The sequence below is a fragment of the Myxine glutinosa genome, chromosome 4 (assembly GCF_964187855.1).
Source record: "Myxine glutinosa chromosome 4, kmMyxGlut1.1, whole genome shotgun sequence".
Lineage (NCBI taxonomy): Eukaryota > Metazoa > Chordata > Myxini > Myxiniformes > Myxinidae > Myxine > Myxine glutinosa.
Window position 1 is genome coordinate 77,787,097 of NC_136264.1, and position 69,685 is coordinate 77,856,781.

At 49.6% G+C, this 69,685-nt stretch overlaps 10 protein-coding genes and 1 pseudogene across 10 annotated transcripts; 6 read left to right on the top strand and 5 right to left on the bottom strand.

Moving 5' to 3' along the window:
• The first annotated feature begins 12,193 nt into the window (after nt 1-12,193).
• On the top strand, nt 12,194-19,435 carry LOC137424882 (histone H2A type 1-like). The gene is made up of 3 exons (XM_068112765.2): nt 12,194-12,564; nt 17,318-17,325; nt 19,038-19,435. The coding sequence occupies exons 1-3, from the start codon at nt 12,194-12,196 to the stop codon at nt 19,433-19,435; spliced, it is 777 nt and encodes a 258-aa protein (XP_067968866.2).
• LOC137426192 (histone H4) lies at nt 14,249-14,560 on the bottom strand. The gene has a single exon (XM_068114884.2). The coding sequence runs from the start codon at nt 14,558-14,560 to the stop codon at nt 14,249-14,251; it is 312 nt and encodes a 103-aa protein (XP_067970985.2).
• LOC137425754 (histone H1.2-like) lies at nt 16,073-16,716 on the top strand. Its single transcript, XM_068114485.2, has one exon. The coding sequence runs from the start codon at nt 16,073-16,075 to the stop codon at nt 16,703-16,705; it is 633 nt and encodes a 210-aa protein (XP_067970586.2). The 3' UTR covers nt 16,706-16,716.
• Nucleotides 19,436-21,932: 2,497 nt separating the features above from the next.
• On the top strand, nt 21,933-22,244 carry LOC137425896 (histone H4-like). Its single transcript, XM_068114621.2, has one exon. It carries the CDS (start codon nt 21,933-21,935, stop codon nt 22,242-22,244), a length of 312 nt encoding a protein of 103 aa, XP_067970722.1.
• A 302-nt stretch (nt 22,245-22,546) lies between these two features.
• Nucleotides 22,547-23,226, bottom strand: LOC137426191 (histone H3). Its single transcript, XM_068114883.2, has one exon. The coding sequence runs from the start codon at nt 23,218-23,220 to the stop codon at nt 22,810-22,812; it is 411 nt and encodes a 136-aa protein (XP_067970984.1). The 5' UTR covers nt 23,221-23,226; the 3' UTR covers nt 22,547-22,809.
• A 2,146-nt stretch (nt 23,227-25,372) lies between these two features.
• Nucleotides 25,373-25,937, top strand: LOC137425895 (histone H2B 1/2-like). Its single transcript, XM_068114620.2, has one exon. The coding sequence runs from the start codon at nt 25,418-25,420 to the stop codon at nt 25,796-25,798; it is 381 nt and encodes a 126-aa protein (XP_067970721.2). The 5' UTR covers nt 25,373-25,417; the 3' UTR covers nt 25,799-25,937.
• An 807-nt stretch (nt 25,938-26,744) lies between these two features.
• On the bottom strand, nt 26,745-27,147 carry LOC144891751 (histone H4). Its single transcript, XM_078776028.1, has one exon. The coding sequence runs from the start codon at nt 27,145-27,147 to the stop codon at nt 26,836-26,838; it is 312 nt and encodes a 103-aa protein (XP_078632154.1). The 3' UTR covers nt 26,745-26,835.
• A 1,249-nt stretch (nt 27,148-28,396) lies between these two features.
• LOC137414248 (histone H2A type 1-like) lies at nt 28,397-29,556 on the top strand. The gene has a single exon (XM_068099739.2). The coding sequence runs from the start codon at nt 28,397-28,399 to the stop codon at nt 28,769-28,771; it is 375 nt and encodes a 124-aa protein (XP_067955840.2). The 3' UTR covers nt 28,772-29,556.
• Nucleotides 29,557-30,479: 923 nt separating this feature from the next.
• On the top strand, nt 30,480-31,416 carry LOC144891754 (histone H4). The gene has a single exon (XM_078776030.1). The coding sequence runs from the start codon at nt 30,885-30,887 to the stop codon at nt 31,194-31,196; it is 312 nt and encodes a 103-aa protein (XP_078632156.1). The 5' UTR covers nt 30,480-30,884; the 3' UTR covers nt 31,197-31,416.
• Nucleotides 31,417-31,576: 160 nt separating this feature from the next.
• LOC137424889 (histone H3) lies at nt 31,577-32,157 on the bottom strand. The gene is given in 2 exon segments (XM_068112771.2): nt 31,577-31,961; nt 31,963-32,157. Coding segments are annotated over 2 exon segments (411 nt in total). The 3' UTR covers nt 31,577-31,745.
• Nucleotides 32,158-32,880: 723 nt separating this feature from the next.
• Nucleotides 32,881-33,275, bottom strand: LOC144891753 (histone H2A type 2-B-like; annotated as a pseudogene).
• Nucleotides 33,276-69,685: the final 36,410 nt, after the last annotated feature.

Here is a 69,685-nt window from a genome sequence, read left to right on the forward strand (position 1 = left end):
CCCGAGCAATCAACAACAAACAACCATCAACAATTCCCAATCCACAATCAATTCCCTATATGATTAAGATGGCCATCTTATATATGTGTGTCCACTTCTGTACTCACGACCCCCTTTTGGTCTCTGCCCCTCACAATGTCTCTGGGCCCCTCCCGACTGAGATGCTGGTCGGCGTCGCCGCACTCGGGCGGTTGAACGAACCCCGGGTGGACGTGTTTCCACCGGGCAGGTATCGTACCAGGCACCGCGGCTGCAGCCCCTCGTGGCCACACGAAGCGGGCACGGCAAAGCAAGCCAAAAGCCCCACGCCGCTTGCAAGGCGTGTTAGGCCCCAACGTGCGACCCGTACGCGTCTGTTTAGACGGTGCCGCGAACAGTGCCAGACACGGGGTCGATGCACGGCCCCACGTCAACTTGACGTCTCCACCGGGTAGGTACCCGTCCCGGTAACTCCTCTCGCCAGACGGGCTTCGGAACGCCGCTTTTCCACGCAGCGCAAGGTCGATCCCACCTTTCGTCGGAGCGGGGCGAGGAAGAAGAAATCTCGTCGCTTTTCTTCCTCGTGTCTTTTCTTCTTCCGTTTCCGGTCACTTCCGTTTCCGGACACTTTTTCAGAAGGGCTCCTGACCCTCCAACCACAACAACCCTTAATCTACTTCACATGGATAAGCAAAGACCTGAATGGTAATTCACATACATTCACATAAATATGTAACACTCCCCCCCTTCAAGAAAGAAAGTTTGAACCCAGCGAAAACTTTCTTTGCCGGCCAATTTGGATAAACAAACCAGATAACTCAACCCCCCCCACATTATCAGTTCCCCCCGGGCACAGTTATCACTTAAAAATAAAGCAACCAAAATTTCACCACAACCCCCCCAGCTTACTCACTCTGGACTAAGCACCAGCAACGACATTGTCCCTGCCCTTTACATGTTCAATTTCCCGTTGGACTCCTGCCAAGCCAAACTCCATCTCATGACCCTCTGACTTTGACCGTCAGTTTCTTGTGAATGAAGGTTAAGGGGTTGATCAAAGATCCAAAGTTAAGCAACTCGATAGCACTTTTTCCGGGAGGCCAAGCCGAGTATTCACTACATGGATGCCTTTAGGAACGTGGAGTTCACGGTTAGTCCGTGCAGGAAAGTTCTCTACATGGGCACCTTGAGGAACGTGGAGTTCACGGTTAGTCCGTGCATGAAAGTTCCCTACATGGACGCCTTTAGGAACGGCGTTCATGGTTAATCCGTGTAGGAATCTTGGCTCGGCGGCTCCGCCGCATTCAGTGCTTCAACTTCTCAGAACTTCCCTAATAATTATGGTGGGACCACTTGTCCCTGTAGTCCCATGAATAGCGGTCTCCTTCTCGGCCACTACTTTGACAATCCTTCCTTCGGGAGCTGCCGTAACTCAGGGAGCCTCCATAATAATATTGATTGCGGCCACCACCAAAACTACCGCCCAGTTGTCCTCTCCTGTAGACCTCTCGACGCCTACGAAATGCCTTCCCTACTGTTATGGTCCGACCCTCCAATTCCTTGCCATTCCAATTCTTCTCTGCCTCTCTGGCGTCTTTTGTGCTGGCAAACGTGACAAAGCCGAACCCTCTTGACTGTTGCGTTTCCCTATCTCTTACCAACCGCACTTCCACCAGCGGCCCATATCTGTTGAAGACAGAGGTCAGAACTTCTTCCTCTGTTTTGAAGTTCAGTCCCCCTACAAATAACTTGGCACTTTCGTCGCCATCCCGAGCTGGTGTGGTGTTATTTTCCCTGCTGGGCTCTTTACCAACCCTCAGGTTACCATAAACTTGACCCCCGGCCAAATCATTCCCGATAACCACAGATACACCCTCTACAGGAAGCGTGGCTTGTAAACCGACGGTGACCGGTCCTGACACCAAATCGGACTCCAAATGGATGACATGAAGTGGAGCACTAACACCGCCCCCGATCCCCTGTAAACGAACACTATCCCCCGTTGCCGTCTCCTCGGACCATGGCAAAATGCCTTCAAGCATTAAAGATTGATGTGCCCCTGTGTCCCTCAATATCCTAACCGGTCTCCGGTTAGTCGAGACTCCATCCCGTGACACAAACCCCTCTGAAATAAATGGTTGGTAACCCTTTTGATGGCGATTTATCACAATGGCCATTGCATTTGGAGTCGTAATAGTCGGACTCCGCTCTGGGTCTTCCCTTTTCATGCGGTAGCAACTGGACATCAAGTGTCCAGGTTTCTTGCAAAAAGCGCAAGTAGGCCCGGAGGAAAAACTCGTGGTCTGCCTCGGGCCCCCCGAACTATAAGTTTGTCTGGGGCCCGCATCCCTCTGATTTCGAACAGGTGGGGTATCCGCGTTGTCCCCATAATCCTCTCGAAGCCGCCGCCATGTATGGTCGTTCTCCGCACCTGCTGTTCCCCACCTCCCCTGCGGAGATCTAGGCGAGGAGTTAGGTTCGTGGACCCCTATTCGGTGGGTTAAGGCATAATCATCTGCCATGGTGGCTGCGTCCCACAACTTTGGTACTTTCTTTTCCTGCAGGTACACTTTGATGTCCTCGTGGACACACTGCTGGAATTCCTCCACCAGGATCAAGTCACGCAATGTTTCGAAGTCTTTCCCGACTCCTTTTGACTCACACCACCGATCAAACATGTTTTCTTTCACTCTGGCAAACTCCACATGGGTCTCACTCTCCCTCTTCCTGGCATTCCTGAATTTTTGCCTGTAAGCTTCCGGAACCAACTCATAGGCTTTGAGGATGTGCTTCTTCAGTACCTCATAATCTGCACATTGGTCCATTGGTAGCGCCGAATAAATCTCTTGAGCTTTTCCCACCAGCACACTTTGCACTAGTATGGTCCAGGCCTCCTCCGGCCAGTTTAATTGTCGAGCCACTTTCTCAAAGTGTGGAAAAAATTTCGCGACTTCCTTTTCACTGAACGGTGGAACCAGCCTCACATGTCTGCCCACATCCCAGGTTTTCGGGATAGGTGTCGACCCCGTCAGCAAGGGTGGTACCTCTCCTCGTTCTCTCATTAACTCCAGCTCCTTGAATTTAATTTCCTGCTGAAGCTCCATGTCACGTTCCTTTAATTCCCTTTCCGCTTTTCTCTCCTCTGCTTCGAGGTCCCTTGCAGCTCTCCTCTCCTCTGCTTTTCTCCCTTCTAACCTTTCCTGGAGTTCTCGTTCCACTCTCCTTTCCTCTGCTTGTTTCTCTTCTCTCCTCTCTTCTGCTTTCCTTTCTGCTTCTGCTCTTTCCTTTTCTGCTTTCCTTTCTTCTTCTGCTCTTTCCTTTTCTGCTTTCCTTTCTTCTTCTGCTAACCTTTCCTGGAGTTCTCGTTCCACTCTCCTTTCCTCTGCTTGTTTCTCTTCTCTCCTCTCTTCTGCTTTCCTTTCCTCTTCTGATCTTTCCTTTTCTGCTTTCCTTTCTTCTTCTGCTCTTTCCTTTTCTGCTTTCCTTTCTTCTTCTTTGATCCGTTCCTGGCTCCGTAATTGCAACTCCAGTTTCCGGAGCTCAACGTCTTCTGGTTCTTCGGGTAGCCACTCCCAGGCTAACTCGTCCCATGTTCCTAATCCCACCATAGATTGTATCACCGTGGCCTGCAACTCTGCCTTCCTCAAATTAGTTCGGACCTCCAAGTTAAAATGTTTGGCCAATTTCAAGAGGTCCGACTTTAGTAACGCTCGGAACTGTGCCTCACTCGGTGTTACCGCAAAGTTCTGTGCCACAAACGCCATGGTGACTATCGTTAACACCTGTTAACCTTCACCCAAGACTTTACCCCAATTTCCCCAAAAACTTTCCAAATACTACTTAATTAATAAATTTTAATTAATAAAAATATTATTTTATTATTTTATACAATTTTAGATCCCGGACGTTTGGACGAGCCCCCAATTCTGTTACGTGGTCCCCTCGGTGACTACCTGGTCTCGGTGACCCCCAGACCGCGAGAGGAACTTCGCCAGAAAGTAATAGTATATATGCGCTTTCGCAACACAATCCCTATGAATTCCACCCAAGAGAAAACTGATGTTCAATGATATATTTCAAGGGTAATGATACCAAACAATTTCAATGATACAATCAAGGGTATATTCCCCGAGCAATCCACCATCCACAATTCACACTCAACAATCAATCAATCCCCTAGAGGTTTAAGATGGCCATCTTATATGTGTGTGTCCCCTTTTGGTACTCACGACCCCCTTTTGGTCTCTGCCCCTCACAATGTCTCTGGGCCCCTCCTGACCAAGATGATGGTCGGCGTCGCCGCACGCGGGCGGTTGAACGAACCCCGGGTGGACGTGTTTCCACCGGGCAGGTATCGTATCAGGCACCCCGGCTGCAGCCCCTCGTGGCCACGCGAAGCGGGTACGGTAAAGCAAGCCAAAAGCCCCACTCCGCTTGCAACACGTGTTAGGCCCCAACGTGCGACCCGTACGCGTCTTTTTAGACGGTTCCGCGAACGGTGCCAGACGCGGGGTCGATGCACGGCCCCACGTCAACTTGACGTCTCCACCGGGTAGGTACACGTCCCGGTAACTCCTCTCGCCAGACGGGCTTCGGAACGCCGCTTTTCCACGCGGCGCAAGGTCGATCCCACCTTTCGTCGGAGCGGGGCGAGGAAGAAGAATACTCGTCGCTTTTCTTCCTCGTGTCTTTTCCTCTTCCGTTTCCGGTCACTTCCGTTTCCGGACACTTTTTCAGAAGGGCTCCTGACCCTCCAACCACAACAACCCTTAATCGACTACACATTGATAAGCAAAGACCTGAATGGTAATTCACATACATTCACATAAATATGTAACACCTAGTAATATCTGCGTTGTGTAAAGACATAAGTTTAGGTCCCTTCAGTTTTGCACCACCCTCCAGTTCCACCTCTATGGGCATAATTGATCCCGCGCCCCATTTGTCTGATCCCTCAGTTTGTTACACTTTGGCTACCCGCAGCATTTATTACGCTTTGGCTGCCAGCAGTGTTTGCTGCCCTTTGCTCGCTCACTAGTCGAGTAACACGAGGTAGGCCTAAGAGGGAGGAGCGTGGGGTCGGGGTGGGGCGGCGTCAAGGCAGCGCATCAGAGGCGATGACGGTAAGGGCTACTAACCAACCAGGGCTCTAAGGGCATGGCGTGATAGGGCGTGGTAAGGCGTGTCTGGTAAGTGCTAGAAGGTTCGCGGGGCGTGCCTATAAAAGTCTTTGCACAAAGCCTTTGAACAGGACTTACCAGGAGGACTTGCCAGGGCGTGAGAGACCGAACAGAGAGCACGAGAGAGAACGAGGAGGACTGATTTGCTTGAGAGAACTCGCAAGGGGAGAGGACTTGGAAGAGCTTGATTGGCAGCGCTCGCTTTGGAGGCATTGCACTATATCTCATGATAACGTACGCGCCGGAGGAAAGGCAGCCAGACGCGCCAGTGGCGAATATCGCCTATTCAGCCATGCGAGTGAACGCGGTAATAACGCGAGTGATTAATCGCCAACCGCCAGAGCCCAGACCCTACCGTTCGCCCCGTATTATTCCGTGTGCACCAAACGACACGCGGATAGCTCCTGCCCCTCTACTTACCATCTGCCCGGGACGAACCGGAGGCTGGAGGGAGCTGCACGGGAGCCATCCTTGGACGCGGACCATCATCTCACAGCTGCAAGCCCCGTGTGAGTGTGTCTGTGTGTGAGACGGGCCCGTTTGTCCTGGGGATTAAGTTAAGACTGTTTTTAAGGCTGCACTGTGTCCTATTTTCTGGAATCATCTATCTATAATTCCAGTAATCTCTGTGTGTATGTATGTATGTATGTATGTATGTATGTATGTATGTATGTATGTCTGTGACCGCTGTTTCTCGACAACCACGGGTCCGATATACTTTAAACTTGCCAGGTATATTGCTGGGGACCCGAGGATGTGCCTTTTCAAGGTTTCATATTAATCGGACAAGTAGTTACCGAGCTATGTCCAAAAAACGATTCAACCAATCAGAGAGCAGCGAGCTATCACGTGTGCCGAACGTGGCGAACAGACTCTGCCTCGGACGGCACATTTGAGAGCGTATTCATTTATTTCACGTTGGAAAACTATGTTGCCGTTAAACTATGTTTTAAAACTAAATAAAACTAATTTGCGATTCATCGTAACTGCGATTTGCGACCTTCCGGACAGTGAAGACTTCACTTCCAGCAGCCAATCACAGAACGCGTTGTTGCGAGCCGAGCCGAGCGCGTGCGCCATTACGGTTCGTAATTCGATTTCTTCCAGAGAAAATAATAATTTCTCGATTTCTTATGCGCATTATTTCTCCCAGAGCGAAGGGCGGAAGCGAAGAGCGTTGTTTTTTTTGTTTACGGGCGTACGGGCGTACGGGCGGGGTAGAGCGTACGGGTAGCGTTTTTTTTTTTTTTTGGCAAGGAACGGGCACCCACGTACGGGCATGCCCTAGTTGTAAATAGTGTAAATAAATCCTGTTATTCCTTTCCTCCCAATTCGATCGCATGTGTGATTTCTCCATTGGCTAAGCATGGTACGAGTAAGATCGCTAGAACCGGGTTCACCAACTAAACTAAACGGCATGGATCGCGTGTACGCACCGCTCGGCGTCTCAGCACGCGTGATTCGTGCGGGGCTTATTTCCTCGTTTCTGGGCAGCACGAGTAATTAGGTAATAGTGATTCTAGTCCTACGACCCTATTTCGCACTGTCCGGGAAGGACGTCATAGGTCCCAGGGCACGTCGGCCAGTCAAAGACAAGGGGACTAATCCCCCCTTGGTAAGGGGAGAAGGCCGGCGCTGAGATCCGCAACAATATTTTAAGGCCTTTTCCACAAGCAAGAGTAAGATTGCTGTTTCTCTCTTAGAAACTGAAATTATACACTTAGAGGAAGACTTGGCTAAGTCTCAAAATGGCAGGAAACTTCAGTTATTATTGGAGAAAAAAGCTTATTTAAGAGAACTGATTCATGAAAAAGTAATGCCGATGTCAGTTAGACTCGGAATCCAAAATGTGAAGTTCTCTGACACCCCAAACAAAAGTTTTTTTCCAGTTAGAAGGGGTTAAGAAGTCCCAAAGGCAAATGTTTTCCTTGTTAGATGCTAAGGGGAATATTACACAAAATGAAAGTGATGCTAAGATGCTTGTGAAAAGGTTTTTCTCTGGTTTATTTGCGGAGAAAGCTGTGTGTAAAGATATGGTTGATGATATGACGAATTACCTGCCTTCACTGAGTTGTGACCAGTGTCAAGGTCTTGAAGAGCCGTTTACTTTGGAGGAGCTAAGCACAGCTCTGCGTAGCTTTGAACACGGAAAAGCCCCTGGAATCAACGGCCATCCAGTGGAATTTTTTGCAGCGTTTTGGGACATTTTAGGTCCTGAAGTACTGCTGGTGCTACAAGAAAGCTTACGCACTGGCATACTACCCCTCATGCTGTAGAAGAGCAGTGGTATGCCTTCTCCCAAAAGGTGGTGATCTCCGTCGGATAGAGAACTGGCGCCCCATCTCATTACTGTGTTCTGACTGCAAACATTTTTCCAAATTGTTGGCCAATCGGCTAAAGGTTGTCATTGGCACTGTTGTCCATCCTGATCAGAGTTACAGCATTCTGGGAAGATCAATCTCTGATAATGTCTTTTTAATTAGAGACTTGATTGACTGTGGCCTGAAGGAGGAAGAGGGCCTTGGGTTGATTTTCCTATACATTGAAAAGGCTTTTGATAGCATTGATCACACTTACATGTTCCATGTTCTGCAAAAGTTTGGTTTTGGTGAAAAGTTTATAGGCTTTGTAAAATTGTTATACTGTGGAGCTATGCTCGCACGATAAAGCCGGACAAAATGGACGACACCAGGAACGAAGTTTCACTGAGCTATTTATTCGAGCTCAACTGGAAAGAACTCAAAAGCACTGAATAGCCCGTTAACACGGGCGGCAATTTATATCAAAAGTTCACCACACAAAAGCCACGCCTCTCAGGCGGGGTGTGGTATGCAAATAAGTCAGCCACGCCTCTCAACGGGGCGTGGTATGCAAATCGAGTCCGCCCGGGCAAGGCAAGTCCGGACACGTCCGGGCGAGTCCGGGCAAATAACCGCCCGCCGGTTACGTCATCGGCCGGTGCAAGGTGATTGTGTCATGCTTCCGGTAACCGCTACAGTACCACAATATATTTAGTTTGTGCAAAGTAAATAATCATCTTTGTTCACCCATTCAGGTTCAGAGGGGTGTTCGGCAAGGCTGTCCTTTGTCAGGGTTGCTGTTTAGCCTTTCTCTTGAGCCACTACTCGTAAGTCTTAGAGCCTCTCTTTCCGGCTTTGTGCCTTCTGCAGAAGAGAACCACATCATGGTATCAGCATATGCTGATGATGTCTGTGTAACCATTAAGAATGATAAGGACCTAACCATTCTTGTTGAGTCCTTACACAGGTTTTACCTTGCTTCACGTTTGCGGTGCAATTGGCAAAAGAGCAAAGTTCTGTGGGTGTCCTCAGCTCACGGTACATCCGGTAGGCTTCCCGTCACTCCCCCCCAGTCTCTTCCAAAAGACATAAGTTGGACAAGAGAAGGGGTTAAATACCTAGGTGTTTATCTTGGACCCAATCAGTACTCCCATATTAACTGGGAAGGAGTGGTAGAACAGGCAACCAAGCGGCTCAACAAATGGAAAAGGTTCCTTCCACAAATGTCCTTTAGAGGCCGAATACTGATTATTAACACCTTGGTCGCCTCTGTCCTGTGGCATAAATTATTTGTTTGCAGCCACCAGAAGGCTTGCTTAAGGCTATTCAACAGACACTGGCAAATTTATTTTGGGGAGGTTACCACTGGTTGCGGATGGACGTACTTTGCCGCCCCTCGTCTCTTGGTGGCCAAGGGCTCATTGACCTAAAGTGTCAGCTGAGGGCATTTCGGCTGAAGTCAATACAACGTCTGCTCAATGTTGAAAAACTGCCCTGGCCCCCTGTGGCGCAACGAATATTGAGGCTAGCTGGAATGCTCGGCTATGGCCTTGAGACTTTTTTGATCGAATCCCAAAAAGTTGATGTGTCCCACCTTCCTCTGTTCTACTAGAGCTTGTTGAATGCTTGGCAAGCCGTAGTGGTAAGCCACCAAAAGGAGTCCAATGAGGTTAAAATGTTTGCGGGATAACCTCTATTCCTCAACCCACTCTTTCCCCAGTTTCCCAAGAGCCGTTGTTTTGCCCAAAACTTCATTTCAGGTGGCATCAGAAATGTCTGGCATCTTCGTGACTCAGCAAATTGTGGTTGGAGATCTGCCAAGGAAGTTGCTGAGATTACTGGTACCAGATCAATGAGAGCTGCAGGTCAGGTACTTGTCGAAGTCATTCGTACATCCTTTAGACTTGGGTTGCAGTGGAGTACTGGGGTTAAATGGGCATCCCATAATCCTTCGCTTCCTGTTCGGCAGTACTTAAATAAGCAACTTACTTGTTGCTTTCACCGGTTCTACTTTGTCCCCAGTCAGTACTGGCTCTTGTTAACTCAATTGGACTACCGTCCAGTTGAGTTCATCACATACTGAACCCTCCGGCGTCCGTCGTCTGTCCTCGTCGTCGTCGTCTGTCGTCTGTCGTCCGTTAACTTTTCGACGTTAACACTCCAGCGTCCACAAATATCAACCGATTCTGATCAAACTTGACATGCAACATCCTTACCCCAAGGACCAGGTTGGTATTACATTTCAGCCCGATCCATTGAAAAATGGCGGACTTAGGCGACCATTTGGTTTTTGGTCATGAAAACGACGTTAACACTCTAGCGTCCACAACTATTAACAGATTTTGATCAAACTTAGAATGTTTAACCCTTACCACACAAAGTAGGTTGCTATGGCATTCCAACCCGATCCGTCACAAAATGGCTGCCATAGGCCGCCATATTGTTTTCAGCTCCGAAATGACGTTAAGACTTTAACGTCCACAAATATTTATGGATTTTGATCAAACTTGGTGTGTGACTCTTACCACACAAGGTAGGTTGCTATCTTAAGTCAAATCTAGTACAGACCACTGACCTACTTTAAAGTTGTCCAGTCAGTTCAGTTGAGTTCTGCTTCCCTGGAAGCTCTAGTTTATTTAGTAGTCTTGAGAGTAAGTCTATTTACCAGTTCTGTCTTTCTTTGATTAATGTAAACACCTCTGCAGCAGGAGTTATGCGATGGAAAGCTCTTTTACCTAATGGCCCCCCTTCTGAACCTGAATGGAAATCAATGTACGGTACACCCATATCAAAAAGGTCGGGTGATTTACAATGTAGACTGGCTCACGGGGTATTGCCAACAAACACTTTTGTAAACCGTTTGGATGCCATGGTATCGGTGATCTGACGCTTTTGTAATAACATTGAAAATTTGTTTCATGGGTATGTTGATTGCATACGATTGTGTCCTCTTTTTCTTTCACTGAAAAATGTGTTTGGTCAAGTTAATGTTCCTTTTTCTCTCCGGTTGCTTATTTTTGGCCTTGGGGTCACTTCAGCAAAGGAAAAATTGTTAATGTTTCTAAATTATTTATTGTCAGAGGCTAAACTGGCCATTTATTTGTCGCATAAAGTGAAAATTAAGGGCAAGCCACCCGAGCAATGTAATGTGATCCTGCACTTCCAATCCCTGGTCACAACTCGGTTAAAACTGAAATTTAAGTATTATAGTAGAAATGCAAACATTAAGGATTTTGTTGAGACATGGTGTGTGGGAAAAATATGCGGGGTAAATGAAAATGTATTAGAGATTTACATGTAGGTGTTTCCTTGTCCTTGCAATCTCTTGTTTTGGAATGCAGTACATTACATTGATTGTTTCTCCTTTTATTTGATTTTCTATGACTTTGGTTGTATTCTCTTGAAAACTGTTTTTTGGTTTATTCTTGTTGACGCTTCCAGTTGAGTTCATCACATCCCGTCCAGTTGAGTTTGTGGAACTACCGTCCAGTTGAGTTCATCACATACTGAACCCTCCGGCGTCTGGCGTCTGTCGTCTGTCAACTTTTCGACGTTAACACTCCAGCGTCCACAAATATCAACCGATTCTGATCAAACTTGACATGCAGCATCCTTACCGCAAGGACCAGGTTGGTATTACAATTCAGCCCGACCCCTTGAAAAATGGCGGACTTAGGCGACCATTTTGTTTTTGGTCATGAAAACGACGTTAACACTCTAGCGTCCACAAATATTAACAGATTTTGGTCAAACTTAGAATGTTTAACCCTTACCACACGAGGTAGGTTGCTATTGCATTCCAACCCGATCCGTCGCAAATTGGCTGCCATAGGCCGCCATATTGTTTTCAGCTCCGAAACGACGTCAAGAGTATAAGGATACAAGGACCTGAAAATTATTACACAAGGTTGTTGGCTTTTCATTTAAGTCAAATTTAGTACAGACAACTGACCTACTTTAAAGTTGTCCAGTCAGTTCAGTTGAGTTCTGCTTCCCTGGAAGCTCGAGTTTTTGTAGTTTTATAATAAAAGGACTTAAAAGTCAAAGTCAAAGTCTGTCTCTGTCTCTCTCTGTCTCTCTCTGTCTCTCCCTCTGTCTCTCTGTTTCTCCCCCTCACCATTAAACTCTGCGTTTGTAAAGACTGTATTCATCATGGCCTCCCTTGGAAAGGAAGTGGCAGCAGAAAGAGTAGATAAGTTTAAATTGCACCTGGAAGTATTGGAGATAGTGGGGTGGAGGGCAGGACTTTGTTACCTTGAGCATGAATGCGTGATTGTGTGCATCTGTGCGGAGTGTTGTGTATGTGAGTCTCGGCAAGGAGTGGTGTGTGGTTGCTTATGTTTCTCACCCAAGAACTGCATTCGCAAACTTTCTCGGAAAGAAACAAACCCCAATATTTATGAAGATTGGACATATTGTTATGTCTGGGGGTAGATTTAAGTAGTGTGCGTGCTAATGGGCCTAACTCATGTCCATGGTGTATGCCATATGCGACAATGGATAGATCACAGGTCTCATGCAGAGGAGAATTAACATAATCCCTACTCTATTTATCACAAAGCCATCCTCGTATGACCACAAAGATACACTTATGCGAACAAACCGCCGAAACAAACTTATTACATGTGGGGTTCCCCATCACGACAGTCGGAACACCCACCTATGCAGATCGACCTGAATCTATATATACTACCCCAAAATTCATAACAATATTTACTCCAGTGTCCAAACATCATGGCGGGACGTGGTAAGGGCGGTGGCAAGACTCGAGCAAAGGCCAAGTCTCGTTCTTCCCGTGCTGGGCTGCAGTTTCCCTTGGGTCGTGTCCACAGACATCTTCGCAAAGGCAACTATGCCAAGCGCATCGGTGCCGGCGCTCCCGTCTATCTGGCGGCTGTGCACGAGTACTTGTCTGCAGAGATCCTGGAGCTCGCCGGTAACGCTGCACGAGATAACAAGAAAACGCGCATCATACCGCGTCATTTGCAGCTCGCCATCCGCAACGATGAGGAGCTGAACAAACTGCTGGGCGGGGTGACGATCGCGCAAGGTGGTGTACTGCCGAACATCCAGGCCGTGCTGCTGCCAAATAAAATCAAGGGAAAGTAAACGGCTCCACCACACGAGAGTTCTTCAGCTCTCCCACAACGGCTCTTTTCAGAGCCACTCTAACCTTTCCGAAAGCAGCATCAGCGATACACGATCCGTGTTTTACAGAAAACCCTTTGCTGTGTATTTTTTTTAAATTCATTTTTATCAAAATCAAAACTCATTTTTACAAACAACGTGCAGACCGTGTAATATCACAAAAACAAATTATTTACAAAGACTGTAGTTCCTGAATTTAAAACTTTATTTCCGGCGACACCACCTCGACAAATTCCCAAATTTTGAAATCGAATAGTGCGTAGAATTGTGAACTTTTTAGTATTACGACACAAACACTCGCAATTGTTCGGTAAGGATATGCTTTTTGCTTCTTCACGTTCAAAGATGCAGAACAGGCCCAAAGGAGCTCAGGATAGATATTGGTGGGAAAAAAGAGCAAAGGAGGGCGGACGGAGCTTTCTTTCGCCAAGCAGATCACATCGGGCTCGGATTTCAGCCAATGGAGAGGGGAGAGTGAAGTTTCCACTCTCGGACAGAGAGTGAGGCGGGGCTTAATTCTTCAGCGAATGGAAAAGGCTTTGGAGCAGCCAATAGAAAACGTGAAAAGAGTGGCAGCCAATGGCAAACGGCCGAACCGTCTCGCGACGCAAACAAAATCGGGGCGCGCGTTTCTCATATAATTTCATTTGCTGGTGTTTTGTTTTGTGTTGATATTTCACGGTCACGATGGCTCGAACGAAGCAAACCGCCCGTAAATCGACTGGTGGAAAAGCTCCCCGAAAGCAGTTGGCGACAAAGGCGGCGCGGAAAGTGCTCCAGCCACCGGTGGCGTGAAAAAGCCGCATCGTTACCGTCCAGGAACTGTGGCGCTGCGCGAGATCCGGCGCTACCAAAAGTCCACGGAGCTGCTCATTCGCAAGCTGCCGTTTCAGCGCCTCGTCCGTGAAATCGCACAGGATTTCAAGACCGATTTGCGATTCCAGAGCTCCGCAGTGATGGCGCTGCAGGAGGCGAGCGAGGCCTACCTCGTTGGGCTGTTTGAGGACACTAATTTGTGCGCGATTCACGCCAAACGTGTCACCATCATGCCCAAGGACATCCAGCTGGCACGACGTATCCGCGGGGAGCGAGCTTAACCCGCTCGTCCAAGGTCTTGTGCACACCTTCCGTACTACACCACCCAACGGCTCTTTTCAGAGCCACAACACCTTTCTTGAGAGTGTAATCGACCTTTCACCGAACTCGCCACCTATCTCTACCTTTTGTGCATGTATAATGTGTATATGGGTGGGAAGGAAATACGTTTCGTGATTCCCTTTTTTTGAAGACTGACAGGGAAATGTTGAACAAGACAGTGGAGTTTCGCTGTCTTCAGGGAATGGGGTTTCACAATGTTTCAATGAAACCATAGGATTGATGTGACAATTGTTGGGGATCATGTGTCGTGTCGCTTGCAAGGTGGTTCATGTTAAAATACACATTTTTCATTTTAACCATAACATGTATTTGACCCGTTCATCTCCACAAACCCAAAATAATATGAACCCTGCTATCATCATTGCATTTGTGGTGCCAAAGAATACAGAGTTCAAGTCGCCTGAAGCTCCTTCATGAACGAGGTGGTGGCTCTGAAAAGAGCCGTTTTGTTGTTGAAGATGTTGAACACCACCCCCAGAATGTTTAACCACCGAAACCGTATAGCGTACGGCCCTGGCGCTTCAAACCGTACACCACATCCATGGCAGTAACGGTCTTGCGCTTGGCGTGCTCCGTGTAGGTAACAGCATCGCGGATCACATTTTCCAGGAACACCTTGAGAACTCCACGGGTTTCTTCGTAGATGAGACCCGAGATGCGTTTCACCCCACCACGGCGAGCAAGGCGACGAATAGCAGGCTTCGTGATTCCCTGGATATTATCTCGCAGAACCTTACGATGACGTTTAGCACCTCCTTTGCCAAGACCTTTTCCACCTTTCCCACGTCCAGACATAACCACACCGTTTGATTCCAAACCCAAATAAGCTAAACGACGAGCGTTCGCGTGTTTATATGGATGATTGTGGTTCTGAGGCTTTATATTTGTGGCGAGCTCGACGTTGTCATTTGCCCTTTAACCTTTGCACTTTGCCTCCCATATTTAATTATTTCCTTGAGAAGAAAGGGTGCCTGCTTGGTTATTTCTACCACGTCCGCGCGTGTACTCTTTGCCTTTTCCCCTCTTGCTGCGCGTGCGCACGTTGTCCTCACGCTTTCACAATGTCCAACTGCACTCGCTCTTGTGGTCCCTTCGCTTTCGCTCAAAGAAACACAGAATCTTGTCAAATGAGGGTGAAGTTAGGCAGTAATTTACGACGATTTCATTCTGAACACAACTGCAGAACTTTGTCAAAACAAACAACAAACGCAAACGTCCCCGAAGTTATAAATACGCTGCAAAGGTATCAAGTATTATGGAAGGATCGATATTTTCATGATCGATATTTCAATTTTAAATTTCAAGAGAATTTAATACGACCCTTTTTGCCGGACTTTAACCTCGTTGAACCACCGTCCATTGTAAATGTCATTTAATTAAGGTTCAAACAATGAATTCTCGTGACGTTCAACCAGTAAACAGCACAACATTTCGCTGTTATCACGAAGCTTTACTTTAACGCGTGGAAGATCTTTGAAGTTGCTGCATGGAAGACCTTGCACCTCTCTTGGACGACAGGGGATTAATTCAACCAGTCAAGTAAGTGTCAATGAGATGTCACAACAGTTTCGTTTACAACACCTGGATGCATCCAGAACATCACACGAAACACGACACAAGAACATGGGAGAAACCGGGTCGACGATTTTATTCGCGTTTGGATTTAATAAAACGTTCGAAGCATTGCTTACACCCGTTTGCTGTTGGTAACCAAGTATTTTCACATTTGTGATGGTCCATGCCAAGATGACCTCGACACAAACCTCCAAAAAGGAGTTTTTTCCTGTTTGTTTCATTGCCTTGCAAAGGTGGATGAAGACAGGTGCACATGTCACCATGAACTTTGTGAGGTTTAAGTCGGGTCAAAGAAAATATTTCACTCTTGAAAAACAGATTCTGAGCATAGAAACCCCTTGGGCGAAGCCCGAGAACGTGTTAGAGTAAGCAATGTTCTGTCAAAGCAGATCGTCCATCTGCCGTATCGGGCCGTGGAATGCGGCGAAAGGTCCAGATATTTGAAAAGATGCTTCTCTCCGTTTGCCAGTATGTGCTTGTACCTGAAACGATTGTGCGCATTGCGCATGGAGTTAACGTTCATGTGAATAACAAAGCTCAAAGTGACGCAGGAAACACAAACGGATACGGTGAACGACCCCATCGTTTCTGAACGCTGACGTTGATTTCTACCACGTCCGCTTCTTCACGCCATCACTATAACAGGCGACGTGTAATGCAACGCTTTATTTGTGAAACACTGAACTTCTTTTTGGATCTTAGTGTTACTTGTCATACTCTTGTCAGTGGAAAATGGCGGAGTCTGTTCCTGTTTCAGTAGCACCTTCAACTTCGCCCCCGTCTGTCAAGCGAAGGAAGAATAAACCTGGCGCTTCCAAGACCCCGAAGAAGACTGACGGCACCCTTTCGGAAAAGATCATCAAGGTGGTGGGATCGAGCAAGGAGCGAAATGGTATGTCGCTTGTCGCCTTGAAAAAGGCCCTGGGGGCAGATGGCTACAATCTCCATCGGAATTCCGTTCGTATCAATTCGGCTGTGAAGAGTCTCGTTGCAAGTGGAAATTTTGTGCAGACCAAGGGAACGGGCGCTGCCGGCTCTTTCAAACTCAACAAGGAGAAGAGTGCCAAAGTGAAGAAGAGCACCAGTCCAAGAAAAGTTGTGAAGACCACAATCAAGTCTAAAGCGGCAAAGAAAGCGACCAAAAAGCCAGCTGTGAAGAAGGTGGTGCGGAAGGTATCTCCCAAGAAACCGAAAAGATCTACCGCCGCCTCTTCGAAGCGATCCAGTAAGTCGCCTGCAAAGGTGAAGAAAAACGTGAAGAAGGTTCTGCCGAAGACCAAGGGAAATACCAAGACGACGAAACCAAAGTCCAAGCTTGCAACCAAGGGGTTGAAGAACAAGAAGGCGACGCTCAAAAAGAAGTGAGAGGAAGAGAAGACGAGAGAGTCGAGGTGAAGTTTCTCTTGTTCCTCCTCGTCTCACTTGCCCAAAACCCGCAACGGCTCTTTTCAGAGCCACCACCTCGTTCACCTGAAAGGAGCTGATCCGATGGTTCATAAAAACTACGTGCAGACATAACAGATTTAACCTTTGTATGCATTATTTGATGAAGTGGTTTGTGAAAGCTTAAAAAACAAGAGCACAAGCTTCAAATTATTTGCAAGACCAACAAAAGTTGTTCCATATTCATTCATAACTTATTTATATCAAACAATGACCAAAGAATGGCAAGTCACGTGACGAAACGTGCAATGTTGTTAAATATGCAACATTCAAAGTGTGTCATCACGACTACCATTACTTAGTATTTACCAAATTACTAATTTCTAAGATCACTTCGTAATTGACCCATTTGCCCCAATGTACAGGAACAATGTCCGACCAAGAAATGAAACTTGCCCCATTTGACATTGACACACGTCGTTGACCATCCCCGTTTACCTGTAAACCCAGTGCCTCGTGTCTGGAAAAGCTCGTACATTGCACGATTCTTCGTCCTTTGCACGAAGTTTCCTCATTCGGAATCCAAATACAAAGTGCTCGCAGTATTTATGAACCGTACACAGTACACAGAACCATCCTGAAGCCCCGTCCCGATCCACCCAGCACCCCCTGTCTAGTTCATCTATCTATAATTCCAGTAATCTCTGTGTGTGTGTGTGTGTGTGTGTGTGTGTGTGTGTGTGTGTGTGTGTGTGTGTGTGTGTGTGTGTGTGTGTGTGTGTGTGTGTGTGTGTGTGTGTGTGTGTGTGTGTCTGTGTGTGTGTTTGTTTGTTTGTCTGTGACCGCTGTTTCTCGACAACCACGGGTCCGATATACTTGAAACTTGCCAGGTATATTGCTGGGGACCCGAGGATGTGCCTTTTCAAGGTTTGAAATTAATCGGACAAGTAGTTACCGAGCTATGTCCAAAAAACGATTCAACCAATCAGAGAGCAGCGAGCTATCACGTGTGCCGAACGTGGCGAACAGACTCTGCCTCGGACGGCACATTTGAGAGCGTATTCATTTATTTCACGTTGGCAAACTATGTTGCCGCTATGTTGGCGTTAAACGATGTTTTAAAACTAATTAAAACTAATTTGCGATTCTTTCGCTTTCCTGCGCGTTTGTGCATGCTATGGCGATTTCTTTACCAAACTCCGCAAGCCGTTCGCTTTGGACCAAACCATTTCATGTAAATAGAGGGGGGGGGATATAATTTTAGATATAGATATAGTACGGGCATGCCCTAGTCTATCTATAATTCCAGTAATCTCTGTGTGTGTGTGTGTGTGTGTGTGTGTGTGTGTGTGTGTGTGTGTGTGTGTGTGTGTGTATGTGTGTATGTCTGTGTGTTTGTCTGTGACCGCTGTTTCTCGACAACCACGGGTCCGATATACTTGAAACTTGCCAGGTATATTGCTGGGGACCCGAGGATGTGCCTTTTCAAGGTTTCATATTAATCGGACAAGTAGTTACCGAGCTATGGCGATTTCTTTACCAAACTCCGCAAGCCGTTCGCTTTGGACCAAACCATTTCATGTAAATAGAGGGGGGGGGGGGGGGTTCTGTGGTCGTTGGGAATGGACCAAACTATTTCATGTAAATAGAGGGGGGGGTTCTGTGGTCGTTACTGCCACGTGGTTTCAAAGTTTTTTTTTGTTGTTGTTGTTTGCACGCATGCTTTTTTGCACGCACGTACGGGCACCCACGTACGGGCACGTCCTAGTCAAATCAATTCTCTGGGTCTTTATCTTTTCCCAGTCTTTGTTAAAAACAAAACAAAATGCTTCATAAAACACGTCTCTGCGTCTCTTTCTGACCCGTGTACACAATACACACACAAAAGGTCGTGACATGTGGCGAGTTCGGTGAATGGTCGATCACACTTTCAAGAAAGGTGTTGTGGCTCTGAAAAGAGCCGTTGGGTTGTGTGGTGCGGAAGCTGTGCACAAGACCTTGGACGAGCGACTTGAGGTCGTTCCCCGCGGATCCGCCGTGCCACCTTGGCGTGTCCTTGGGCACGATGGTGACACGTTTGGTAGGAATCGCCAAGGTTCAAAAGGTCAAGGTTCAAAAGGTAAAAGGTCAAAGTTCAAACGATTCTGTCTCATATGCAAGTATTTGGATCACATAGAGTTTGGAGGCGGAGTACACAACCTGATGTACAGCCATTGGATGGACACAATGTGGGCGTGTACGATTCCTGGTCCAACTTCACCCTTAAAACAACTCAATTCGCACCATGACTTTCATTCACAGTAAGATTGTTTAGATATCGGTTCATTGCGGCAAATCATGTCGGGACGTGGTAAAGGCGGTGGAAAGGCTCGTGCTAAGGCAAAGACTCGTTCTTCCCGTGCTGGGCTGCAGTTTCCCGTGGGCCGTGTCCACAGACATCTTCGCAAAGGCAACTACGCCAAGCGCGTCGGTGCCGGCGCTCCCGTCTATCTGGCGGCTGTGCTCGAGTACTTGTCTGCAGAGATCCTGGAGCTCGCCGGTAACGCTGCACGAGATAACAAGAAATCGCGCATCATCCCGCGTCATTTGCAGCTCGCCATCCGCAACGATGAGGAGCTGAACAAACTACTGGGCGGGGTGACGATCGCGCAAGGTGGTGTACTGCCGAACATCCAGGCCGTGCTGCTCCCCAAGAAAAGCCAGGGCAAGTAAACGGCTCCGCCTCACAAGAGTTCACAGCTCTCCCACAACGGCTCTTTTCAGAGCCACTCAAACCTTTCCGAAAGCAGCATCAGCGATACACGATCCGTGTTTTACACAAAACTCTGCTGTGTGTTGAAAAACCCTTTCTCGTTTCCTTTACATTTCAAAACCACATACAGAACTTTGAACTTTATGAATTTCACTTATTAATTTTCATTTTTTAATGCCCAATAATTATGAACTTTGCCCTTAGGCATCAATCATTCATGCATCTCGTCATCACAGAAGCCCCAATCATTGTCCGTCTTGTCGGGTAGATTTTGTCGTATTTTGACGACACAGAGAGTTGCAGCACAGTCACAGTGTGATACAAAAGAGCAGGAGTGAGTGTGTTCAAGGGTAGAAACAGAAAAGGAATAAAGCAAAAGGGGTTAGAGGAGGAGGGGTGGGGGCGGGGTGTGAGACTCAATAACTAAGAAAAAAGGGTGCTTGGGGTTATAAAAGGTACCTCTGCATTGGCATTTTCCAGTCTTTATTAACTGTTAAAGTTCTGAACAAAAATTTATTCTGACAGATTTGCATTCACAAACAAGGGGATGTTTATGGGTTCTGGAAGCGCCAGTTTTATTATTGTCTCGTTTGAGAAACGAGGTCGAAAGTGCTGTCGGAAGGGGAACAGTCTCTGCCATTTCATACTGAATAGAGTGAGGAGGAAGACGAGAATCCAAAATCAGTGCAGTATTGTACAAACTACACATCGTCTCATCACGCCGTCGATGTTATTGTGACGGGAGAAGCGGACGTGGTGGAAATAGACGTCGGCAATCGGAATCGATGAGAAGTGTTCCTTTGTTTCCGTTTGTTTCTCGCTTCACTTTGAGCTCCGTAATTAACGTGAACGATACATCCATGCGCAATGCGCACAGCATTCTCAAGTACAAGCACATGCTGGTGAAAGGCGAGAAGCACATTTTCAATCCTCTGCACCTTTCACCATCTTCCACGGGCCGACACTGCAGATGGAAGAGCTGCTTTGACACAATATTGCATTGCTTACTCGGTCGGATACGTTATCGGGCTTCCCCCAAGGAGCTTCATTACTCAGGCTCATTTTCACGACGTGAATCGATTCTTGGACCAAACTTAAACGTTAAAATTTTCATTGTGAAATGTGCACTTGTCTGTAGCCATCTTTGCAAGGCAGTCAAGCAAACAAGAAGAAAATCAGCTTTTATGAGGCTCATGTTGATGTTGAGGCCACCTGAGCAATGCGCATGGACCAGCATGAGAGTGAAAATGCTTGGTCACGAACAGCACACGGCTCTAAACAATGCTTTGAATGGTTTTTTTTCAATCGAAACGTCACAGTTATCGAGCTTGTATCGTGCTTCGTCTGATGTACCGTTTCCATCTCCGGCCTTGTCAACGAAACTATTGCGATGTCTCATTCACAATGAGCTGCTCAAATTCATCACCTGTCGTCCAAGGTAGCGCAATGATGGAGAAACTTCAAGCATTCATTGTGTTTGAACCGCAATGAAATGACATTCGAAAGAGAAATTTTAAACGAGGCCACAATCGAGGGTTCAACGAGGTTATTGTTGGTTTGCGGACAAAACAAGTATTTTTACTTTTCATCAAATCCAAACTGGCATCAAAATATCGTACGATGACTTGATGCTTTTGAAGCTTATTTCCAACTTCGGTGATGTGAGCGCGCGTTGTTATTTGCCAAAGTTCTACAGTTCAAGTTGTGTTCAGAATTAAATCGTCGTCAATTTTGCAAAACTTGAACCTCATTTGACAGGATTACGTGTTTACTTGAGTGAAAGCGATGGGATCGGAAAAGCCAGTGCAGTTGCATATTGTCAAAACGAAAGGACGACGTGCGCATGCGCGGAAAGTGGGGTGAAAGGGTAAAGGGCACGAAGAGCACACGCGGACGTGGTAGAAATCACCAAAGGAAAACGCAGTGAAAATAATTAAATGTCGGAGGAATCGTGGAAGGGTCAAAGAGCAAATGGTAATATCGAGTTCCCACCAATAGAAAGCCTCAGTATCACCACCAAAAAGACACACGAACGCTCGTTTCGTTGATTCACCTTTGGATTCAACTCCCATCATCATGTCTGGACGTGGTAAAGGTGGAAAGGGTCGTGGAAAAGGAGGTGCTAAACGTCATCGCAAGGGACTGAATGATAACATCCAGGGAATCACAAAGCTGCAAGCTTATTAAAGATTATTGCATATTGTAAAATCGTAAGGACAACGTGCGCATGCCCGGCAGAGAGGTGCAAAGGGCACACGCGCGGACGTGGCAGAAATCACCAAGGCAGCACCCTTTCTCGTCGAGAAAATAATTAAATGGAGGAGGCAAAGTTTCAAGGTTGAGCAAATCGCAATATCGAGCTCCACCAATATGAAGCCTTGGTACCAACACCATCGGTATCGACACGCGTGTGCTCGTTCGCTTGGTTAAATTGGGGTTTTGTTCGAAACGCTCATTATGTCTGGACGTGGTAAAGGTGGAAAAGGTCTCGGTAAAGGTGGTGCGAAACGTCATCGCAAGGTACTGCGTGATAATATCCAGGTAATCACAAAACCTGCTATTCGTCGCCTTGCTCGTCGTGGTGGGGTAAAGCGCATCTCGGGTCTCATCTACGAGGAAACCCGTGGAGTTCTCAAGGTGTTCTTGGAAAATGTTATCCGCGATGCTGTTACCGCCACGGAGCACGCCAAGCGAAAGACCGTTACTGCCATGGATGTGGTGTACGCTTTGAAGCGCCAGGGCCGTACCCTCTACGGTTTCGGTGCTTAAACATTTTGGTGGTGGTGTTCAACAGCTACAACAAAACTGCTCTTTTCAGAACCACCAACTCGTTCATGAAAGAGCTTCAGGCGACTTGAACTTTGCTTTATGTATTATTTGGCACCAGAAATGCAATGTTGAGAGCAGGGTTTGTATTATTATTATTTTGGGTTTGAGGAGATGAACGGGTCAAATTATACATGTTATGGTTAAAATTTAAAAACGTGAATTTTAACATGAACCACCTTGCAAGCAACATGACACATGATCTCCAACAATTGTCACTTCTCAATCCTGTGGTTTCATTGAAACATTGTGAAACACCATTCCCTGAAGACAGCCAACCACCACTATTGTTCAACATTTCCCTCTCTGTCTTCATAAAAAAGTCAAAACAAAACGTATTTCCTCCAGGCCGGTATACACAGTGTACACATTATATACACACAAAATGCAGTGATAGGTGGAGTTTGGTGAAAGGTCGATTACACTTTCAAGAAAGGTGTTGTGGCTCTGAAAAGAGCCGTTGGGTGGTGTGGTGCGGAAGCTGTGCACAAGACCTTGGACGAGCGGGTTAAGCTCGCTCCCCGCGGATACGTCGTGCCAGCTGGATGTCCTTGGGCATGATGGTGACACGTTTGGCGTGAATCGCGCACAAATTCGTGTCCTCAAACAGCCCAACGAGGTAGGCCTCGCTCGCCTCCTGCAGCGCCATCACTGCGGAGCTCTGGAATCGCAAATCGGTCTTGAAATCCTGTGCGATTTCACGGACGAGGCGCTGAAACGGCAGCTTGCGAATGAGCAGCTCCGTGGACTTTTGGTAGCGCCGGATCTCGCGCAGCGCCACAGTTCCTGGACGGTAACGATGCGGCTTTTTCACGCCACCGGTGGCTGGAGCACTTTTCCGTGCCGCCTTTGTCGCCAACTGTTTTCGGGGAGCTTTTCCACCTGTCGATTTGCGGGCGGTTTGCTTCGTACGAGCCATCGTGACAACAACACAAAATTGAAAAACAACTTTTTCACCAAACGCCAACAAGGCGATTAAAACTGCGCTGTGCGCTTTTAGTTATGTCGGGAGACGCTTGCGCCGCTTTGCATTTGGCTTCCACGATTTTCACGTTTGCAATTGGCTGCCACATTTTCACGTTTGCTATTGGCTGCCTCAAAACCATTCCCATTCGCTGAAGAATTAAGCCCCACCTCACGCTCCATCCATTGGTCGAAACTTCATTCTCCCCTTTCCATTGGCTAAAATCTGAGCCCGATGTGATCCGCTCCGCGAGGGAAAGCTCCGTCCGCCTTCCCTTGCTCGTTTCTCCCACCAATATCTATCCTGAGCTCCTTTGGGCCTGTTCAGCGCTTCCGTTAACGTGAAGAAGCAAAAAGCAAATCCTTGCCGAATATTTCCATGTGTGTACCGTGATATAAAAAAATTCACTCACCAATCGATTTCAAAATTGGGTAGTTTGTCGAGGTGGGACGGAACTACATTTTTATTATATTACAGTCGTTGTACGTTATTTGTAAATAAAACATTATTGCGATATTGCAGGAACCGCACATTTTCAATGAATCGAGAAACAGAAAATGGACGTTACAAAAGCTTGCTTGAAAGACGAACGTGCAATTGCGCAAACCCCGCAGAATGGTAATTCCATCGCCGAACACAAGCAGGAGATTAAATTATTTGGTTTCCAGAGCTCCGATCTGATGGCGTTGCCGGCGACATTTTGACCTCCCTCATCGGTCTGTTTGAGGACACGAGGAGAGCGTCATCCACCATCTACAAAACTCGATACCGACAAATCCCTTTTTGTGCATTTATCTGTCAGAATGGATTTGTGCAGAACTTGAGAGTAAAGAAGAGGGGAGATCAAACGGTAATAAGGCAAGGGTCTTTCACTGAGTTGTTAATGTGTGGAATGGTCGCTCCGGAAAGGTCTTCGCAGCAGAAACTACATTCGTCTAAATCGGAATGAGATAAGTACCCGGAAATAATGTAGATCGAGAGGTCGAGGGATATTTGTCGAACTTCTTAGTCGCTTGAGCAAGGATGTGTGATTGAACAGAACATCATTGCGGATTGTTCGCTGTGGGAGGGGGGGGGGGGGAGGGAGGAGGTCTCGCTCGTCAAGAGGTGGTGTATGGTCGATGTGGTGTTTCTCACAAAAGAGCCATCTTCGGAAAGAATAAGTCCCTCCCCTCCCCCAACCCCGCAAAGAAAATCTCCCCCCTCCCCCAACCCCGCAAAGAAAATCTCCCCCCTCCCCCAACCCCGCAAAGAAAATCTCCCCCCTCCCCCAACCCCACAAAGAAAATCTCCCCCCTCCCCCAACCCCGCAAAGAAAATCTCCCCCCTCCCCCAACCCCGCAAAGAAAATCTCCCCCCTCCCCCAACCCCGCAAAGAAAATCTCCCCCCTCCCCCAACCCCGCAAAGAAAATCTCCCCCCTCCCCCAACCCCCCAAAGAAAATCTCCCCCCTCCCCCAACCCCGCAAAGAAAATCTCCCCCCTCCCCCAACCCCGCAAAGAAAATCTCCCCCCTCCCCCAACCCCGCAAAGAAAATCTCCCCCCTCCCCCAACCCCCCAAAGAAAATCTCCCCCCTCCCCCAACCCCGGAAAACTGGTATAAAAAAATATTCTCATTTTTGATATAAATTGGTTTGGTGTTGATGAGGTGCAAGACTGACGGACCGAATGGACACCTGCTGGGTCTAAATTCCTTGCGCCACCTTGAACTGTCAAGGCTGGAAAAACCCAACGCGGAGATACCTGCGATGACCCCACTCTCACGCATTGTTGTTTTCCAGGTTATTGTTCCGCATCAAGTGCAAACTTCATTATCATCCCATGTTCTCTATTTGGTTTGGAAGTGCCAGAACGCCATGATTTGTACACAAAAAGAGAAATCCAAATAACTTTACTGAATTTCATGCGAAGGTGACGAATTTGGTTCTTTTGAAGGGAAACTCGGATCAAGAATGACACACGCCCACTTTTCATCTAACCAATGACTGAGCATCAGGTTGTGTTCTCCACCTCGAAACGCTCTGTGATCCACATATTTGCATATGAACCCTTTATAAAAGGGAATCGTTCACACTCGTCTTCTTATTCTTTCTCTTTCTCCGTCGATTATTATTTGGTTGCTTCGCTCTCGTTTTTCTTTTCTCTACTCGTCATGCCTGCGGATCATCCCAAGCAAGAGGCAGCAAAGAAGGGTTCGAAGAAAGCCGTTTCTAAAGCGACTCGGAAGGGTCCCGGTAAACGGCGTCATCGCAGAAAGGAAAGCTACGCCATTTACATCTACAAGGTGCTGAAACAAGTTCACCCCGATACGGGTGTTTCTTCCAAAGCGATGAGCATCATGAATTCCTTCGTTAACGACATCTTTGAGCGCATCGCATCCGAAGCATCTCGTCTGGCGCATTACAACAAGCGCTCCACCATCACATCGCGGGAGATCCAGACGGCAGTGCGTCTGCTCCTTCCCGGGGAGTTGGCCAAGCACGCCGTGTCCGAAGGTACAAAGGCCGTGACCAAGTACACCAGCTCCAAGTGAGCTCGGACTCGTTTCTCGAGTTCATCCCCAAACGGCTCTTTTCAGAGCCACTCAATGTTTCTTTAATGGAGTGCGACTTTTCCTCTTCGTGTATCCTTGGTGAAAGAACCACGATGTTATCTGTAACGAGAAATGTGGTTCATATTAAAGTGCAGTTCAGGTAATCATCAGCGTTATACTGAAGTAAAGAGTAGTCCTGTTAAAACTTACTATTATTCCATGGATAGGGTTGGTATTTGTCATAACGACTTGGAACATAATTTATTGTGAGGTGGGTATGTTTGTTGGGGAGTCAGGATCAAATTTGAGGAGGACCAACGTTTGTTCAATCTGCTCCTATCGATACTATAAAAGGAGCCGTGTCTGTCTTTGTTGTGTTATAACTTGAGACGGATTAACAGATTTCAATAAATCCAACTACGGTGGATTGGGGTAACTCCTGGGTGTTTGTGATCCAAAAAAGAAATACCTTTTTTTATGGGTACATGGACACGCGTGTCAAATATGCAAATGCCAACACGGAGCTCGGAGAGCAGGATCTCCCAGTAGTCCTTTTTAAATTTATTTCCCCATAGATTAGCCAACGCAGCAGAGATTGGTATTGCCGTCAGCGAAGAGACGGGTCTTCTATTCTCGAATATCTGAACTGATGGGGCAGTTACCACGAACTCAGAAAATCTATTTATTCCATTTCTCAGTTACTCTTCGCCCGAAACAGCTTTCGTCGAGCCATGTAACTGTTCTCCGGAAACAACTTTCAGTTGAGAGTGTGGCCTCTAATTGCACGAAACATCACTGCAACAAAGTGCTCGGGATCATTGGCTTTTAAGCCTCGAATAATCTTTCAGACTTCAATATCTGCCCGTTTCACCTCGTGAAAATCAAAGTAATAAACAGAGCTGTCTCCATTGCATTTCTGGTGCCACAGAATACATGATAAAGTTCAAGTCCCCTGAAGCTCTTTCATGAATGAGTTGGTGGCTCTGAAAAGAGCCGTTTTGTTGTTGTAGGTGTTGATGTTACCACCACCAAGATGTTTAACCACCGAAACCGTAAAGGGTACGGCCCTGGCGCTTCAAAGCGTACACCACATCCATGGCAGTAACGGTCTTTCGCTTGGCGTGCTCCGTGTAGGTAACAGCATCGCGGATAACATTTTCCAGGAACACCTTGAGAACTCCACGGGTTTCCTCGTAGATGAGACCCGAGATGCGCTTTACCCCACCACGACGAGCAAGGCGACGAATAGCAGGTTTTGTGATTCCCTGAATGTTATCACGCAGTACCTTGCGATGACGTTTCGCACCTCCTTTTCCGAGACCCTTTCCACCTTTACCACGACCAGACATGCCGACAGCGGTTGGACTCAAGTCAGAATAAACTAAACGCCAAACATTCGTGTCTATATCTATATGGTGGTGGTACAGAGGTTTTCCATTGGTGGGAAACTCGACATTAGCATTTGCTCTTTGACCCTTCCACTTTGACTACTTCATTAAATTATTTTCTCCGGGAAAAGGGTTTGTTCCTGAACGAGTTGGTCGTCGTTTGTTGTTGGAACGTTTGTTCCTTTCACCTCTTTCCGCGCATGCGCACTGCGTCCTTTCGCTTTGACAATCTGCAACTGCACTGCCTTTTACGATCTCTTCGCTTTCACCCAAGTAAACACGGGATCCTGTCAAATGAGGAGAGTCGTTAACAAATGGAATGGTCTCCCTGGAAAGGTATTGGCAGCATAAACAACAAAGTTTAAATTGTCACTGATCACATAAGTACTTGGAAATATTGCAGATCGAGGGGTGTAAGGATAAAAAAAGCAGGAGTTTTATGGAGCTTGAGCAGGGATGGATGATTGTGTGCATGTGAGTAGTGTTGTCTGTGGGGTTATCGTTGCCTGAAGGGGATGGTGTGTGTTTGTTGTTGAGTTTCTCACCCATTAACCAGGTTCGCCCACTCCCCCGGAAAGAAAAACAACCCCACAAGGTTTTGTGGTCTTCCCCTTTTTCCCCCCATTTCCTTGGGGTAATTGTGCAACAAATCTGGTGAAAAACGGATGTTTGAAACAGTAAGTTTCCGAGCTGGATTTCAATTTTGTGCGATTGCCAGGCAGACAGAGTAAAATTATTCTCTCACTCCTCTCGGTACATGTGCGATTGGGACACATTCAGAACCAGTATATGGAAAAACGGCAAATTTGCCTTTTGATTCAAATAAAAAAATGTAACATTCAATTTCAATAAGTTGTTTCTCGATAATGCAACAAGAGTACAACCTCATTGTTTCGCTTTGCGTGTACAACTTAACTACTGAAGCCTGAATCTAAATGCACTTACAAATAAAACTGACAAACAATTCTGTATTTTAAATGCTGCAAAGTGCAAAGTGCAAAGGATTCTGTCTTTTCAGGTTATCATATGTAAATATGTGGATCACAGAGAGTTTGGAGGCGGAGTACACAACCTGATGTTCAGCCATTGGATGGATAAAATGTGGGCGTGTATGATTCCTGATCCGACTTTGCCCTTAAAACAACTCAATTCACACCATGACGTTCAGTCACATTGAGGTTATTGAGATATCGGTTCTTCTCTACAAATCATGTCGGGACGTGGTAAAGGTGGTGGAAAGACTCGCGCTAAGGCAAAGACTCGTTCTTCCCGTGCTGGGCTGCAGTTTCCCGTGGGTCGTGTCCACAGACATCTTCGCAAAGGCAACTACGCCAAGCGCGTCGGTGCCGGCGCTCCCGTCTATCTGGCGGCTGTGCTCGAGTACTTGTCTGCAGAGATCCTGGAGCTCGCCGGTAACGCTGCACGAGATAACAAGAAATCGCGCATCATCCCGCGTCATTTGCAGCTCGCCATCCGCAACGATGAGGAGCTGAACAAACTGCTGGGCGGGGTGACGATCGCGCAAGGTGGTGTACTGCCGAACATCCAGGCCGTGCTGCTCCCCAAGAAAAGCCAGGGCAAGTAAACGGCTCCGCCTCAAGAGTTCTTCAGCTCTCCCACAACGGCTCTTTTCAGAGCCACTCGAACCTTTCCGAAAGCAGTTTCAACGATACACGATCCGTGTTTTGCACCAAACTCTGCTGTGTGTTGAAAAACCTTAAACGGTCCTTTCTTGTTGACTTTACACTTCAAAAGCACATGCACACGCGCAATAATTATGAACTTTGCATTTACTACACATGCATCTTGTCATCACAGAAGCCCCAATCATTGTCCGTCTAATCCAGTGTAGATATAGTATTGTGACGATACAGAGTAGCAGGATAGTTTGATATAAAAGAGTGAGAGTGTGTTCAAGGGGAGAGGACAATTGGGGAAAAAAGCTGCAAACAAACGAAATGAAAGAGCAAGCAGGGGAATGTTGGGGTGAAACAGAAAAGGAACAAAACCAAACAGCAACGAGCAAAGAAAAAGGGGTTACAGAGGAGGAGGGGGGAGTTGAGACTCACAATAACTTAGAAAAACGGGTGCTGAGGGTTATAAAAGGTACCTCTGCATTGGCATTTTCCAGTCTTTATTAACTGTTAAAGTTTTCAAGAAAAATTAATTCTGTCAGATTTGCATTCACACACAAGGGGATGTTTTGGGGTTCTGGAATCGCCAGTTTTATTATTGGCTCGTTTCAGAAACGAGGTCGAAAGTGCCGTCGGAAGGGGAACAGTCTCCGCCATTTCACACCGAAAAGAGAGAAGGAAGACGAGATCCAAAATCAAGTGCAGGCTTGCACAAACCGCGTCGTCTCGCCGCCGATGTTATTGTGACAGGAGAAGCGGACGTGGTAGAAATCATCGTCGGCAATCGGAAACGATGAGAAGTGTTCTTTCGGTTCCGTTTGTTTCTCGCTTCACTTTGAGCTGAATAATTAACGAAAACGATACATCCATGCGTAATGCGCACAGCATTTCCAAGTACAGACACATGCTGGCAAACGGCGAGAAGCACATTTTCAATCCTCTGCACCTTTCACCAGCTTCCACGGGCCGACACTGCAGATGCGATGGAAGAGCTGCTTTGACACAACATTGCTTACTCGGTCGGATACGTTCTCGGGCTTCCCCGAAGGAGCTTCGTGACTCAGGCTCATTTTCACGAGGTAAATCTTTTCTTGGACCAAAATTAAACGTTACAATTTTCATTGTGAAATGTGCACCTGTCTGTAGCCATCTTTGCAAGGCAGTCAAGCAAACAATTAGAACAATCAGCTTTTCTGAGGCTCATGTTGAGGCCACCTGAGCAAAGACCAGCCGAGAGTGAAAATATTTGGTCACAAACAGCACACGGCTCGAAGCAATGCTTTGAAGGGTTTTTTTATTCATCCAAACGTCAGTCATTGAGCTTGAATCGTGCTTCCTGTGATGTGCCGATTCCATCTCCGCCTTGCAAACGAAACTGTTACGATGTCTCATTCACAATGAGCTGCTCAAATTCATCACCTGTCGTCCAAGGTAGCGCAATGATGGAGAAACTTCAAGCATTCATTGTGTTTGAACCGCAATGAAATGACATTTGAAAGAGACAAATTTTCAACAAGGCTACAATCGAGGGTTCAACGAGGTTATTGTTGGTTTGCGGACAAAACAAGTATTTTTACTTTTCATCAAATCCAAACTGGCATCAAAATATCGGACGATATAAACGATGCTTTTGAAGCTTATTTCTCAGGTAATGTGAGCGCGCGTTGTTATTTGCCAAAGTTCTGCATTTCAAGTTGTGTTCAGAATTAAATCGTCGTGAATTACTGCATTATTTAAACCTTATTTGACAGGATTACGTGACGAGTGAAAGCGAAGGGACAGTAAAAGCCAGTGCAGTTGCAGATGGTCAAAGCAAAAGGACGACGTGCGCATGCGCGGAACGAGAGGTGAAAGGGCAAAGGGCACAAAGAGCACACGAGGACGTGGTGGAAATCATCAAGGAAACTGCAGAGAAAATAAATAAATGTCGGACGAATCATGGAAGAGTCAAAGAGCAAATGGTAAAATCGAGTTCCCACCAATAGAAAACCTCTATCACCACCATATAAAGACAGGAATGCTCGTGGTTTCGTTTATTCAGCTTTGGATTCAACCGCGATCGTCATGTCTGGACGTGGTAAAGGAGGAAAGGGTCTCGGTAAAGGAGGTGCGAAACGTCATCGCAAGGTGCTGCGTGATAACATCCAGGGAATCACAAAGCCTGCTATTCGTCGCCTTGCTCGTCGTGGTGGGGTAAAGCGCATCTCGGGTCTCATCTACGAGGAAACCCGTGGAGTTCTCAAGGTGTTCCTGGAAAATGTTATCCGCGATGCCGTTACCTACACGGAGCACGCCAAGCGCAAGACCGTCACTGCCATGGATGTGGTGTACGCTTTGAAGCGCCAGGGCCGCACGCTCTACGGTTTCGGTGGTTAAACATTGAGGGTGGTGTTCATCAAGCACAACAACAAAACGGCTCTTTTCAGAGCCACCAACTCGTTCATGAAGGAGCTTCAGGCGACTTGAACTTAGTATCATGTATTATTTGGCATCAGAAATGCAATGTTTATGGCAGAGTTTATATTATTATTTTGGGATTGAGATGAACGGGTCAAATAATACATAATACGGTTAAAATGAAAAATGTGTATTTTAACATGAACCACCTTGCAAGCGACATCACATGATCCCCAACAATTGTCACTTGACAATTCTGTGGGGGTTCATTGAAACATTGTGAAACCCTATTCCCTGAAGACAGCCAACCTCCACCATCTTGTTCAACGTTTCCCTTTCAGACTTCATAAAAAGCATCACAAAACGTATTTCCTTCCGACCCGTATACACGTACACATACAAAATGCAGTGATCGGTGGCGAGTTCGGTGGAAGGTCGATTACACTTTCAAGAAAGGTGTTGTGGCTCTGAAAAGAGCCGTTGGGTGGTGTGGTGCGGAAGGTGTGCACAAGACCTTGGATCAGCGGGTTAAGCTCGCTCCCCGCGGATACGTCGTGCCAGCTGGATGTCCTTGGGCATGATGGTGACACGTTTGGCGTGAATCGCGCACAAATTAGTGTCCTCAAACAGCCCAACGAGGTAGGCCTCGCTCGCCTCCTGCAGCGCCATCACTGCGGAGCTCTGGAATCGCAAATCGGTCTTGAAATCCTGTGCGATTTCACGGACGAGGCGCTGAAACGGCAGCCTTGCGAATGAGCAGTTCCGTGGACTTTTGGTAGCGCCGGATCTCGCGCAGCGCCACAGTTCCTGGACGGTAACGATGCGGCTTTTTCACGCCACCGGTGGCTGGAGCACTTTTCCGTGCCGCCTTCGTCGCCAACTGCTTTCGGGGAGCTTTTCCACCTGTCGATTTACGGGCGGTTTGCTTCGTACGAGCCATCGTGACCGGCAAATATCAACACAAAACAACAACGAATGAAACATGAGAATTGAGATTTGAGAAATGCGCGGTCTGATTTTGTTTGAGCCGCGAGACGCTTCGGCCGTTCGCCATTGGCTGGCACATTTTTCACGTTTGTTATTGGCTGCCTCAAACACTCTCCCATTCGCTGAAGAATTAATCCCCGCCTCACTCTCTATCCATTGGTCGAAACTTCACTCTCCCCTCTCCATTGGCTCAAATCCGAGCCCGATGTGATCCGCTCCGTGAGGGAAAGCTCTGTCCGCCCTCTTTTGCTCGTTTTTCCCACCAATATCTATCCTGGGCTCCTTTGGGCCTGTCCAACAATTCTTCAAACGTGAAGAGGCAAAAGGCATATCCATGCCGAATAATTGCGAGTGTTTGTCTTGTAATACTAAAAATTTCACAATTCTACTCACTATTCGATTTCAAAATTTGGTAGTTTGTCGAGGTGGCGTCGCCAGGTAATACATTTTTACATTCAGGAACTACAGTCTTTGTAAATAATGCTTTTTCCCCCTATTTCCCGATCTGTACGTTGTTTATAAAAATGGGTTTTGTTTTTTGAGTTTGATAAAAATGAATTTGTAAAAAAAATACACAGCAAAGAGTTTTGTGTAAAACACGGATCGTGTATCGCTGATGCTGCTGCCGTTGTGGGAGAGCTGACGAGCTCTTGGGCCTTGTGTGAGGCGAAGCCGTTTACTTTCCCTTGCTTTTCTTGGCGAGCAGCACAGCCTGCATGTTCGGCAGTACACCACCTTGCGCGATCGTCACCCCACCCAGCAGTTTGTTCAACTCCTCATCGTTGCGGATGGCGAGCTGTAAATGACGCGGGATGATGCGCGATTTCTTGTTATCTCGTGCAGCGTTACCAGCGAGCTCCAGGATCTCTGCAGACAAGTACTCGAGCACAGCCGCCAGATAGACGTGAGCGCCGGCACCGATGCGCTCGGCGTCGTTGCCTTTGCGAAGATGTCTGTGGACACGACCCACGGGAAACTGCAGCCCAGCACGGGAAGAACGAGACGGCCTTAGCACGAGTCTTTCCACCGCCCTTACCGCGTCCCGCCATGATGTTTGTACACTGGAGTAAATATTTTAAAACACGTCGGATTGCTGAATATGGTAACACACGACAAGCCGTTGCGAACGGGTATCTTTTGAAAGGAAAATAGGATCAGGAATGCCCCACGCCTACATTTTATCCAACCAATGGGTGGACAGCTTTGGCCGAGCCTCACAAATCCACGTCCCACGTCCACTGCTGGTGTGATCCACATTTTTGCATATTTACCCTTTTTTCAAAGGACTTCGTTCACCCTCTGTTTCTATTCTTCGCATCGGTATTTGCATTTGTTCTCTCGCTATACTATTGTCTTCATCTCAGCTCATCATACCCTCGGATCCTCCCAAGCCAGAAACTGAAACGAAACAGTTGTGTAATGGTGAGAGCATCTGCTCGGGTTGGAAGGTTGGTGTTTCGAACGACAGCATAGTTACACCAAAGACATCTAGCATATAGTTATACCAAAGGCAGGAGGGATTTGAATGGGGGGGATTTAATGGGAAATATTTGAACACGACGACTGTGTGTCCACCGGTTAAAATATCTGAAATACTGAAGACTGTTATGTTGTATGTTACCTCCCCAAACTTCGGTTACGGTGCCCCTCAGAGTCTCGAGAGGGAACGCGGCAGAAAGATTTGTTATTTTGAGTGTTCTAATAAACCATGGAAACACCACACCAATGCAATTGTGTAGAACAAACAAGTCATTGTATTGTTATGAATTTTAGGGTAGGGGCATATATAGATTGAGGTAGATCTGCATAGGTAGGTGCTCCGACGATCATAGGTAACAATAACCATCTCTACGTAAATAAGTCGAGGACCTGTCGAGCCCGTATGTCGGATTAAGTGTATCTTCATCCTCATTACGAGGAATGGGGCATGTCAAGTAGTTGTAGGGTTTATGCTAATTCCCCGGTGTGTCAAACCTGTGATCATACCTGTGTCCCATATGGCAACGCACAATGGACATTAGTTAGGCCCAATCGTAACACCACACAAACACTACTTAAATCCCCCCTCCGTCACAATAACCATAAAACCCACCGGAAGCCAGTTCGGGGAACCGCCGATGCAGCTACAGCCAGCCACATCACCAGATTGCATAGCAACACTCATTGCTCAGGCAGGCTGAGGCCACGCCCACCTTGCGAAGGATTGGTAGAAGGAAGACACCACAGGACGAGGGCCGCCGATTGGCAGAGTGGGAGAGGACTGGTGATTGGTCAGGGCAAAAGCAAGAAGCAGCTCGCTGAGTGGTGAAGCAAGAGCGAAGAAAGCGACAGATTGGCCATCAAATGAACGGCATGAGAGAGAGGTGACGTGGCCATTGGTGGAGGGTTGAGCCTGTAGTGTTGGCCGGCATGGATTGGCAGAGGGAGAGAGATTCCGTCAAGAGGGGATTGACAAAAAGAAGAAGAGACCGACATTTTCTCTCTCGTCTCTGCTCGTTGAAGAGACCTGAGTGCCTGGGCCTCGTTCGCTGCTGCCCTCACAATTCCTCTTTCCCCGACCACCTGCCCTTACGCTTTCCTTCACCTCGACCTTTTCTCCTTTCTGACCCGAACGTTGGGTGCATGGCAGTTTCGTGCCGAATTTGGGAGGACATTGCACGGCTGGTGAAGCAGGTTGCATGCCCGCTCGCTCACTTGGCGCGAGAGGTTTTACCGAGGCCTGGTGAACGGGCGCACATCGAGGCCTTTCTTCCCACCTACCGGAGTTGCGTCGGACGTCGCGCTCGGAGCCTGACCATCCCTGACGATCCCTGACACACTGCAGACAGAGCTAAGCTGCACCACAGAACACAACAATTGCTTTAATTTAATTCTTCCTTTGTCCGTTGTTGAAGTGAGTGAGGTGTGTGGGATCCCAACCTCGGTTGTGGTATTTATCGTCGCGTTCCTTGTTATCGGGTTCCATTTAATAAACCTTATTTTTGTACACTTTAATTCCGCCTCGGGTTGAATTGATTTGCAGGGTGAAGATGCCTGCGCCGGCCGTCCAGGTGAGTCGGTATTCTTCATTCCGTCTCGCGTATCATTCGCCATCAATTGGATAACGCCTCAAAGTAAGCTCGATTAGCCATTTGTCTTAATAGAGCCATCCACAGGACAACTGGTGTCAGGAAGTGAGATTCGGACTCGACGGACAATTTTTTTGTCCGCGGGTTGAGATTGACACAGCCAAGCGTACATTGTGCTCGACATTCGGAAGTAAAAAAAAAATTGTCAGAGGCGATAAAAATTCTAACAGTCGATTGAGTGCATGAAGCGTGACATCGCGGTTCGAAAATATAAAGTCTCTTAATTTTTCTGAGGTAAAATATGCGAGCGGGAACCGTTTCAGCGAACAGCGTAATGGCGGACGCTGAGTTGGGCGCGCGAGATGGAGATGCCGAGGGAATTGGAGGTGGGCCGTGTCGAAGTAGGACTTTTACATTATTCCAAATTAATTAATACTATCTTGTTGGATAAGTTTCAATGTAGGAAATTACAATTTTTGTATAAAATACTGTGAACCATTTCTATCTCTCAGGCACATATGGGAAATGAATTTGTGCTCGGCCAGTAAAAATGTACTCTTGAACTGTGCCAATGAAAAGTGTAGTCCAAGCAAATTCTTTGGAATGCATGTATAAGTGAAATCAGATGTATATTCGTCAGGCTTTGACTGCAATCCAATAGAGACACTGCAGTGAAATCATTGTCAAATGTTGTAAAAGAAATAAGGTTGCTCAGGGGAGGAAACTTGGTCATATGTTATTGTTATTGCTCAAAGCATACCTACGGTCTCTTGTGCTTGGCCGAGCCAGATGTGGGGATCGGAACGCCTGAGAAACCCCACACTGCTCTCTTGAGAGGACTTCAAAAGACTTTGGCATTATAAAAGAGAGAGAAAGAGAGAGAGAGAGAGCTGGAAGGAGGAGAAGAAGACTCTGCTTGCTCTTGGTGTCATGTTGAGAAATCCTGTGCTGTAAACCAAAGTGAATTATTTTATGCAAGTGAACTGTTGTAATGTTGTATGTAATCTGTGCTGATCAAACCCAGTTTTCTTCTCCCAATAATTAATAAAATTTCCTAAAGACCAACCTCGGTGTTTGTGGACATTGCTGAGACAAGCACACCTCTCCTCTTCTTCCTCCTCTACACCCCATCTCACCAAATTAATCCTGCTCCATCAGCCGAAAATAGAAGGGGAAGAGCATAGTAATGGAACCTCCACGGCTACCGAGACGGACCCGATGGATTACCAGGCCTTAATGCAATTTATGAAGGTAAAATAACGATAAAATAGATGCTCAGATTGAGCGCAGTGAGCGATTCAATAATAAAATGGATGCCCAGGGTGAACAGATGAAGGAATTCAAAGAAAGATGGAGGAAAATAAAAATAAACGAAGGGAATGATTAATGATATAGGGGGATTTAAATTAAAAAATGGATACCCAAAGGGACGAATTGAGGGGAGACATGAAGGGACTGGAAAACAAAATGGATGCTTGGAGTGAGCGAATGGAAAACAAAATTGATGGGTTGAAGGAAGAATTGAATGCCCAAACCAAAAACATAGAGGGATTGAAGGTGTAGCGGTTACCGCTGGATGCACACAATCGCCTTGCACCGGCCAGAACACGGCCAGACGCGCCTCTCCCGGACATGCCCGGACTCACTGTTCCCGGGCACGCCCGAACCTCCCGGGCACGCCCGGTCTCGTCTTTCCCGGGCATGCCCGCTCTCGCCTTTCCAGGGCTCGCCCAGAGCGTCCGGGCATGCCCGCTATCGCCTTTCCAGGGCTCGCCCAGAGCGTCCGGGCATGCCCGCTATCGCCTTTCCAGGGCTCGCCCAGAGCGTCCGGGCATGCCCGCTCTCGCCTTTCCAGTGCTCGTCCAGAGCGCCCGGGCACGCCCAGCCTCGACTTGCCAGGCCGCAGGCAAACACGCCCAGGCAGGTCCAGACTCGCCTTTCCAAGGCTCGCCCTTGACACCCAGGCATGCCCGGTATAGCTTTTGCCGGGCAAACCTCCCGACATAAATGTGTATATATATTTGTTACGTGGTCCCCTCGGTGACTACCTGGTCTCGGTGACCCCCGGACCGTGAGAGGACCTTCGCCAGCAAGTAGTATTATATATATGCGCTTTCGCAACGCAATCCCTATGAATTCCACCCAAGAGAAACTGATGTGCAATGATATATTTCCAGGGTAAGGATAGCATACGATTTCAATGATACAATCACGGATATTCCCCGAGCAATCAACAACAAACAACCATCAACAATTCCCCAATCCACAACCAATTCCCTATATGCTTAAGATGGCCATCTTATATAGGTGTGTCCACTTCTGTACTCATGACCCCCTTTTGGTCTCTGCCCCTCACAATGTCTCTGGGCCCCTCCTGACCGAGATGCTGGTCGGCGTCGCCGCACTCGGGCGGTTGAACGAACCCCGGGTGGACGTGTTTCCACCGGGCAGGTATCGTACCAGGCACCGCGGCTGCAGCCCCTCGTGGCCACGCAAAGCGGGTACGGTAAATCAAGCCAAAAGCCCCACGCCGCTTGCAAGGCGTGTTAGGCCCCAACGTGCGACCCGTACGCGTCTGTTTAGACGGTGCCGCGAACGGTGCCAGACGCGGGGTCGATGCACGGCCCCACGTCAACTTGACGTCTCCACCGGGTTGGTACACGTCCCGGTAACTCCTCTCGCCCGACGGGCTTCGGAACGCCGCTTTTCCACGCAGCGCAAGGTCGATCCCACCTTTCGTCGGAGCGGGGCGAGGAAGAAGAATACTCGTCGCTTTTCTTCCTCGTGTCTTTTCCTCTTCCGTTTCCGGTCACTTCCGTTTCCGGACACTTTTTCAGAAGGGCTCCTGACCCTCCAACCACAACAACCCTTAATCTATTACACATGGATAAGCAAAGACCTGAATGGTAATTCACATACATTCACATAAATATGTAACACTCCCCCCCTTCAAGAAAGAAAGTTTGAACCCAGCGAAAACTTTCTTTGCCGGCCAATTAGGATAAACAAACCAGATAACTCAACCCCCCCACCTTATCAGTTCCCCCCAGGCACAGTTATCACTTAACAATAAAGCAACAAAATTTCACACAACCCCCAGAGATTTTCAAAGGTAATTACTTCTGGACAAAGCACCAGCCACGACATTGTCCCTGCCCTTTACATGTTCAATTTCCCCTTGGACTCCTGCCAAGCCAAACTCCATCTCATGACCCTCTGACTTTGACTGTCAGTTTCTTGTGAATGAAGGTTAAGGGGTTGATCAAAGATCCAAAGTTAAGCAACTCAATAGCACTTTTTCCGGGAGGCCAAGCCGAGTATTCACTACATGGATGCCTTTAGGAACGTGGAGTTCACGGTTAGTCCGTGCAGGAAAGTTCTCTACATGGGCGCCTTGAGGAATGTGGAGTTCACGGTTAGTCCGTGCATGAAAGTTCACTACATGGACGCCTTTAGGAACGGCGTTCACGGTTAATCCGTGTAGGAATCTTGGCTCGGCGGCTCCGCCGCCTTCAGTGCTTCAACTTCTCAGAACTTCCCTAATAATTATGGTGGGACCGCTTGTCCCTGTAGTCCCATGAATAGCGGTCTCCTTCTCGGCCACTACTTTGACAATCCTTCCTTCGGGAGCTGCCGTAACTCAGGGAGCCTCCATAATAATATTGATTGCGGCCACCACCAACACTACCGCCCAGTTGTCCTCTCCTGTAGACCTCTCGACGCCTACGAAATGCCTTCCCTACTGTTATGGTCCGACCCTCCAAATCCTTGCCATTCCAATTCTTCTCTGCCTCTCTGGCGTCTTTTGTGCTTGCAAACGTGACAAAGCCGAACCCTCTTGACTGTTGCGTTTCCCTGTCTCTTACCAACCGCACTTCCACCAGCGGCCCATATCTGTTGAAGACAGAGGTCAGAACTTCTTCCTCTGTTTTGAAGTTCAGTCCCCCTACAAATAACTTGGTACTTTTGTCGCCCTCCCGAGCTGGTGTGGTGTTATTTTCCCTGCTGGGCTCTTTACCAACCCTCAGGTTACCATAAACTTGACCCCCGGCCAAATCATTCCCGATTACCACAGATACACCTTCTACAGGAAGCGTGGCTTGTAAACCGACGGTGACCGGTCCTGACACCAAATCGGACTCCAAATGGATGACATGAAGTGGAGCACTAACACCGCCCCCGATCCCCTGTAAACGAACACTATCCCCCGTTGCCGTCTCCTCGGACCATGGCAAAATGCCTTCAAGCATTAAAGATTGATGTGCTCCTGTGTCCCTCAATATCCTAACCGGTCTCCGGTTAGTCGAGGCTCCATCCAGTGACACAAACCCCTCTGAAATAAATGGTTGGTAACCCTTTTGATGGCGATTTCTCACAATGGCCATTGCATTTGGAGTCGTAATAGTCGGACTCCGCTCTGGGTCTTCCCTTTTCATGCGGTAACAACTGGACATCAAGTGTCCAGGTTTTTTGCAAAAAGCGCAAGTAGGCCCGGAGGAAAAACTCGTGGTCTGCCTCGGGCCCCCCGAAATATAAGTTTGTCTTGGGCCCGCATCCCTCTGATTTCGAACAGGTGGGGTATCCGCGTTGTCCCCATACTCCTCTCGAGGCCGCCGCCAGGTATTGTCGTTCTCCGCACCTGCTGTTCCCCACCTCCCCTGCGGAGATCTAGGCGAGGAGTTAGGTTCGTGGACCCCTATTCGGTGGGTTAAAGCATAATCATCTGCCATGGTGGCTGCGTCCCACAACTTTGGTACTTTCTTTTCCTGCAGGTACACTTTGATGTCCTCGTGGACACACTGCTGAAATTCCTCCACCAGGATCAAGTCACGCAATGTTTCGAAGTCTTTCCCGACTCCTTTTGACTCACACCACCGATCAAACATGTTTTCTTTCACTCTGGCAAACTCCACATGGGTCTCACTCTCCCTCTTCCTGGCATTCCTGAATTTTTGCCTGTAAGCTTCCGGAACCAACTCATAGGCTTTGAGGATGTGCTTCTTCAGTACCTCATAATCTGCACATTGGTCCATTGGTAGCGCCGAATAAATTTCCTGAGCTTTCCCCACCAGCACACTTTGCACGAGTATGGTCCAGGCCTCCTCCGGCCAGTTTAATTGTCGAGCCACTTTCTCAAAGTGTGGAAAAAATTTCGCGACTTCCTTTTCACTGAACGGTGGAACCAGCCTCACATGTCTGCCCACATCCCAGGTTTTCTGGTTAGGTGTCGACCCCGTCAGCAAGGGTGGTGCCTCTCCCCATTCTCTCATTAACTCCAGCTCCTTGAATTTGATTTCTTGCTGAAGCTCCATGTCACGTTCCTTTAATTCCCTTTCCGCTTTTCTCTCCTCTGCTTCGAGGTCCCTTGCAGCTCTCCTCTCCTCTGCTTTTCTCCCTTCTAACCTTTCCTGGAGTTCTCTTTCCACTCTCCTTTCCTCTGCTTGTTTCTCTTCTCTCCTCGCTTCTGCTTTCCTTTCCTCTTCTTTTAACCTTTCCTGGAGTTCTCGTTCCACTCTCCTTTCCTCTGCTTGTTTCTCTTCTCTCCTCTCTTCTGCTTTCCTTTCTTCTTCTGCTCTTTCCTTTTCTGCTTTCCTTTCTTCTTCTGCTCTTTCCTTTTCTGCTTTCCTTTCTTCTTCTGCTCTTTCCTTTTCTGCTTTCCTTTCTTCTTCTGCTAACCTTTCCTGGAGTTCTCGTTCCACTCTCCTTTCCTCTGCTTGTTTCTCTTCTCTCCTCTCTTCTGCTTTCCTTTCTTCTTCTTTAATCCGTTCCTGGCTCCGTAATTGCAACTCCAGTTTCCGGAGCTCAACGTCTTCTGGTTCTTCGGGTAGCCACTCCCAGGCTAACTCGTCCCATCTATCTATAATTCCAGTAATCTCTGTGTGTGTGTCTGTGTGTGTGTCTGTGTGTTTGTTTGTCTGTGACCGCTGTTTCTCGACATCCACGGGTCCGATATACTTGAAACTTGCCAGGTATATTGCTGGGGACCTGAGGATGTGCCTTTTCAAGGTTTCATATTAATCGGAGAAGTAGTTACCGAGCTATGTCCAAAAAACGATTCAACCAATCAGAGAGCAGCGAGCTATCACGTGTGCCGAACGTGGCGAACAGACTCTGCCTCGGACGGCACATTTGAGAGCGTATTCATTTATTTCACGTTGGCAAACTATGTTGGCGTTAAACTATGTTTTAAAACTAATTAAAACTAATTTGCGATTCATCGTAACTGCGATATGCGACCTTCCGGACAGTCAAATGAGGACGTCACTTCCGGACTTACGGATAGTCATAGTGACGACGTACTGATGCTGAACGTGGCGAGCAGACGCTGTAAGGTACGATCGATTGTAGTACACATTTATAATAACTCTGCCGATACAGGCCCGATTAACTGCAGCGCCATCCGAGCTGCGGCGTCGGGACGATACATTAATTGTACGGTCACATCACGCACTTACGGGCACGCCCATGGGCCCATGGGCACGCCCATGCATGCATGGGCGAAGACATTTTTTTATTTTTTTTTGGCAAGGAACGGGCACCCACGTACGGGCACGTCCTAGTGTTCCTAATCCCACCATAGATTGTATCACCGTGGCCTGCAACTCTGCCTTCCTCAAATTAGTTCGGACCTCCAAGTTAAAATGTTTGGCCAATTTCAAGAGGTCCGACTTTAGTAACGCTCGGAATTGTGCCTCACTCGGTGTTACCGCAAAGTTCTGTGCCACAAACGCCATGGTGACTATCGTTAACACCTGTTAACCTTCACCCAAGACTTTACCCCAATTTCCCCAAAAATTTTCCAATTAATACTTAATTAATAAATTTTAATTAATAAAAATATTATTTTATTATTTTATACAAATACTCTTTTAGATCCCGGACGTAGACCCAATTGCGTAATCGTAATTTGGACGAGCCCCCAATTCTGTTACGTGGTCCCCTCGGTGACTACCTGGTCTCGGTGACCCCCGAACCGTGAGAGGACCTTCGCCAGCAAGTAGTATTATATATATGCGCTTTCGCAACGCAATCCCTATGAATTCCACCCAAGAGAAACTGATGTGCAATGATATATTTCCAGGGTAAGGATAGCATACGATTTCAATGATACAATCACGGATATTCCCCGAGCAATCAACAACAAACAACCATCAACAATTCCCCAATCCACAACCAATTCCCTATATGCTTAAGATGGCCATCTTATATAGGTGTGTCCACTTCTGTACTCACGACCCCCTTTTGGTCTCTGCCCCTCACAATGTCTCTGGGCCCCTCCTGACCGAGATGCTGGTCGGCGTCGCCGCACTCGGGCGGTTGAACGAACCCCGTGTGGACGTGTTTCCACCGGGCAGGTATCGTACCAGGCACCGCGGCTGCAGCCCCTCGTGGCCACGCGAAGCGGGTACGGTAAATCAAGCCAAAAGCCCCACGCCGCTTGCAAGGCGTGTTAGGCCCCAACGTGCGACCTGTACGCGTCTGTTTAGACGGTGCCGCGAACGGTGCCAGACGCGGGGTCGATGCACGGCCCCACGTCAACTTGACGTCTCCACCGGGTAGGTACACGTCCCGGTAACTCCTCTCGCCCGACGGGCTTCGGAACGCCGCTTTTCCACGCAGCGCAAGGTCGATCCCACCTTTCGTCGGAGCGGGGCGAGGAAGAAGAATACTCGTCGCTTTTCTTCCTCGTGTCTTTTCCTCTTCCGTTTCCGGTCACTTCCGTTTCCGGACACTTTTTCAGAAGGGCTCCTGACCCTCCAACCACAACAACCCTTAATCTATTACACATGGATAAGCAAAGACCTGAATCGTAATTCACATACATTCACATAAATATGTAACATATTGCTGCCCGATAAATGGGCTTTTGTCAGAATACCTGAGCTGTTTTGTTTCAATAAAGCAACTCGGACGAATTCCCGTCTTTGGTCGCGTCAATTCTTTCAACTCGCGTTGGAACGCAGCTCCTTCACTGGTGACCTACCGACATGGACACGGCAGTGACTCTTAAACTGCCTACCTTCTGGGAGGCTCACGCGGCTGTTTGGTTCGCCCAGGCGGACTCCCAGTTCGCCCTGCGAGACATCACCGCGGACGACACCCGCTTCCACCACATCGTGGCAGCACTCGGTTCCGCCACCGCGGCCCGCGCCCTGAGCCTCCTCGAGCACCCGCCGGCTGCCGACAAGTATGACGCGCTGAAGACGCTCCTCCTCGACGCTTTTGCCCTCTCACCGGCGGCACGCGCATGGCGCCTGCTCGACCTGCCCGAGCTCGGCGACACGCGCCCGTCCGAGCGCATGGACTATATGCTCTCGTTGCTCGGTGAGCACTCTCCGGATTTTCTGTTCCGCGAGTTGATCCTTCGCCAGCTGCTTCACCCGGTATGCCTCGCCCTGGCTGGCACGTCGATCACAGATCCCCGCGCCCTCGCCAGGGAAGCCGACAAGATCTCCTCGGCGGGCCAGCACATCGGAGCGGCTACCTGGAGCCTGCCGCCGTCCGTGGCGACGCCCACGACGCCCGAGCGCCCTGCGCGGTTGGAGGCCGAACTGCCGGTGAAACTGGCGGCCGCCACGCCGCACCGACCGCTTCCGACATGACGGCCGGGGCCTCCACCTGACCAGGCGTGGTGTTATTACCACGCCAGGTTCGGACACAAGGCTCGGACGTGCCGACCCCCGTGCACTTTCGGCAAGTCGGGAAACGGCCGGGCCGGCGTTCATTCCCAGCCATGAGCGCCGGCCACTCGGGCAACTTGCTTTTTATTCGGGACAAAGCGTCCGGGCGGCGTTTCCTCTGTGACACCGGCGCCCAACTGAGCGTCATACCCGCCTCCGAGCAGGACAGGCAGGACGCCGTTTGCGGCCCCTCTTTGGTCGCTGCTAATGGCTCGGCCATACACACTTTCGGCCCGCGCAACGTCACCCTCTGCTTCGGCAGCCAGCGCTTTCAGTGGACCTTTGTGACCGCCTGCGTCCCCATGGCTTTGCTGGGCGCTGACTTCCTCTGCGCGCACGGGCTGCTGGTCGACGTCAAACGTTGTCGCCTTGTCAACGCCGAGACCTTCAGCTCCCTGGCGTGCACGATGAGCAGCTCCGCGCCGACCGAACTGGCGTGCGCCCTCCCGACGGCGAATGAGTTCGCTCGCCTGCTCGCGGAATTCCCGGCCCTCACACGGCCGACGTTTTCGGCCGTCGCAGTGCGGCATGGGATCGAGCACCACATACCCACTACGGGCCCGCCGGTCTACGCCAGGGCCCGCCGCCTCGACCCAGCCAAGCTCGCCGTGGCAAAGGTTGAGTTCGACACGTTGGAGCACCTCGGCATCGTGCGGCGCTCCAATAGCGCGTGGGCCTCACCACTGCACATCGTGCCAAAGCCGGGGGGCGGATGGCGCCCGTGTGGCGACTACCGCTGCCTCAACGACGCTACCACCCCCGACAGGTACCCGATCCCGCACATCCAGGACTTTTCCGCCCGTTTGGCGGGACGGGTCATATTTTCCAAAATTGACCTGATACGGGGATACCACCAGGTACCTGTCCGGGCGGCCGACGTCCCGAAGACGGCCGTCATCACGCCGTTCGGCCTGTTCGAATTTTTGAGGATGCCGTTTGTCCTCAAGAACGCGGCCCAGGCGTTCCAGCGCTTAATGGACGGCGTGCTGCGTGACCTGCCATTTCTTTTCGTCTATCTGGACGACATCCTCGTCGCCAGCACGTCCCGCGCCGAGCACCTCCTCCACCTCCGAACACTGTTCGGTCGCCTCAGCGAGCACGGCTTAATTGTCAACCCGGCCAAATGCCACTTCGGCACGACGACCGTTGACTTTTTGGGCCACCGCATCACTAAGACCGGGGCCGTGCCGCTGCCGACCAAGGTCGAGGCCATCACCACGTTCCCGCGTCCCCGTTCCATCAAGGCCCTACAAGAGTTCCTCGGCATGGTGAATTTTTATCACCGATTCGTGCCCCGCGCTGCTCAGCTCATGCGGCCCCTTTACGAGGCCCTCCGGGGCAAGCCGACCAAGCATGACATCGTTTGGTCCGCGGCCATGGACGCGGCCTTCGCGAGCGCAAAACGGGCCCTCGCCGACGCAACGCTGCTGGCTCACCCGGTGCTCAACGCGCCCATCGCCCTCACTACGGACGCCTCCAACTACGCGGTGGGCGCCGTCCATGAACAATGGGTGGACGGGGTTTGGCAGCCACTCACTTTTTTCAGCCGGCAGCTCCGGCCGAACGAGTTAAATACAGCACGTTCGACCACGAGCTGCTCGGTTAAATACAGCTTAACGCTTGTGGTCTATTCCTGGCTGTTCGCCATTTCCGACACCTCCTGGAGGGCTGCCCATTCACGGCTTTCGTCGACCACAAGCGTTTGGTCTTCGCAATGGCCAAAGTCACGGAGCCGTGGTCGGCCCGCCAGCAGCGCCACCTCTGCGCCATGTCGGAATTCACCACGGACATCCGGCACGTCGCCGGCAAAGACAACGCTGTGGCCGACTGTCGTTCTCGGGCCAGCGTGAATGCGGTCCACCTCGGCGTGGACTTCGCGCTCATGGCGGCCGACCAGACCACCGACACCTCGGTGCAGGCCCTCCGGGTGGCGGACACGGGCCTCTGCCTGGCCGACATCCCCTTCGCGGGCACCGTCCTGCTCTGCGACGTCTCCCAGGGCCAGCCTCGCCCCATCGTGCCCGTTTCCTGGCAGCGCCGCATCTTCGCCTCCATCCACGGCCTTTCTCACCCGGGCCGGAAAGCTTCTCAGAAGCTGGTGTCGGCACGTTTCGTCTGGCACGGCCTTCGACAGAACGTCCGCGACTGGGCCAACGCCTGCACGGCCTGCCAGCGGGCCAAGGTCCACCGCCACACCCAGGCCCCGCTGGCACCTTTCACCGTGCCTGCACGGCATTTCGACCACGTCCACGTGGACCTGGTGGGTCCCCTGCCCCCATCGCGGGGGTTGACCCACCTACTCACCATGGTGGACAGGACCACCAGGTGGCCGGAGGCCGTGCCCCTCACCTCCACCACCACCGCCGACGTGGCGCAGGCGTTCATCGCCACATGGGTCGCGCGCTTCGGCGCACCGGCGGACATCACGTCCGACCGCGGCCCACAGTTCACGTCCGAACTTTGGGGCGCGGTCGCCCGCTCGTTGGGGGTCACGCTGCACCGCACCACGGCCTACCACCCCCAAGCCAACGGGTTGTGTGTGTGGTTTCACCGCTCCATGAAGGCCGCACTCATGGCCGGCCTTCAGGACGACGGTTAGACCGACCGGCTGTCGTGGGTCCTTTTGGGCCTCCGCACGGCCCCCAAGGAGGACCTCTGTGCGTCCGCCGCTGAGCTCGTCTACGGCCAGCCGCTCCGCGTCCCGGGGGAGTTCGTGCCCGACGCTACCAGTCCCTGGTCCGCCGCACACCAGCGTTCGGACCTCCAGGAGGCCGCCCGCCGATTTGCCCCCGTGCCAACGTCCCGCCATGGTGGCCCCCAGTCCTACGTCCCCCCGGCGCTTCGCACAGCAGAGTACGTCTTTGTGCGTCATGACGCGCACCGGGGGCCACTCCGGCCGCCGTACGACGGGCCCTTCCTTTGTCGTCGACGTTGGCGGCCGGTCGGACCGGATCTCTGTGGACCGCCTCAAACCGGCGCACATGGACGTCGACCGACCACCACGGTTGGCCCTTCCTCCGCGGCGAGGCCGCCCCCCGTCCACAGTTCCCCCCGCTCGACCACCCACCACCACGTCGGACCCCTCCCCACGACCCTCCAGGGGTCGCTTCGGCCGGGTCATCCGGACCCCCCTTAAATTGACCCTGCCGGTGCAGGTCGATTCTGGAGGGGCGTGTGTAGCGGTTACCGCTGGATGCACACAATCGCCTTGCACCGGCCAGAACACGGCCAGACGCGCCTCTCCCGGGCATGCCCGGACTCACTGTTCCCGGGCACGCCCAAACCTCCCGGGCACGCCCGGTCTCGTCTTTCCCGGGCATGCCCGCTCTCGCCTTTCCAGGGCTCGCCCAGAGCGTCCAGGCATGCCCGCTATCGCCTTTCCAGGGCTCGCTCAGAGCGTCCGGGCATGCCTGCTATCGCCTTTCCAGGGCTCGCCCAGAGCGTCCGGGCATGCCCGCTATCGCCTTTCCAGGGCTCGCCCAGAGCGTCCGGGCATGCCCGCTCTCGCCTTTCCAGTGCTCGTCCAGAGCGCCCGGGCACGCCCAGCCTCGACTTGCCAGGCCGCAGCCAAACACGCCCGGGCAGGTCCAGACTCGCCTTTCCAAGGCTCGCCCTTGACACCCGGGCATGCCCGGTATAGCTTTTGCCGGGCAAACTTCCCGACATAAATGTGTATATATAGTGCTGCCCGATAAACGGGCTTTTGTCAGAATACCTGAGCTGTTTTGTTTCAATAAAGCAACTCGGACGAATTCCGTCTTTGGTCGCGTCAATTCTTTCGACTCGCGTTGGAGCGCAGCTCCTTCAAAGGGAGAATTGGAGGGGCAAATTGATTGATTAAAGGAGGGATTGAAAGGACAAATTGAAGAGATGGAAAATAAAATTGATGGATTGGTGGGGAATATGGAGGGAATAAATGAGCAAATGAATGAAGGGAATGAAATAAGGGGGATGAATGAACAATTGGAAGGCAAAATTGGGGAAATGGCACAGCAGCTGGGGGAACGAATTGATGGTATAGAGGGGAGAGTGCAGAACCAAATTATGGTTAGACTGGGGGAATTTGAGGTCAAAGTGGAGACTAAATTGGGGGAAATGGAAAAGTGCATGGGGGTAGACGTCAACCTAAAACGGGAGGAATTAACATTAAAAGTGGAGGAGGGCATGACCCAGGCTGTCCGAATGGGGGAAAAGTTAGAGGATAGAATTAGTACCACAAATACCCGAATTGACAAAGCAAATGGAGACATGGAAGGCCATCGGGGCCGGGTGGATGCCAGAATGCGGCAACAGAGTGAGGAATGGGGACTCCTCAAACAAAAGGGGGGTGAATTGGCCGAAGAGGGAAAGGGGTTCGAAGCCTGCTTAACCGAGCAGGAGCAGGTGTTTGTTGATGGAGGCCTGTGGGGACCGCAAATGACTGATGGCAGGGTGAGTGATTTGATGCAGGGGTGAATGGAGACCTGGGACGATACCATCAAAGGAGAGGTTGCTTGGGTCCGAGAGAGCTTAAGGGAAGAGGTGAGTCGGTCCGATAAGCATCTCCAAGACGAGATTAAGGTGACCCAGGGGACCCTTACCGCGAGCCACATTTGGGCACCGGAGACTCTAAAACTGAACACCCAGTTGGGGGTGGGGGATGGGGTGGTTTGGCCCCAGGCTGTATTTGGACAGAGAGGAATCGGGGAATAGAGTCTCTGGAAAAACAATCCCCCTTGTACATTTTGATGGGTCGGGGAGTCTCGAGGCGTTCCTGAAACAATTTGAGTGTGTGTCTCAACTCAATGGTTGGGGAGAGCGGGAGCGCATGGGGAATCTGGTGGCGACACTGCGGGGGTCAGCCCCAGATGTGTTAAACGTAGTCCCAGAGGGAATATTGACCACCATGGGCAAATAAATCTCCGCCACCGCTCCCAGGGGTTAATACCACTACCCTTCCTGTCGCTTCCATGGAGTTCTTCCAATAAGTTTTTCATGGCGCTTTTCCAAAGCTGCTTCTCATTACAAAAGTAAAAACAGCACTTGTGATAATAGTATCATTTTAATGATATTATGCAACAATATCCCCACTCCCTGAGGAGGTTTGTGACTTGCGATACTTGTGACTTGAGTTTTTGTGACCCCGCACTCTTCTATCCCCGACACCCTCATGGAAGTAAATGTTATTATTGGGAATGTTGGCATGATGAGGCACGATCTGATCTTTTCAAAGACATGATCGAACATAAGTAATAGTAATAATAATTGGCAATAATAATAAGGATAATAACAGGACTCTCTGCCGCTCCCGTGGTGAATGGGTGTACTACTCCTCGTCTTTTAAATCTACACTCCTGGAATTTAAAAGTTCAGATGGACTCCAACATCACCTTTTAAAGGCTTTGGCTGCTACATGTCGTTGGTCTCTTGCCGAGCAAGTGTGTATTTTAATAACAGTCTGTTCGTGGGCGATAATTAAACTTGTTCATTTAGATCATGAGACACACCCATTAATTGCTTGATAAGGTAGACAGGAAGGTCTGGAGGTACGCACAGTCACCTCTAAACTGTCTCGCCTGTGTTTGAATCCTGACCAAGCAAGAAACTGTCATCCCGGTGTTTCACAGGCAGGATGATAAAATCAATCCGTTGGGGTGATGGTTGTGTGTGCCGTCCCTCAGCTGGACGTTAAACTTGTCTGTCAGCATTGGTTTGTGGACGTTAAACTGGGTGTCTTGTCTGTCGGCATTAGTTGGTGGATGTTAGACTGGGAATCTTGTCTGTCGGCATTGGTTGGTGGATATTAAACTGGGTGTCTTGTCTGTCGGCATTAGTTGGTGGATGTTAAACTGGGTGTCTTGTGTTACGACCTGGCCCTTGTGTGAATGGCTCAGGGTACTGCCTATTGCTCCGGAGATCCTAATAGATGTGCTCGGGAGACCAATACGTTCCCCATGGGCGGGTCGTGCCGTATGAGCAATCAGAAGTGACCGAGCGAAGCTACCATCCAAATGCTGACGCAATTTTAAACCCCCCAATCTTCAACACACAGTATGCCAATCCAGAAATGCAATGCAAATTCAAAACAGGGGAATAAATGCAAATACTTTACTCAAAATCAAGAAAATACACAGGGTACAACACCAAGGAAAAGATAAATCATAAGGAAAAGAAATCCTGCTGATATGCAGCGGAAAAGATCAAGTAATTAAAAGACAGACAGGCGCCAAGACAAAACAGACAAGACAATTACACGACCCACCCGGTATCCCTTGCTAATCCAAAAGGGGAGGGAGAGGGTAGCAAAATAACAAATAAATATTCGCCAGGATATAAAGGAAATAAAAGGTAAAATACAACTCGGAGGGGAGGAGGGGAGGGGAGAGAAATCCAGGCCTGTTTCAGATGGCGACCTCGCTGCCTCGCCCCAGCCACATGTCCCGAGGGTGGCGCCTCCACTCTTCTCTTTGTCAGTGGGTGTCGTCAAACGCCACGAACGACTTGCCCAGAGCAGTTCCTGCAAGACCATGAAGTCGCACGTTGCCTCCGGTCGGCTCAGACGAAACTTGATGAGGAGCAAAAGCTTCTGCTCCCTCTCTCCCACTTTTCCTCACGATCCCACGTGCACCGAGAAACCCTCCTCACCCTAAATCTCTCCTGCACCGACTGTCCATCCAACAGGCAGCCCTCAGGGAGAATCAATTTCACCACAGACCCGACGCACTCTTCTTCCTCCTATTCTTCTCTTCTTTCTGTTTTTCTTCCCAGAGGTTCTTTCTCTATTCAATTATGTAGAGCTCTGGTGGGAGGGAGAAGGTCGATAAGAAAGATCTTTGTTTGTTTTTTAACAAAAGAATAAAAATAAAGTCGAAAAGGAAGGAAGAAAGAAAAGAGCAAATCTGGTTTCACAGCTGGCCCAGAATTTCACATAAGATACACCCCAAGCAATCACAGCTTCTTATCATTGCAAGCCCAGCCCCACGAGTGTACAATCATTAAAGAATCCACCACGAGTGTAGCACTGCTCCCATCCTTCTTCCAGTGCCATCCCGGCTCCACTATATAATCTAATCTTACTATAATTCACCAAATGTCCATCCGTCTGACTGTCTGTCCGTTCGAAGGTACCGCAAAAATGGCTGAACCGATCACAATGATATTTCGGGTGGGCAATCCTGGGATCTCCTGGAGTAAAATAGGGTGTTGAAGGAGCTGTGCTCCAACGCGAGTCGAAAGAATTGACGCGACCAAAGACGGGAATTCGTCCGAGTTGCTTTATTGCACGTATCAAACTCGGGTACTCTGAAAAGCCCATTTATCGGGCAGCAATATATATACACATTTATGCCGGAGCGTTTGCCCGGGAAAAGCGACACCGGGCATGCCCGGGTGTCAAGGGCGAGTCCTGGAAAGGCGAGTCTGGACCTGCCCGGGCGTGCTGGACGAGGCCTGGCAAGTCGAGAGCGGGCATGCCCGGGCGTTCTGGACGAGCCCTGGAAAGGCGAGAGCGGGCATGCCCGGGCGTTCTGGCCGAGCCCTGGAAAGGCAAGAGAGGGCATGCCCGGACGCTCTGGGCGAGCCCTGGAAAGGCGAGAGCCGGCATGCCCGGGCATTCTGGGCGAGCCCTGGAAAGGCGAGAGCTGGCATGCCCGGGAAAGACGAGACCGGGCGTGCCTGGGAGAGGCGCGTCTGGGCCCGTCCGGACGAGCCCGGCATGGCGATTGCGCCCTGGCCGCGTCCTGGCAGGTGCAAGGCGATTGTGTACACCTCGCGGTAACCGCTACACACCCCCCTCCAGAATCGACCTGCACCGGCAGGGTCAATTTAAGGGGAGTCCGGATGACCCGGCCGAAGCGACCCATGGAGGGACGTGGGGGGGGGGGGGGGGGGTTCCGATGTGGTGATGGGTGGTTGAGCGGGGGGGACTGTGGATGGGGGGCGGCCTCGCCACGGAGGAAGGGCCAACCATGGTGGTCGGTCGACGTCCACATGCGCCGGTTTGAGGCGGTCCACAGAAATCCGGTCCGACCGGCCGCCGAAGTCGACGACGAATGACTTGTCGCCCCGTCGCAGGACCCGGAAGGGCCCGTCGCACGGCGGCCGGAGTGGCCCCCGGTGCGCGTCATGACGCACAAAGACGTACTCCGCTGTGCGAAGCGCCGGGGGGACGTAGGACTGGGGGCCACCGTGGCGGGACGTTGGCACAGGGGCAAACCGCCGGGCGGCCTCCTGGACGTCCGAGCGCTGGCGAGCGGCGGACCAGGGACTGGTAGCGTCGGGCACGAACTCGCCCGGGACGTGGAGTGGCTGGCCGTAGACGAGCTCGGCGGCGGACACCCGGAGGTCCTCCTTGGGGGCCGTGCGGAGGCCCAAAAGGACCCACGGCAGCCGGTCGGCCCAACCGTCGTCCTGAAGGCCGGCCATGAGTGCGGCCTTCAAGGAGCGGTGAAACCGCTTGCACAACCCGTTGGCTTGGGGGTGGAAGGCCGTGGTGCGGTGCAGAGTGACTCCCAACGAGCGGGCGACCGCGCCCCAAAGTTCGGACGTGAACTGTGGGCCGCGGTCGGACGAGATGTCCGCCGTTGCGCCGAAACGCGCGACCAAGGTGGCGATGAACGCCTGCGCCACGTCGGCGGTGGTGGTGGAGGTGAGGGGCACGGCCTCCGGCCACCTGGTGGTCCTGTCCACCTTGGTGAGCAGGTGGGTGAACCCCTGCGATGGGGGCAGGGGACCCACCAGGTCCACGTGGACGTGGTCGAAACGCCGTTCAGGCACGGTGAAAGGTGCCAGCGGGGCCTGGGCGTGGCGGTGGACCTTGGCCCACTGGCAGGCCGTGCAGGTGTTGGCCCAGTCGCGGACGTCCCGTCGAAGGCTGTGCCAGACGAAATGCACTGACACCAGCTTCTGAGAAGCTTTCCGGCCCGGGTGTGAAAGGCCGTGGATGGAGGCGAAGATGCGGCGCTGCCAGGTAACGGGCACGATGGGGCGAGGCTGGCCCTGGGAGACGTCGCAGAGCAGGACAGTGTCCGCGAAGGGGATGTCGGCCAGGCGGAGGCCCGTGTCCGCCGCCCGGAGGGCCTGCACCGAGGTGTCGGTGGTCTGGTCGGCCGCCATGAGCGCGAAGTCCACGCCGAGGTGGACCGCGTTCGCGCTGGCCCGAATAAGACAGTCGGCCACGGCGTTGTCTTTGCCGGCGACGTGCCGGATGTCCGTGGTAAATTCCGACACGGCGGAGAGGTGGCGCTGCTGGCGGGCCGACCACGGCTCCGTGACTTTGGCCATTGCGTAAACCAATGGCTTGTGGTCGACGAAAGCCGTGAACGGGCGGCCCTCCAGGAGGTGGCGGAAATGGCGAACGGACAGGAATAGACCGAGGAGCTCGCGGTCGAACGTGCTGTATTTTAACTCGTTCGGCCGGAGTTGCCGGCTGAAAAAAGCGAGTGGCTGCCAAACCCCGTCCACCCATTGTTCATGGACGGCGCCCACCGCGTAGTTGGAGGCGTCCGTAGTGAGGGCGATGGGCGCGTTGAGCACCGGGTGAGCCAGCAGCGTTGCATCGGCGAGGGCCCGCTTTGCGCTCGCGAATGCCGCGTCCATGGCCGTGGACCAGACGATGTCATGCTTGGCCGGCTTGCCCCGGAGGGCCTCGTAAAGGGGCCGCATGAGCTGAGCAGCGCGGGGCACGAATCGGTGATAAAAATTCACCATGCCGAGGAACTCTTGTAGGGCCTTGATGGAGCGGGGACGCGGGAACGTGGTGATGGCCTCGACCTTGGTCGGCAGCGGCACGGCCCCGGTCTTGGTGATGCGGTGGCCCAAAAAGTCAACGGTCGTCGTGCCGAAGTGGCATTTGGCCGGGTTGACAATTAAGCCGTGCTCGCTGAGGCGACCGAACAGTGTTCGGAGGTGGAGGGGGTGCTCGGCGCGGGACGTGCTGGCGACGAGGATGTCGTCCAGATAGACGAAAAGAAATGGCAGGTCACGCAGCACGCCGTCCATCAAGTGTTGGAACACCTGGGCTGCGTTCTTGAGGCCAAACGGCATCCTCAAAAATTCGAACAGGCCGAACGGCGTGATGACGGCCGTCTTCGGGACGTCGGCCGGCTGGACAGGTACCTGGTGGTATCCCCGTATCAGGTCAATTTTGGAAAATATGACCCGTCCCGCCAAACGGGCGGAAAAGTCCTGGATATGCGGGATCGGGTACCTGTCGGGGGCGGTAGCGTCGTTGAGGTGGCGGTAGTCGCCACACGGGCGCCATCCGCCCCCCGGCTTTGGCACGATGTGCAGTGGTGAGGCCCACGCGCTATCGGAGCGCCGCACGATGCCGAGGCGCTCCAACGCGTGGAACTCGGCCCTTGCCACGGCGAGCTTGGCCAGGTCGAGGCGGCGGGCCCTGGCGTAGACCGGCGGGCCTGTAGTGGGTATGTCGTGCTCGATCCCATGCCGCACTGCGACGGCCGAAAACGTTGGCCACGTGAGGGCCGGGAATTCCGCAAGCAGGCGAGCGAACTCGTTCGCCGTCGGGAGGGCGCATGCTAGTTCGGTCGGCGCGGAGCTGCTCATCGTACACGCCAGGGAGCTGAAGGTCTCGGCGTTGACAAGGCGACGTCGTTTGACGTCGACCAGCAGCCCGTGCGCGCAGAGGAATTCGGCGCCCAGCAAAGCCATGGGGACGCTGGCGGTCACAAAGGTCCACTGAAAGCGCTGGCTGCCGCAGCAGAGGGTGACGTCGCGCGGGCCAAAAGTGCGTATGGCCGATCCATTAGCAGCGACCAAAGAGGGGCCGCAAACGGCGTTCCGCCTGTCCTGCTCGGAGGCGGGTATGACGCTCAGTTGGGCACCGGTGTCACAAAGGAAACGCCGCCCGGACGCTTTGTCCTTAATAAAAAGCAAGTTGCCAGAGTGGCCGGCGCTCATGGCTGGTAATGAACGCCGGCCCGGCCGTTTCCCGACTTGCCAAAAGTGCACGGGGGTCGGCATGTCCGAGCCTTGTGTCCGAACCTGGCATGGTAATAACACCACGCCTTGTCAGGTGGAGGCCCCGGCCGTCATGTTGGAAGCGGTCGGCGCGGCGTGGCGGCCGCCAGTTGCACCGGCAGTTCGGCCTCCAACCGCGCAGGGCGCTCGGGCGTCGTGGGCGTCGCCTCGGACGGCGGCGGGCTCCAGGTAGCCACTCCGATGTGCTGGCCCGCCGAGGAGATCTTGTCGGCTTCCCTGGCGAGGGCGTGGGGATCTGTGATCGACGTGCCAGCCAGAGCGAGGCATACCGGGTGAGGCAGCTGGCGAAGGAACAGCTCGCGGAACAGAAAATCCGGAGAGTGCTCACCGAGCAACGAGAGCATGTAGTCCATGCGCTCGGACGGGCGCGTGTCGCCGAGCTCGGGCAGGTCGAGCAGGCGCCATGCGGGTGCCGCCGGTGAGAGGGTGAAAGCGTCGATGAGGAGCATCTTAATCGCGTCATACTTGTCAGCAGCTGGCGGGCGCTCGAGGAGGCTCAGGGCACGGGCCACGGTGGCGGAGCCGAGCGCTGCCACGACATGGTGGAAGAGGGTGTCCTCGGTGGTGATGCCTCGCAGGGTGAACTGGGAGTCCGCCTGGGCGAACCAAACAGCCGCATGAGCCTCCTAGAAGGTAGACAGTTTAAGAGCCACTGCCATATCCATGTTCGGGGTCACCAATGAAGGAGCTGTGCTCCAACGCGAGTCAAAAGAATTGACGCGACCAAAGACGGAAATTTGTCCGAGTTGCTTTATTGCACGTATCAAACTCGGGTACTCTGAAAAGCCCGTTTATCGGGCAGCAATATATATACACATTTACGCCGGAGTGTTTCCCCGGGAAAAGCGAGACCAGGCATGCCCGGGTGTCAAGGGCGAGTCCTGGAAAGGCGAGTCTGGACCTGGCCGGGCATGCTGGACGAGGCCTGGCAAGTCGAGAGCGGGCATGCCCGGGTGTCCTGGACGAGACCTGGAAAGGCGAGAGCGGGCATGCCTGGGCGTTCTGGGCGAGCCCTGGAAAGGCGAGCGCGGGCATGCCCGGACGCTCTGGGCGAGCCCTGGAAAGGCGAGAGCGGGCATGCCCGGGCGTTCTGGGCGAGCCCTGGAAAGGCGAGAGCGGGCATGCCCGGGAAAGACGAGACCGGGCGTGCCCGGGAGGTTCGGGCGAGCCGGGGAACAGCGAGTTTGGGCATGCCCGGGAGAGGCGCGTCTGGGCCCGTCCGGACGAACCCGGCATGGCGATTGCGCCCTGGCCACATCCTGGCAGGTGCAAGGCGATTGTGTACACCTAGCGGTAACCGCTACAGTATACTGTTTTTCCAGTTTCAGCTTTGGCCTCCAGAATGTTCAGGTTTGGACTCCCGCAAAACGTTATTTTCCCGGGTGCTGCACAAACGGCTGCACCAATCACTGCACAGCTGCACTACACAGCTGCACCAATCGGCTGCACCGATCGGACTTGGTGACCTCGGACAAAGACCTTTCATAAGGACATGGGTTGATTCCCTGCTTGAGAGAATACCAACCCCCTCCCCGCCATCATGGTCGTCTCTCCAACTCACAATCCCACAAGATATGCGGAAAGGACGACCCAAAACCAATTATCTTCTTTTTGATTCGTATATAAACATCATTAAAAGTAAATAATGACCTCGGCCCAAGTTCAAACGACGTGAGTTTGATCTCTACTTGAGAGAATTCCACATAGCTATTTGGGCGGTGTATACGCTAACAGATCGCTGTCTCCATCGATCTTGCCAAGGCCGTAACACCTATCGGCTCAAAATCCTTTTAACTGTTGACTTGGTAGTTTTTATAATGAAGGAAACATTAACAATGTTGTTAAAAGTTGATTTTGTGATTAATTTGTGATTGGAGTTATGTTGTTTGTAATGAAAAAAGAGATATCGAGTTCAAGTAAATGATGACATGCCATGATGGTTTCTATCTTCCAAATGTGAACTTCGTGGATCACCAGATGCAGATTCGCCATGGACCCATGATCGATGTTTCCATCCGTGAACGTACCCGTTTGTTTGCGTACGGGAACGTTTTTCTTGGAAGTCTTCACGAACTTGCTGTCCATGTCTGACGTGCGACTGAGGGTGCGACAGGAATGTGGAATTTATTGGTTTCATGCTTTCGCATTTGCTGTATCTGCATTGCCTGTTTGCTTCTGGCCTCCCACCCATGCGTAGCATGGGTATCTCACTAGTATATTTATCTATCTCACTTTCTCACGATGTTGGCTCTCTCTCTCTCTCTCTCTCTCTCTCTCTCTCTCTCTCTCTCTGTCACTCTCTCTCCCTCTCTCTCTCTCTCTCTCTCTCTCGCCCCTTGCCGGCTGTTGCGATTTGGGTGTGACGTCATGGCGGCTGTGTGTGAGGAGCTGTGAGTAGTGCTGTGTTGTTGTCTTTCCTATCCCCATTTCACTCCCTTTGTGTCTTGTACGTGTTTGTGGAGTTTTCCCCGTGTTTTCCTCTCTTTGTCGAGACAAGAGAGAGAGAGAGAGCAGCTATTTGGAGGCATTGGTGGTCGGCCTTTCCCCGTTCTGGGCGATGGTTATCGCGATAACATTTTTGGTTTCGTTTTTTTTCTCTTCGTCGTTAATCCGGCATCTTGCTGGAGTATAGACATTCCACCTTAAATCATATTTATTTTCTTTCGTTTGGTTGAATTATTACTACCTTTTGCTTTTTTTCTTTTTAATCTCCCCTTACCCGAGTTGTTCGGCTAAAACGGAGTTCCTTTATTTTAGTCATGGCGACGACTCGTTCGCAGCAAGACGCTGCGTTCGAATCGTTAACCCGCAAACATGTTCAGGTTTGTGTCCCTCCTGAAGGGATTCCGACCGAAGAGATCGTCTTGGCGGTTGGAGAAGTTATCGGAATCGAACATGCACGTGCTGCGTCACGTATGAACCAGAAGGTAGTGGTTTTCGTTGTGGATGAGCATCTAGTTCACGATGTCGTGAGTTCCAGGTTAACCACAGAGAGTGGTCACTTGGTTATGGCCTCCCTGATGGATGTCCCGGCAATGAAAATAATCGTCTCAAATTGTCCTCCCTTCGTGTCTAATGAAAAACTCGTGTCGGTTTTGTCTCGATATGGTACAATCGTTTCGAGAATCTCGATGATCCCCCTCGGGTGCCGCCATGAAAAAGCGAAGCACGTGATGAGCTTTCGACGGCAGCTTTACATGGTTCTTCCAGACCGCGGGGAAGATACGGGTTTAAAGATTTCATTTAAGATTAAAATGATGACCGTGATTATCAAATATACGCTTCATCAGCGACCTTAACATGTTTTCTTTGTGGGGCGTTTGGGCATTTAAAGAGATTTTGTCCGAAAGCTGCTTGTTCAAAGTGTGGGGAAGCAGGACACGTTGATCAAGATTGTAAAACGGTTAACAACCCACTACCTCGTGTGGTGGAGGAGGTGACACCCAGTGTCTCAAATGTTTCCGCTGACACTGTGTCCTTACAGAGTGAGGAGGGTAAAGAGGATTTTGTTACTGTGGAAAAAAGACGTAGAGCCTCCGCTCCTCATGGCCCCACTAGTGCCCCCAAAGTAGATGAACGGGATACGAGTGGTGCAGTAGCTGAGGAATCTCAAGTTAGTGAGGAAAAAAATGGATTACCTTCCAATGATGGAATTTTAATCCAAAGTGCACAAGGTGGTACGGTTCCATCAAATAGTTGTACAAATGAAGGGTCCATTTATTATTGATGAGATGTTGGTTGAACATAAGGAGATATCACCATCATCATCATCATCATCATCACCACTGCCTGAACCTCAACAAAATAGTGCGTCAATCCTTCCCAATGTTCCCACTGCAACAAGTGATCAGAATACAGTTTGTGTGGCCCCGACAGGGGTGCCCGACGTAGTTGTACAATATGGTGGTGTAACAGCCCCATCTCATGTCGAAGTAGACCTCCCCAGACCCTCCCAGACCCAAGACCAGTCTATAAACGAGTTGGTAAAGGTCCAAACTGAAATTTACGAACCTGGTGGAATGCTTTCTGGGCTGTCTGCTTCAGATGCTGACATGGAGGTGACTGAGCCGTCACAGTCGTTATCTGAGCAGTTACAAATACCCCCACGAGGTTATTGTGACCTTTCTAAATGAGATGTTTAGGCAGCGAAATGTCATGATTCAAAAACATTTTCCTGACTTGCTTTCCTTCATGCAGACTGCAAAGTGTATAGTTAGGAATTCTAAAGATTTTGAAGTAACAAAAGCACAAATTCATCGACTGAGGAAATTCATGACAAAAGCAAGGTTGGAACTGTCTCAGCAGCAGCTAAACCCCCCTTGATATAGTAGGGGAGCCAAGGCCTGAATCTAGAAGTGGGGTAGTCATGGAAGTACATACTTTTGTCTTTGGTGTTTTTTGGTAGAATGGACCATGGTGCACATGTCTAGGGTGGCCTGCTTGGGCAACTCTCTTGCGAAAGTGCTGATCCGGCTGAATTTATCATCTGTTGACATGGCAAATTTCGGCCCTAAAATTATAGGTAGGGGAAATGTAAATGGCTATTTCACCATGTTGCAATTGTTGTATTCTAACATTTTAGGTATCATCATAAAGGTATTAGGCTGGGCTACAAATTGCTATCAGAAAATTTTCATTGGGCTCACTGAGTACAGTTTTAGGGGTCAAAAGGTCAAGCTCGGAAGGGTCAGGTGAAAATCTTGGGGTCGGGGGTATAAATGACCCCATTGTACCCAAACCAATAAAAATAAATAAATTCCACTCACACAAATTTAAGAGTACTATATAACAACGTTTTTTAAATAATCAAGCCATGTTTGATGGGAATACAAGTTTTGGGAATTAACCCCTTAGTGTCTATGAGCAAAATCGAAAAATGGCAAAAATATGATTTTTTAAAATAGAAGTGATTCCACGCTACTTGCATGATCAACTCATGTGTATAATGTAATATATCATAAATTGTATTGATAAGGCATATAACCTGACCATTTAAACCAATTTACCATTTGCTTGCCTATATTAACCTCTTCTGGGTGTTTCACTTAAACCATGTTAGCCCTGTTCATTCGTATACAAACTGGTACTTTCAACTCGGAACCAAACATACCATGGGTATGCATTCACTTTCCTTGTTAGATTAGGCCTTAAAATATTCACAAGGTTTGATAATGAATCTCTCATGTACATTTAATGAGGGTAAGTGGGGATAAATGTACCATATCCATACAGTATCATTCCTCTAATGATAAATTACTACATGTAGTAAAATAGGGTGTGTCAATACAAGGCTTGTGAACTTTCTGTTAGTATTTTAGTTAGGATGATGAGGCTGATTATGAATGAAGAATCATGAGTGAGATGTTTATGTTTTTTGTATACAAGATCGAGGCTCGTGAAAGAGCGAACATTAATCACACAGAAAGACAAACAGACACACAAAACAAATAACATCGGGAGCGGTAGACAAGATGGGGAGAGAGGGGGAAGGACACAAACACAACATTTGAGAGCAGGGACCGAGAGACATGGAGACATCGAGAGAACTGTGGGAGGGAGAGGGCTTTGGGGGGGAGGCATGGGAAGGGGGGGGGGGGGTGGGAGAGGTATAAAACATATGGACACTGCCAAGACTTCCAGGAAAGAAGTTGGAATTTCAAACAAGGTGGATCTGGGGTGAATTAGTGGGGGTAGAAAATATCAAGGTTTTGGATGGGGGAAGATAAGAGATGGTGGTGAACAGCTGTTTTGAAGACCTGGAGGGAGGAGTGTGATTGAAGTGAGTGTGGGAGTTTGTTCCAGAGGCGGGAGAAAAGAGGAATGAAAGAGTGAAGGTGAGCAGAGAGCCGAGATTTCGGCAGTTTAACCATCAGAGGGTGGCTGGCAGATCTTGTGCGACCTGTAGGAATATTTGGGGGACAGAGCACAGAGAGAGCTGGGGGAGCAAGGCCGGAGAGGAGTCGGTAGAAGACAGAAAGACCACCTACCTGCCTGCGGTGAGTGAGTGAAAGGCCCTCAGAGATAGCTTCATCGCGGGAGATTCCAATGATTCTGAAAGCTTTGGATTCAACAGCGTGAAGCCGAGCCAGGTGTGAGGCAGGAGCACCAGCCCATAGGGGAGAACAGTATTCCATTGAGCTGTGGATGAAAGCCTTGTATGTGGTGAGGAGCTCAGGTGTGCCTAGGAAGGACTTCGCACGACGGAGGATGCCCAGTCGGCGACTGGCTTTGGAGGCCAGCTTGGAAATGTGGTTTTCCCAAGAAAGATCATGGCAGATGGTGAGACCCAAAAGCTTGAGCGACAGAACTTCTTGGAGAGGATTGTTGAGAAAGTAGATGGGAGGGTTGTCCAGTCGATCTTTTCGGAGAGACATAGTAAGAGTGTGAGATTTGTCAGGATTGAAAGACATGTTCCACATGTTTGACCAGTCTGTGATTTTGTCCAGGTCTTCAGAGAGTGAGGAGGCTGCAGACTGCCGATCTGAGGGAAGAGGAATGGAGCGGCAGAGAGTGGAGTCATCAGCAAAGAGATACAGAGGATTTTCCAGAGAGTCGGAGAGATCATTGATAAAGACCAGAAAAAGCACAGGGCCCAGCACACTGCCTTGGGGAACTCCAGCCTGAACGGGAAGGGGAGATGAGAGAAATCCATTCAGGGCCACACATTGACTACGACCAGAGAGGAAGTCCGCAAGCCATGCATGGAGATTTCCATGGATACCATAGGAGGAGAGTTTGGTGAGCAGAGCTGGGTGCCAGACCGTATCGAAGGCATGTGATATGTCAAGGGAGACAGCTCTGATTTCCTGTTTGGCATTGAGGACCTCCATCCATTGTTGAGACAGCAGAAGCAGCATGTCCAGAGTAGAGTGACCTGGTCTGAAACCAAATTGATGATCAGAGATCAAGCCATTGGAGAAGAGGAAAGATTTCATTTCCGAAGCAATGATGGATTCCATGACTTTGCTGATAATTGGGAGCAGGCTGATTGGTCTGTAGTTGCAAGGATCTGTTTTTGCACCTTTTTTGTGTAAAGCGGTAATGTTTGCTGATTTCCAGGATGCTGGCAGATGACCTTGAGCAAAGGATAGGGTGAAAAGAACAGAGAGAGGGTGAGATAGAGCGGCAGAGCAGGATTTTAGGACCCGTGGGCTGATGCCATCTGGTCCAGTTGCAGAATCAGAGTCGAGGTTTGACAAAAACTCCTCCACCTTGTCAGGAGAGAAGGTCACAGAGTCCAGGAGCAGTTTGGTTCGACTGGGAAAGGTGGGAACAGAGAGAGATGGGTTTGGGACTAAGGATTTTGAGGCAAACACAGAGTTGAGGCATTCGGCTTTGTCACGTGCGATGTCAACTGTGTGGCCATTTAAGGTAAGGGAGGGGATGGAGGGGGCACAAACACCAGAAACGGATTTGACCAGACGCCACCAGGATTTGGAGGAAGGAGACAGGTTTGAGAGTTCATTCTTGAGTGAGGAGAGATAGTACTTCCTGGCACTCCTGAGGGTAGACACACACTTGTTCCGAGCTTGGTGGAAGGAACTGAGATTTCCTTCAGTTGGATTAGCCTTCCAAGAGGCAAAGGCAAGTTGTTTCAGGGCAACTGCCTCACCACAAGATTCAGTGTACCATGGACGGGAGGAAGGGTAAGACAACTGAAGGCGAGATGGGATAAATCTGTGCATGAGAGAGATCAGTTTGCTTTGGAAGAATTCCCAGGAAGAATTGATGTCAGAGGCAGTGGAGATGGGAGACCAATCCAGACGATTGATGGCTGCTTGAAGACCGTCCCAGTCGGCCTGAGTGAAATGCCAGACTCGTCGACGCTGAGGAGGCTCTCTGAGAATGGCCAGAGAGATGTCCACTTTGACAAGCACATGATCAGAAGAACCGATTGGAGCAGAAGAAGAGCAGCAGACATTAGCAGGGAAGTTAGTCATAACCAAGTCTAGAAGAGAAGATACTCCATTGGCTGAGATCCGGGTCGGGAAATTGACAGATTGTGTCAATCCCAGTGAGTCACAGAAGTCCTTTGCTGAGGTGCCATGACTGGTGAGAGAGGAACCCACACCCAACCAGGTGGCATGATGACAATTGAAGTCACCACATATGAGGAAGAGAGAGTTGGGATGAGTGGATAGAAGTTGGTCCATGTTGTCAGACAGTGAAATGTAGATGGAGTCATCACTGTTTGGGGGACGGTACAGAACACATATGAACAAAAGGTGGGAGCGGAGAGGAAGCCGTAGCCAGAGGTACTCCTGGGGGTGAGGAGGAGAGAGGGCAGTGCAAGGAGAGTGAGGAAGAGAGTTTTTGATAAAGATAGCCACCCCACCACCAGGCCGAGGCTCAGGTCTATCATACCGGAGGAGGGAGTAACCAGGAAGAGATATTAAGGAATCAGAGACATCTTGAAGGAGGAAAGTCTCTGTTAAGCAGATCAAGTCTGGATTGTCAGAAGCAACCTGTATGGAGAGATCAGTCAGGTTTGAGCGAAGGCCCCGGATGTTTGAGGTCCATACCGTTAATGAAGAGAGAGGGGGAGCATCGGGTACAGGACAGGGGAGGGGAGGAGTAGGGTAAGCTGAAGGATAAGAGGGGGAGGTAGGGAGAGCAGTTGTTAGTGTGTCAGCGATTGCAGAAGAGTTCCAAGAAAGGGAAGGATGAGGAGGATGAAAGGTTTGAAGGTGAAGGGAAGAGGCACAGAGAGGGGTTGCTTGAGGGGGGGCAGAGGAAAGAAGAAGGTTGGGGGGGGGGTGGAGGTATGAGATAGAAGGGAGACGAAGTGGGGAGGAGGCAGCTTTGAGGAGGAGGGGGGAGGAGGGAGAATTGGAGAGGAATGGTATGGGGGGAGATTTGAATGGGAGGGGTTGGGGGGGAGTTTTGAAGGGGAGGAATGAGGGGGGAGTTTAGGAGGGGAAGGGCAAGGGGGGAGTTCAGGAGTGGAAGGGCAAGGGGGGAGTTCAGGAGTGGAGGGGTAGGGGGGGAGTTTAAGAGTGGCGGGGCAAGGGGGGAGTTTAGGAGTGTAGGTGCAAGGGGAGGGATTTGGATGGGAGGGGCAAGAGGGGAGTTTAGAAAGTGGATGATTAATGAAAGACGAACATTGAAAACAAATTGGGTTTGTTGTGATTTTCAAGTTAGCAATCCGGTTCAGAATGATGGAGGAGGGATGGAATGAATGTGAATTTAGACCATGTAGTGAGGGAGACGTATAAGATATTGAATTTCTTTTTTTTGAGGTGGAATGAGTTGGAGAGGAAATTGAGAAAAACCTTTTAAATAGGAAGAAAAACAGCGTGTTGTAAAATACCACTGAGTAAAACACTGAAGGGGAAAGGTTATACATATTTAAATAATATTTAAACAGAACCGTGAACAATCTTATGTGCACAAAAATACCAACGGGGGGAGAGCCGAGAGGGACCACCACGAGTCACGTGAAGGGCAAACGGTGGGTGGCCAACGTGAAGGGCAAACGGTTCTATGTTCATAGAACATCTTCATTTTTTTCCTCCATTAGTGTGCACATCAGTGGATCCCCGCAGCAGTTACAAGCTATGGTGCATGAAATTTTGGCTTTTCTGCAAGGGCAATGTGGCCCATATTTATCTTTGCGACATTTGCATTTAGTTTTCAGCAAACCTGGTTTTGATTGGTTTTGTCATCAAAGTAGCCAGCAGGTATCCTTTCTTGGTATTCCGGCCAAAGTCGGTGGGATCGGGCAACGTTGGACTTGCCATTGTAACACGTTTCCAAATTAATATTTGGTACAGAGCCCTCAGGATGTGAAGCTGAAAAGCATCGCTTGTGGGAGGCAATGATCGGATGTCAGATCTCTTTGTTTGAAAAAGATGACACCGTAGCTCATCCATAGAACCAGAGAAGTCCTTTTTCCCATACAGTGCATAGACATATTTATGCACGGACTCTGCAATGGCTTCTGACATTTCAATACCCTCTTCAGGAATTCCATATTGTGCAACTGGCTCGAGGAGCTTTCCACAATCCAATGCCACTTTCAATGCACGTTTTTTTCCACAATGGAAAAAGTAGCTGACTGTATCACAGCCAGTGAGAGCATATGCTGACAGTAAGGATGAGCTGGTCATATCTGTGTATTGACTTGCCAAAAACTTGGAAATAACATGACATGGGATGAAGATGTTCTCCTTTTGCATCCAGAGCTCGTCTAAACCATCGACCCTTGAAACGTGGTAGATAGCCAGCATAATGACATCCGTGTCAGTGGATGTGAAGTGGAACTAATAGTAGACATGGCCGCAATGACATCCTGGCTAATGTTCAACACCTGTTCGTGTTGTTTTGGACTCAGTACTACACGTCCATCAGGTCCAACATCAAAGGGTACATCAAGAAGCATCCAGGACAAATGATTGTATAAGTCTGTAGGGACAAGTTGTGATGCTGCTTGGTACGATATATCCAGATCAGGGTTTCCTACATCATTCTGGGCGGCAGTCCTCCTTTGAGTTTCCTTCACCAGACCCCGTATGGCCTTTTCTGTGAGGAAGGATTCTCGCTGGATTTGAACATTAACATCCTTCCCTCGGTCATCATCATTTTCATCAGCCTCATCATCAATATATTCCCATTCTTCAAGCTTGCCTTTAAGTTGTTTCACCTCAGACAAAACAGTTGCCAGTGATAAATCAGAAGAACACAACAACCTTGATGTACCAACCTTGGGAACAATGACAATTTTATCCACAAAATAGTTTTCCATTTGCCTTACCAGTTGGTTTGAACTGTACAGCATTGCTTTTTCCACCTTTCTGTCAGCCAACCTTCGCCTTACCATGTCACGCAACTGAGACACAAAGTATACAGTATTCTCATTCAGCAATTTGTTTTCAACTTCTGACACGATTGTTTCAAATGCACATTTACACTCATCGACACTATCAGGATCAGTTGACTGATCTTGTGCACTACCACTAGGCCTACATCTAAGCAGATATGAAGTCAAGCATGATTTATGATAGCGAACGTCATTGGCAATTAAGTCCATACAACCGTCACCATGTCCCTGTATCATGTGAAGCATTGCAAAGTCATCCAACTCTTTTCCTTTTTGCAATATAGTGTCCTCCCGATCTTTCGTTGCGACAAGGGTTAGTTTATGCTGACCCTTTTTATCACTCTCCTTGCCACAGATGAAACATACCATGGTAAATTCTGCCTTTGAAGTTGAAGATCTGTTGACAAGAGGCAAAGTTTTCTCAACAATATCATCCTCAGTTGTTTTGGAACGTTTGTTTTGATCAAGATTTCTTGTTCGTATACATATTGCGACATCTTCGGTGATATTTTGGTTTTTTATCAAAAAAATGCATCTCTGCAAATGATGTCATCTTGGAGACGACTTGCAGTGTCATCATGGCGGTGTATCACGGCGTATAAGAGAGTATCATACCCGTTGTTAGTCACCCGCTGCAGGGTATCATGGGTGGTTTTCTGACATATTATGCAGCAAGTAAAGTCAGTTTTGAGAAGAGACGGACTCTTGCGTTTCCTTCCAAACTGTAGCTCGGTGAGTTCTGCCATGGGTAGACTTTGGATGTTGTAACTTGAAGCTGAAAGCCAAAGTGCAAGACGTCAAATTTTCAGTGAAATCCAACCATGCCAATGGAATTAAAATAAAATGCCGCTAGCCCCGCAAGTCGGGAGCTGTACTACTCAGCCATAAAATGAAAATGGCAACAAGATGGCAGCTGTGTTGTGGCCATATTGGATGAAGAGTCGTTCTGGAAATCAAAAGGAAGCTTCCTCTATCCATGCGCAACACACAACTAAGAAATTGGATGAATTGACAAAGACATTTTTTAGTTAATGGGCGGAAACCAAATTCAAGATGGCAGCTCTGGCAGCCATATTGGATATGGGATTTGGCCTGAAATGAAAAGGAAGCTTCCTGTACCCACCCCCAACACATCAGTAAGAAATGGGATCAATCGGCCAAGGCATTCTTTAGTTAGTGGGCGGAAACTAAATTCAAGATGGCGGCTCTGGCAGCCATATTGGATATGGGGTCGGGCCGGAAATCGAAAGGAAGCATCCTCTACTCTGCCCCAACACACCACCGAGAAATGGGATAATGATCATGCCGGTAGAATTAGCCTGCATTCTCTCAGAAGGGGGACTGAATAACCGTGTCCTTATGGGCTTCCGTAGATTCCATTAAAATGTACACATGTTACATAATGTACAAGCCCAGCCTAAAGTACTCAAAAGTACAGCCAAAAAATCTAATCACTGCAAACTAAATACCTGTTAATGAGGCATAATACTTCTTTTATGATTATGTAACACGAGGTGTCTATCATATGTCACGATTATAGGATGTGATGGATTAAATTTTAATTTCCAGATAGATTTTCTGGCTCTTTCAAGCATGACAAATGAGAGGTCAATTGCACCTCCAATTAATGACACACTGAAGAGCTCTTTGTTTTTAAGGTATGGTGGCTCATTAGGGACTCGCCTTTGAATGAGTTCGCATTGGGCTTAAACACTTACCTTTAGCCTATTGTCTCTTGATTTAGCTGCCACTTCCATCACACAAATTGAAGATAATGATGTTTATTTACATAAAAATGAACAAGTAGGATCAACAACTAACATCAAAGAGCTATAGTTACTGAACATCTTCTGTAAATTTTCAATAAAATTGTAACAGATGAAAAATGGTAAAACGACACGAAGGGTTAATGTGCAAGACACACAAGGGTTAATATAGGCAAACAAAGGGTTAAATTGGTTTAAATGGTCAGGATATGTACTTTATCAATATAATTTATAATATACTCATGTTTTAATCATGCAAGTAGTGCAAAATCACTTTCATTATAATAACCTATATTTTCGCCATTTTTCGATTTTGCTCAAAGACATTAAGGGGTTAATTCTCAAAACCTGTATTCCCATCAAACATCGCTTGATTATTAAAAAGCGAGCGAGAAAAAGCATTCATTTATTGTTATTGGTTTGGGTACAGTGGGGTCATTTATACCCCCGACCCCTAGATTTTCACCTGACCCTTCTGAGCGTGACCTTTGACCCCTAAAACTGTACTCAGTGACCCCAATTAAAATTTTCTGATACCAATTTTTAGCCCAGCCTAATACCTTTATGATGACACCTAAAATGTTACAATAAAACAATTGCAACATGGTGAAATAGCCATTGACATTTCCCCTACCCCTAATTTTAGGGCTGAAATTTGCCATGTCAACAGATGATAAATTCAGCCTAATCCGCACTTTCGCAAGAGAGTTGCCCAAGCAGGCCACCCTAGACATGTGCACCATGGCCCATTCTACCAAAAAACACCAAAGACAAAAGTATGTTCTTCCATGACTACCTCAACCCTTTTTAAGCACATTTCTGCTCTCTGGCGCCCCTACTAATAAGGCATGAAAAGGAAGGAAGTGCTGTTTCGCACCTTAAACATGAATGGTGGTGGTGCTAACCATTTACGTCAGCTCCAAGTTAAAATCTTATTGTTTCAGAAACATATCGATATATGTTTATTGCAGGAAACACACATAACAGATTTCACAGCCTGACTGGCTTCGCCTTAATACTGGGCAGTGTTTCTTTAGCAATCTGTCCTCTGTTTCTGTGGGAATTGCTTTCTTGCTTCGCCCGGGGTTCGTTCCTGACTCTTGTAATTTTAATGAAATAGTTATAGGACACTTAGCATCCTCAGAGTTGGTCTATCAAGGATTTCACCTCACCTTACTCAATGTATATGCTCCCAGTAGCAGCTTAGCTCGTAAAGATTTTTTCACACATCTGGCCAATTACCTTCACACAGTAGCCTTTGATCATTGTATCTGTATTGGAGGAGATTTCATTTGCACGTTTTTTTTTTTTTTTTTTTTTTTTTTTGTATACAAGATCGAGGCTCGTGAAAGAGCGAACATTAATCACACAGAAAGACAAACCGACACATAAAACATATAACATAGGGAGCGGTAGACAAGATGGGGAGAGAGGGGGAAGGACACAAACACAACATTTGAGAGCAGGGACCGAGAGACATGGAGACATCGAGAGATCTGAGAGAGGGCGAGGGCTTTGGGGGGGGGGGGGGGGCGTGGGAAGGGGGCGGTGGGAGAGGTATAAAACATATGGACACTGCCAGGACTTCCAGGAAAGAAGTTGGAATTTCAAACAAGGTGGATCTGGGGTGAATTAGCGGGGGTAGAAAAGATCAAGGTTTTGGATGGGGGAAGATAAGAGATGGTGGTGAACAGCTGTTTTAAAGACCTGGAGGGAGGAGTGGGATTGAAGGGAGTGAGGGAGTTTGTTCCAGAGGCGGGAGAAAAGAGGAATGAAAGAGTGAAGGTGAGCAGAGAGCCGAGATTTCGGCAGTTTAACCATCAGAGGGTTGCTGGCAGATCTTGTGCGACCTGTAGGAATATTTGGGGGACAGAGCACAGAGAGAGCTGGGGGTGCAAGGCCGGAGAGGAGTAGGTAGAAGACAGAAAGACCACCTACCTGCCTGCGGTGAGTGAGTGAAAGGCCCTCAGAGATAGCTTCATCGCGGGAGATTCCAATAATTCTGAAAGCTTTGGTTTCAACAGCGTGAAGCCGAGCTAGGTGTGAGGCAGGAGCACCGGCCCATAGGGGAGAACAGTATTCCATTGAGCTGCGGATGAAAGCCTTGTATGTGGTGAGGAGCTCAGGTGTGCCGAGGAAGGACTTCGCACGACGGAGGATGCCCAGT

What these genes read in the sequence shown, in the direction of transcription:
- LOC137426191 (XM_068114883.2), bottom strand. Translation starts at nt 23,220, where the DNA reads ATGGCTCGTACGAAGCAAACCGCCCGCAAATCGACAGGTGGAAAAGCT.
- LOC137424882 (XM_068112765.2), top strand. Translation starts at nt 12,194, where the DNA reads ATGGCGGGACGTGGTAAGGGCGGTGGCAAGACTCGAGCAAAGGCCAAG.
- LOC137425754 (XM_068114485.2), top strand. Translation starts at nt 16,073, where the DNA reads ATGGCGGAGTCTGTTCCTGTTTCAGTAGCACCTTCAACTTCGCCCCCG.
- LOC137426192 (XM_068114884.2), bottom strand. Translation starts at nt 14,560, where the DNA reads ATGTCTGGACGTGGGAAAGGTGGAAAAGGTCTTGGCAAAGGAGGTGCT.
- LOC137425895 (XM_068114620.2), top strand. Translation starts at nt 25,418, where the DNA reads ATGCCTGCGGATCATCCCAAGCAAGAGGCAGCAAAGAAGGGTTCGAAG.
- LOC137425896 (XM_068114621.2), top strand. Translation starts at nt 21,933, where the DNA reads ATGTCTGGACGTGGTAAAGGTGGAAAAGGTCTCGGTAAAGGTGGTGCG.
- LOC137414248 (XM_068099739.2), top strand. Translation starts at nt 28,397, where the DNA reads ATGTCGGGACGTGGTAAAGGTGGTGGAAAGACTCGCGCTAAGGCAAAG.
- LOC144891754 (XM_078776030.1), top strand. Translation starts at nt 30,885, where the DNA reads ATGTCTGGACGTGGTAAAGGAGGAAAGGGTCTCGGTAAAGGAGGTGCG.
- LOC144891751 (XM_078776028.1), bottom strand. Translation starts at nt 27,147, where the DNA reads ATGTCTGGTCGTGGTAAAGGTGGAAAGGGTCTCGGAAAAGGAGGTGCG.